Source organism: Coregonus lavaretus, assembly GCF_964263955.1.
Source record: "Coregonus lavaretus genome assembly, chromosome: 5".
Lineage (NCBI taxonomy): Eukaryota > Metazoa > Chordata > Actinopteri > Salmoniformes > Salmonidae > Coregonus > Coregonus lavaretus.
Genome location: NC_139992.1, coordinates 48,653,721 through 48,725,809, shown reverse-complemented (window position 1 = coordinate 48,725,809; position 72,089 = coordinate 48,653,721). Strand labels below are relative to the sequence as shown.

General features: G+C 44.3%; 1 protein-coding gene and 2 pseudogenes across 3 annotated transcripts in view; 1 reads left to right on the top strand and 2 right to left on the bottom strand.

Annotated features, from left to right (window-relative positions):
* LOC311129298 (IQ motif and SEC7 domain-containing protein 3-like) overlaps window positions 1-22,639 on the top strand; it is a 58,002-nt pseudogene extending 35,363 nt beyond the window's left edge. The window contains exons 7-10 of the transcript in view: window positions 1,520-1,678; window positions 16,689-16,778; window positions 17,253-17,296; window positions 22,139-22,639. The product of the transcript in view is annotated as an IQ motif and SEC7 domain-containing protein 3-like (transcript). The remainder of the gene's footprint in view (window positions 1-1,519; window positions 1,679-16,688; window positions 16,779-17,252; window positions 17,297-22,138) is intronic.
* An 11,405-nt stretch (window positions 22,640-34,044) lies between these two features.
* On the bottom strand, window positions 34,045-42,018 carry LOC311129297 (DENN domain-containing protein 2C-like; annotated as a pseudogene). The gene is made up of 3 exons: window positions 42,001-42,018; window positions 35,371-36,632; window positions 34,045-35,300 (listed from the first exon to the last, which is right to left on the bottom strand). The product of its transcript is annotated as a DENN domain-containing protein 2C-like (transcript).
* A 73-nt stretch (window positions 42,019-42,091) lies between these two features.
* Window positions 42,092-62,464, bottom strand: LOC311129296 (sodium- and chloride-dependent GABA transporter 1-like; the record flags this gene model as incomplete). The annotated part of the gene is made up of 14 exons (XM_084161579.1): window positions 42,092-42,187; window positions 43,299-43,466; window positions 44,633-44,733; window positions 47,360-47,462; window positions 47,672-47,803; window positions 48,149-48,261; window positions 49,305-49,429; window positions 49,801-49,904; window positions 50,278-50,412; window positions 51,966-52,098; window positions 52,851-52,960; window positions 56,392-56,492; window positions 59,871-60,005; window positions 62,227-62,464. The coding sequence occupies 14 exons, from the start codon at window positions 62,462-62,464 to the stop codon at window positions 42,092-42,094; spliced, it is 1,794 nt and encodes a 597-aa protein (XP_084017705.1).
* Window positions 62,465-72,089: the final 9,625 nt, after the last annotated feature.

Below are 72,089 nucleotides of genomic sequence, written 5' to 3'. Positions count from 1 at the left end.
TCACAAAATAGATGGCATCATGAGGAAGGAAAATGATGTGGCTATATTGAAGCAACATCTCAAGACATCAGTCAGGAAGATAAAGCTTGGTCGCAAATGGGTCTTCCAAATGGACAATGACCCCAAGCATACTTCCAAAGTTGTGCCAAAATGGCTTAAGGACAACAAAGTCAAGGTATTGGAGTGGCCATCACAAAGCCCTGACCTCAATCCTATAGAACATTTGTGGGCAGAACAGAAAAGGCGTGTGCGAGCAAGGAGGCCTACAAACCTGACTCAGTTACACCAGCTCTGTCAGGAGGAATGGGCCAAAATTCACCCAACTTATTGTGGGAAGCTTGTGGAAGGCTACCCGAAACATTTGACCCAAGTTAAACAATTTAAAGGCAATGCTACCAAATACTTATTGAGTGTATGTAAACTTCTGACCCACTGGGAATGTGATGAAATAAATAAAAGCTGAAATAAAATCATTCTCTGTACTATTATTCTGACATTTCACATTCTTAAATAAAGTGGTGATCCTAACTGACCTAAGACAGGGAATTTTTACTAGGATTAAATATCAGGAATTGTGAAAAACAGAGTTTAAATGTAGTTGGCTAAGGTGTATGTAAACTTCCGACTTCAACTGTACATGCATGCATACATGTAACTGCCAAACCAACATATTTGCATGGCATGTATCAGTATCAAAACCTAACAGGTTGTACGATTGAAAGCCAGCCAGCACCGAAGGCTTGAGTTATAGAAATGGGGATTCGGCAGGGAGAAGAAATGTATGTTTTGGTAATGGAATCAGACCCAGTCGCGCAGGGCTATTGGAAAACGTTTATCCTCCTGAGCCTCCCACCACTCTGCATTCAGCCAGGCAGGTGATATGAAAATATGAAATCTATCATACAGGGATATTCCTTTCTTCCTGCCTTGGGCATGAAAGACACAGTGCCTCCATCGTCAAAGTGCCATTTAAAAGAGCAAAGGGGAGAGCGAGGCGCGCCGGAGCACGGGTAGTGAGAAATGAAAACAGAAAACAGTCGCTACAAATCTTATTTCCCACATTAATTTATTGGCTTATATGCCTCATTACCTTCTTCGGGGAATGAGAAAAAAGCATTCTGATATTTTTTGTTGCTACTGTGTCAGTTCTAGATGTGAGGGAACTGTTTGTTCTTTAGTTACCTGGCTGTGATGGTCTGTATCAAGCCTTTTTGTTGCTTTGGGGGAACTAATCTCTGTTTAATGATTTAAATACTTGTTATTCTGAAAATAAATTCCAGTACAGTAACATCCTCGAATACTCCACAAACTAACTAGTTAATGGATCTATTTTACCAATGTTTTGGCAAAAATACCTTTAGCCAATCTGGGTCTATTGCAATATGTTACTATTAGTGGTGGGTGCCAATATCATTGGATATATGAGCAAGGCATTTGGCAATATAGTTTCATCCTTCTTCTCAGCCAACACTATTATGTAAAAAAAAAAAGTGATATCCTTCTCATATCTGCTCCTCAGACTACCCCCATGGCATCACCATCGTCTCACCCTTTGGCTCAGACAAGAAGCAGGTGCTCAACTTCTGTGCCCAGAGCGCCGAGGAGCTGCTCAAGTTTCTAGAAGATCTGAAGGAGTCCATCGCTGAGGTGTCAGAGATGGAACAGATACGCATTGAATGTGAGTACTGTGGAGGAGGGGTGTGTGTGTGTGTGTGTGTGTGTGTGTGTGTGTGTGTGTGTGTGTGTGTGTGTGTGTGTGTGCTCCGTTGCTCCAAACTCAGGTGAAGAGGGAAAAAAGAAACAGTTCATGCAAAATAATGTATGAATCATCCATCCCTCCATCCGCACAGAAATTCCCTTTCATTTCAAAAAATATATATATATATAAATATGGAATCAGGCTGCCGCAGGCTTATTTACACAAGTGCTAACAATGGGGAGAGGAAGATGTCAACAGTCTGTCTGTCTGTCTACGTGTGCGTGTGTCTGTGTGTGCCTGTTTTTATATACATTGATGTCATTACATAACCAAACTGTGTTCATGCTCATTTTCCTCCTAGTACCCATACAAATCAACGACTACACCAAAGATACAGTTATTTATGCTCCCAATACTGTGATCATACACTCTGTTCTGATGCGTTTCTGAAATCACAGGAGTCAGAGAGCTACCACAGGAACAAAACACTGATACACTGATAGACAAGGACAGTCACACACATTTCAAATACAACGATATACAAACAATACAACTAAAAGTGTGTGTGTGTGTACGTGTGTGTGTGTGTTAGTGTGTGTGTATGTGTGTGTCCACACATTCCCCGTTGTTCCATGAGATGTTGTTTAATTAAAAATGTTTTAGTAATTTTACTGTTTGCTTGAGTAAATGGAGATGGAAGATAGTTCCATGCGATCAAGGCTCTGTATAATACTGTGCGTTGCCGTGAATTTGTTTTGGACTTGGGGACTGGGAAGAGACCCCTGGTGGCATGTCATGGGGACTGTGAAGAGACCCCTGGTGGTATGTATTGTGGGGTATGTATGGGTGTCTGAGCTGAATGTTATTTGATTATGTAAAGCTGGAATTTTCACCACAGTAATATTTCTCATAGAAACAAGAGAAGCAGTAATCTCTCGTCAACCAGGAAATACTAGCGTGCATGTTGTTGATGTTAGTTCTGTATGTGCATTTAAGTGCAAGGTGTGCTTCTCTGTTTTGAGCCAGCTGCAGCTTTGGTAGGTCTTTCTTTGCTGCACTTGACCATATTACCAGACAGTAATCAAGATGGGACAAGACCAGAGCCTGAACAACTAATGCAGTTGATTACTATAACAGATATACCCCTCCCCATCTTCACAACAACTTTGTCAATATGACTTGACAATGACACTTGACCATCCAATATTATACCTAGGAGTTGACTTTCCTCAACTTGCTCAATGGTCACACCTTTTATGCACAACTCCAGTTGAGGTTTAGGTCTTAGAGAATGTTTTGAACCAAATACAATGCTTTTAGTTTTAGAAGTATTTAAGACCAGTTTATTATTAATCACCCACTCCTTATTTAGAATTTCAGTGAGCTCACTGGCTTTGAGTGCTGACATGTAGAGTGAGGAATAATCTGCATACATAGTCATTCTAGCTTCGTGTTCGACCAGTAGCAAATCATTTGTAAAAATAGGGAAGTGTAACGGCCGAAGGCAACTGCCCTGAGGGATACCGCACAGTACCTATCTGATGTTAGAGAAGCTTCCACTGAAGAACAATCTCTGGGTTCTATTGGATAAGTAACTCTCCAACCATGTGATTGCAGGTGATGTAAAGCCATAGCAAGTGAGTTTCTTCAATACAATTTATGATCATTAACGTCGAAAGCTGCACTGAAATCTAACAATGCAGTTCCTACTATCATCTTATTATCCATTTCTTTTAGCAATCATCTGTCATCTGAGTCAGTGCAGTACAAGTTGAGTGCCCTTCTCTATATGCATACTGCAAGTCAGTAGTTAACTTGCTCTCTGAAAAATAGCAATGCACTTGATCAAACACAATTATCTACACCAGTTTACTAGGAACAGGCAGCAAACTGATTGGGTGGCTGTTAGTGCCAGCAAAGGGTGCTTTACTATTTTTAGGTAGTGGAATTAATTTAGCTTCCTTCCACGCCTGTGGACATACACACTCCTTTAGGCTTTGGTTAAAGATGTAGCAAATAAGGTGGCAATACAGTCTGCTACGTGTATGTATGTGTGTGTTTGTGCGTGCGTGTGTGTGTGTGTGTTGTCGTATCGTCAGCATCTCCCTGGGCAGCGTCAATGTCTTATCAGTCTTACCCTGGGATTAACCCTGGAGGTTTCCCTGGAGGTTTCCCTGCCTGTCTGACAGTGCCTTGATACTCTGTGAGAGGATAAAGACAGAGAAACATGTCCCCACTACAGCACAGATTTAAAGGTTGAACACATTGACAAGGAGAAGCTAGAGTCCTGGGGGCCAATAGAGAGCAGCGATCAGAAAGAAACCGTGCTGTTGGGGCTGACTGACCAATACTAAGGAGAGAAAAACAGCCATACAGGTCACACAGCCTTTTTAAACAGGCAAACTGAATCACAAATTAAGCCCTACCCCTAGGCACTTTTGTAGATCTGAAATGATTAGATAGGGGTATCCAATAAGACAAAACTTCAACTTAGCCTATCAGAGAGCCCTTCCTCTATCACTCAAACCTATCTTATACTTTCAGATCTGCCTTGGGGTACGGACTAGGAGACTATTTAGAATTGAACCTATGTCCAGGTGAAGTGCTGCTTCTGGCCAGGCAGGCACCTTGATGTTTGTCTCCCAGTCTGATTCCTGACGGAGACCCTGGCCGCTGACCTTTTGTCAGTGTTCTCTGGTACACTGCAGCCAGACACTCTGGACAGAACAAGAACAAGGGAGAGGACAAGAGAGGGCAGCTCTCCTGAAAGCAGCCAGGCATAAGAGATGGGGAGGAGAGTGGTGTGTGTGTGTGCTAGTGTGTGTGTGTGTGTGTGCCAGTGTGTGTGTGTGTGTGTGTGTGTGTGTGTGTGTGTGTGTGTGTGTGTGTGTGTGTGTGTGTGTGTGTGTGTGTGTGTGTGTGTGTGTGTGTGCTTTTTGAGTTTGCCTGTTCACTTCAGGGAAGTCACACACACACACACACACACACACACACACACAAACACACACACACACACACACAAAACACACACACACACAAACACATGCATATGCACTAGCGTGCACACACCATCTCACAGACATGCATTCACACATAGGCGCCTGAGCAATGGAGCAAACAGAGCAGCTGCATCCCCACTTTTTTCATGATCCTTGGGTAATTTGTCATTTTAATCATTAGTAATGCTTGGAGCTAGTCTGTATTAAAATAGATATGTACATTTTATAAAAAACATTTGTAACAAACACAGTTAACACCACACCATGTTATACATACAGCTTCACCAGACCAGGATAAACACCATGTTATACATACAGCTTCACCAGACCAGGATAAACACCATGTTATACATACAGCTTCACCAGACCAGGATAAACACCATGTTATACATACAGCTCACCAGACCAGGATAAACACCATGTTATACATACAGCTCACCAGACCAGGATAAACACCATGTTATACATACAGCTTCACCAGACCAGGATAAACACCATGTTATACATACAGCTCACCAGACCAGGATAAACACCATGTTATACATACAGCTTCACCAGACCAGGATAAACACCATGTTATACATACAGCTCACCAGACCAGGATAAACACCATGTTATACATACAGCTCACCAGACCAGGATAAACACCATGTTATACATACAGCTCACCAGACCAGGATAAACACCATGTTATACATACAGCTCACCAGACCAGGATAAACACCATGTTATACATACAGCTTCACCAGACCAGGATAAACACCATGTTATACATACAGCTTCACCAGACCAGGATAAACACCATGTTATACATACAGCTCACCAGACCAGGATAAACACCATGTTATACATACAGCTCACCAGACCAGGATAAACACCATGTTATACATACAGCTCACCAGACCAGGATAAACACCATGTTATACATACAGCTCACCAGACCAGGATAAACACCATGTTATACATACAGCTCACCAGACCAGGATAAACACCATGTTATACATACAGCTTCACCAGACCAGGATAAACACCATGTTATACATACAGCTCACCAGACCAGGATAAACACCATGTTATACATACAGCTTCACCAGACCAGGATAAACACCATGTTATACATACAGCTCACCAGACCAGGATAAACACCATGTTATACATACAGCTCACCAGACCAGGATAAACACCATGTTATACATACAGCTCACCAGACCAGGATAAACACCATGTTATACATACAGCTTCACCAGACCAGGATAAACACCATGTTATACATACAGCTTCACCAGACCAGGATAAACACCATGTTATACATACAGCTCACCAGACCAGGATAAACACCATGTTATACATACAGCTCACCAGACCAGGATAAACACCATGTTATACATACAGCTTCACCAGACCAGGATAAACACCATGTTATACATACAGCTTCACCAGACCAGGAAAAATCACGAAAGAAAAATACAATTAAATGTACAGATTTGGTCAAGCCTCCCATCTATCTCCGACCAACAGCCCGTAGCAAACATCTCAAATAGTAGACAGTCAAGATAAAGACACAAGGGGAGGAAAAGAGAGGTAAGCCACCCTACCAGTTGGTCCCTTTTGGCAGAGGATAACCCTGCCTATGCCTGCACTATGGGCAGTAATGGAGCTAACGTTATCACTTGTTTGTGTGCTATGACCTGATACACATAGTCACAAGAAGAAAACAAGGTGGGTCCTAATCTGGCAGGGGGGAGGGGCGTACTTGTATAAAAGCAGAGATTGTTTTAGACACTTTTGTAGAACTTATGAGGAGCCATCCAAATCCTGTGTGACTCTGTATTAACTTCTACCTGCAATTGCATAACTAAATATATTTTATATATACTCAGAAGTTGTTGTCTGTGTCATTTTCTAAAGCTTAAGGTTTGTTTAAGAATAAGAGAATATCAGCACTGTGCAAAGAATCCTCTACACCATGCCTGCACTATGGCATTTCATATATTTAAGCAATAAGGCCCGAGGGGGTGTGGTATATGGCCAATATAACATGGCTAAGGGCTGTTCTTAGCACGGTGCAACGCGCTCTACAGTTTCCGATGTGTATCAAGAATGGTCCACCACCCAAAGGACATCCAGCCAATTTGACACAACAGTGGGAAGCATTGGAGTCAGCATGGGCCAGCATCCCTGTGGAACGCTTTCGACACCTTGTAGAGTCCATGCCGCGACAAATTGAGGCTGTACTGAGGGCAAAAGGTATTCCTAATGTTTGGTATACTCAGTGTATGTAGCCAACTCACTGTGGTTATTGTACAAAAGGCCACTATTAGAATGGCTACAGTAGAATGATTTTTGTTCAAAATGTGTGGTTTTAAGAACCAAAACCCAATGACATTATGTATGCATTTATGATTATGAAGTAGCCTTGATGAAAGAAAAGGTTGGAGACCCCATGTTACCAGAGCTACATTTTATTCTTTATATTGCAGATTCGGGCCGCAAATTAATATATATAGCTGGCAAACAAATCTAGTTTGATAATAATAATGATAAATTAATAACACGTTTGTAATTTGTTTTTTATGTCAACATAATCAATGACCAAATGTAAATGCAAAACTCCAGTTTGCATTTTCAAGTTGACAGTTCTGGTTCAATGCCCTACCAGATAACCCTGCCATATTGAGAAAGAAAGTTGTTAAAATATTCAATCAGAGTTCATATTTGTGACAAAAAGATGTGCAATTTGTATTTGTACTACATTGTTGTGATCACATTATTTGTGACACTTAATGTGCAATTTAACAATGCTTTTTCTGAACCTACCAAGTACAATGTTAAAATTCAAATCCTTATTGGGTAAAACAATAATATTCTTCCCATTTCCTCATTGTCATGCGTTATCTTGGCCACATTCTTAACAGTTTGGCCTGTCAATCGACCACTGTGGGTGGGACTGTCAGGGAAGGGGGCGGGATATGTGTTAGAGTCATAGAGTTGGTAGGGATTCAGACCTGTCAATCGACCACTATGGTTGGGATTTTCAGGGAAGGGGGCGGGATGTTTGTGAGTAAAAGGGTTGGTAGGGTTTCAGATCTGTCAATTAATTATTGGAGGTGGGATTTTCAGGGGAGTAGATTAGTAATGTAGTCATTAAAACACTTTTTCAATATCATTTATTGTGTGCTGTTCATAAATATGGATACCCCCTGTTAAGAAACAGTGTAGAATTGCAGGAAAATTGTTTTAAAAGCTTTTGCACCCCCACTTTCAGACAAAGTCAAGCGCCAGTGCATAAACACACACACACAATCACTGGCACACACACACACAGTCGACATCTTCCCCCACCCTATTGTTTTTTTTTTTTTTTTTTTTTTTTTTTTTTTTTAGGGGGTAGATCAGCTTTAATATTGCAAATAGATTGTAACTTCCATCAATGTAATTGTCTGCATCACTTCCAATCCCCCATACGTTTTTTTCTTCTTTTTTTTTCTCGCATATATATATATATATATATATATATATACATATAAACATACATACACGTATATATATACACATACATACATATATAAACATACATACACATATATATATACACATACATACATATATACATACATCCATATCCTTTAAAAATGATATATTTCCCTTTATTACTTTCCAACCCTACCATCCCCTCCCTAATTGGAGTAAACTAGTGAACAACAATGCTTAGGCCTCTACTTCATGCTTATACATACTATATACATTTTATGGACACAGTCACTAATTATATTTTGTTTGTTTTTACTCCTGAACTTCCTCCTGAACTTCCTCCGATCATTTTCATGATGTCCATCTGGTATGCTTCTATATGCCATATCTTTCTAACTGTGCTCTTTCACAATATATAACCTCACAATATATAACCTATATACAGTGGGGGGAAAAAGTATTTAGTCAGCCACCAATTGTGCAAGTTCTCCCACTTAAAAATATGAGAGAGGCCTGTAATTTTCATCATAGGTACACGTCAACTATGACAGACAAATTGATGAAAAAAAATCCAGAAAATCACATTGTATGATTTTTTATGAATTTATTTGCAAATTATGGTGGAAAATAAGTATTTGGTCACCTACAAACAAGCAAGATTTCTGGCTCTCACAGACCTGTAACTTCTTCTTTAAGAGGCTCCTCTGTCCTCCACTCGTTACCTGTATTAATGGCACCTGTTTGAACTTGTTATCAGTATAAAAGACACCTGTCCACAACCTCAAACAGTCACACTCCAAACTCCACTATGGCCAAGACCAAAGAGCTGTCAAAGGACACCAGAAACAAAATTGTAGACCTGCACCAGGCTGGGAAAACTGAATCTGCAATAGGTAAGCAGCTTGGTTTGAAGAAATCAACTGTGGGAGCAATTATTAGGAAATGGAAGACATACAAGACCACTGATAATCTCCCTCGATCTGGGGCTCCACGCAAGATCTCACCCTGTGGGGTCAAAATGATCACAAGAACGGTGAGCAAAAATCCCAGAACCACACGGGGGGACCTAGTGAATGACCTGCAGAGAGCTGGGACCAAAGTAACAAAGCCTACCATCAGTAACACACTACGCCGCCAGGGACTCAAATCCTGCAGTGCAAGACGTGTCCCCCTGCTTAAGCCAGTACATGTCCAGGCCCGTCTGAAGTTTGCTAGAGTGCATTTGGATGATCCAGAAGAGGATTGGGAGAATGTCATATGGTCAGATGAAACCAAAATAGAACCTTTTGGTAAAAACTCAACTCGTCGTGTTTGGAGGACAAAGAATGCTGAGTTGCATCCAAAGAACATCATACCTACTGTGAAGCATGGGGGTGGAAACATCATGCTTTGGGGCTGTTTTTCTGCAAAGGGACCAGGACGACTGATCCGTGTAAAGGAAAGAATGAATGGGGCCATGTATCGTGAGATTTTGAGTGAAAACCTCCTTCCATCAGCCAGGGCATTGAAGATGAAACGTTGCTGGGTCTTTCAGCATGACAATGATCCCAAACACACCGCCCGGGCAACGAAGGAGTGGCTTCGTAAGAAGCATTTCAAGGTCCTGGAGTGGCCTAGCCAGTCTCCAGATCTCAACCCTATAGAAAATCTTTGGAGGGAGTTGAAAGTCCGTGTTGCCCAGCGACAGCCCCAAAACATCACTGCTCTAGAGGAGATCTGCATGGAGGAATGGGCCAAAATACCAGCAACAGTGTGGAAACCTTGTGAAGACTTACAGAAAACGTTTGACCTGTGTCATTGCCAACAAAGGGTATATAACAAAGTATTGAGAAACTTTTGTTATTGACCAAATACTTATTTTCCACCATAATTTGCAAATAAATTCATTAAAAATCCTACAATTTGATTTTCTGGATTTTTTTTTCTCATTTTGTCTGTCATAGTTGACGTGTACCTATGATGAAAATTACAGGCCTCTCTCATCCTTTTAAGTGGGAGAACTTGCACAATTGGTGGCTGACTAAATACTTTTTTCCCCCACTGTACTTATTATGGACACAGCATGTCTTACACTAGTTAACTTGTTGTTATTAGTTGTTGTTATTAAACATCTTTGCTAAAAGTATTATTATATTATTGATCGATTTACTATGACTTTTCAGATCCCCCAGTAGTGCTATCTGCAGGGTCAGCTTAATGCAAATATGCCGATTTTGCAGGTTTTCCTACTTACAAAGCATGTAGAGGTCTGTCATTTTGATCATAGGTACACTTCAACTGTGAGAGACGGAATCTAAAACAAAAATCCAGAAAATCACATTGTATGACTTTTAAGTAAATCATTTGCATTTTATTGCATGACATAAGTATTTGATCACATACCAACCAGGAAGAATTCCGGCTCTCAAAGACCTGTTAGTTTTTCATTAAGAAGCCCTCCTGTTCTCCACTCATTACCTGTATTAACTGCACCTGTTTGAACTCGTTACCTGTATAAAATACACCTGTCCACACACTCAATCAAACAGACTCCATCCTCTCCACAATGGACAAGACCAGAGAGCTGTGTAAGGACATCAGGGATAAAATTGTAGACCTGCACAAGGTTGGGATGGGCTACAGGACAATAGGCAAGCAGCTTGGTGAGAAGGCAACAACTGTTGGCGCAATTATTAGAAAATGGAAGAAGTTCAAGATGACGGTCAATCAACCTCGGTCTGGGGCTCCATGCAAGATCTCACCTCGTGGGGCATCAATGATCATGAGGAAGGTGAGGGATCAGCCCAGAACTACACGGCAGGACCTGGTCAATGACCTGAAGAGAGCTGGGACCACAGTCTCAAAGAAAACCATTAGTAACACACTACGCCGTCATGGATTAAAATCCTGCAGCGCACGCAAGGTCCCCCTGCTCAAGCCAGCGCATGTCCAGGCCCGTCTGAAGTTTGCCAATGACCATCTGGATGATCCAGAGGAGGAATGGGAGAAGGTCATGTGGTCTGATGAGACAGAAATATAGCTTTTTGGTCTAAACTCCACTCGCCGTGTTTGGAGGAAGAAGAAGGATGAGTACAACCCCAAGAACACCATCCCAACCGTGAAGCATGGAGGTGGAAACATCATTCTTTGGGGATGCTTTTCTGCAAAGGGGACAGGACGACTGCACCTAATTGAGCGGAGGATGGATAGGGCCATGTATCGCAAGATATTGGCCAACAACCTCCTTCCCTCAGTAAGAGCATTGAAGATGGGTCGTGGCTGGGTCTTCCAGCATGACAACGACCCGAAACAACTAAGGAGTGGCTCCGTAAGAAGCATCTCAAGGTCCTGGAGTGGCCTAGCCAGTCTCCAGACCTGAACCCAATAGAACATCTTTGGAGGGAGCTGAAAGTCCGTATTGCCCAGCGACAGCCCTGAAACCTGAAGGATCTGGAGAAGGTCTGTATGGAGGAGTGGGCCAAAATCCCTGCTACAGTGTGTGCAAACCTGGTCAAGACCTACAGGAAACGTATGATCTCTGTAATTACAAACAAAGGTTTCTGTACCAAATATTAAGTTCTGCTTTTCTGATGTATCAAATACTTATGTCATGCAATAAAATGCAAATGAATTACTTAAAAATAATACAATGTGATTTTCTGGATTTTTGTTTTAGATTCCGTCTCTCACAGTTGAAGTGTACCTATGATAAAAATTACAGACCTCTACATGCTTTGTAAGAAGGAAAACCTGCAAAATCTGCAGTGTATCAAATACTTGTTCTCCCCACTGTATCTACTAGTTCTAATGTATCCATGACATTCACGATTTCCTTAAGAGCATGAGGGTGATTGTTTGTAGTGTGATTTCCTTTACTGTTCATTGAGCTATTTAAAACGGTATTATAATCTCCCACCATAATAATAGAGTCTTGAATTGCTTGCAAGGTCGATAATTTATTATATATATTTTCAATGAAGTGTGGATCATCATTATTTGGTCCGTAAAGGTTAATGAGCCATATTTGTTTATGGTCCAATAACATATTTAAAATAATCCATCTACCTTGCGTATCTGTTTGGACAATTTGCACATTCGGATCGAAATTACTGTTAATTAATATCATCACCCCTTTTGAGTTTCTTAGCCCATTAAATATGTTTGTAAATTTACCAATAGAAAATACCATAGTGATTGAGTGTCCATATAGCTATACCATGATATTTGCAATGTTACTAAATAACCCTCCAATTGTTCTCCACTAATTCCCCCGCTAAAACCCCTCCCCATCCCAAGATGGGCCGTCATCCCAGTGATCAGCATACCACCCCTGTTGCCCCGGATCCCTATGCCCCCGAGGGGCCAAGACCCATCCGTCGAAAACATCACATAGTGCCACCCACAAAACAGAAGCAGGTCAACCACCAAAAGCATTTCCAATGCTCTCACCTCAATATATTTATATAGCTATTTAAAAAATATCTATTCAAATATCTTGCATATCTTATTTTCCATCATTATCAATTAATGTGCGTAATAATGTCGGCATTCATGCGTAGGATTTTAACCTATAACCCGAATTGCCATTGTATTACATTACATTTTTAACAAGCAACTACCACTTCAGCAAACAACCACTGCAATCCAACCCCCACCCCCCCTGCAACAGATGCTGGCCACAAACTCACACACACACACACACACACACGTTCACACACTCAACCCCCCCACCCCACCCCACCCCACCGCCCCCCTCCCCACCCACCCCCCAGATCAGATGCTCAATGGTTGATACATCCCAGAGCCCAACTCAAGAAAGGACCTGATTTACGAATGCATATACAGTTACAGCCGTTTGAGAAAGCATGCAAGATTGAGCAAAAGTGAACAACAATGTGAGATTTGATTAATCTATTTAATCTATGTTAAGTCCTAGGTGATGGAGATCAGATCCACCCTCTTCACCTGAGACACAAACACTCTGGTCCCCCATTGTAACCATTTTCCCAAGCATCTCTGTGCAGTCATATCTTTGATTATTTTGTGCCACTTGGGCCACAATAGTAAGCCCCCTCTCTGATTGTCAGAGTGTGACCCCATCCCCATGGGTTACTGGCGCCAGTGTTGCCAGCACTGCCACTACCTGGGTGGGGGTACCCCACCGGAATCCCCACCGGCTAGGTACAAGGTCGTCAAGGTTCTCATTAGCAGCTTTGAGAATTTCCTTGTATATTATGCTCCCCCATCAGGGGCTCTGGCTTTGTAGGACCAACCCTGCCAGGCAGGCTCAAAATCTTGAGGGGGCGGTGCTGCTCAAGTAGGTCTCTGACCGCATTTATTTCTCTGTTTAGGCTGCATATAGGCAATTCACAGCAGGTCCATAAAACAGATGGGAACTTCTCTTTGGTGTATGGGTCGCTCAGGTGGGTGTCCAGGATATAGGGTTGGGGATCGTTCCATCATGATAGGACAATAAAAAATAGATTAGATGTATACTATATTGAAAAATTTATATCCCTCATCTACACAAAAAGCTCCCTCTCACAACCCCTGCTCATAGACACCCGTTGGCTCTGGGATATGCAACCATTTCCCCTCTCACTCACTTAACGCCGGACATTTCCAAACAGAAAAACGCACTCCACATGGCTGATTGCGGAGGCTAGGGGCCGAGCACGCGCCTGCATCCCACACCTGCCGCAAGGGGGAAAGGACGCCAGGGAGAACACAGGACCAACCACAACAACCGTTCGCCAAAACAACAATTGCCTGCCAAAAATGCAATGTTCTAATTAGTTGTATTTGAAGATGTATTATTCTGCTTGTTATCTTTTCTTGTTATATCGTCTTATCCTTTTATAAAATACTATACATGTTCTTTAATATTACAATCGCTATCATGGCTAGTATTGGGTGTTCCATTATTCAACTCCTCTATTAGAACTTTCAGAATAGCCATGGAGTAATCTTTGTGTCTCGGAACATTTGGTTGTCAATATACAGTTTATCGACAACGAGTGCAACACGTTTCCCTTTTAATCTATTTTCCTTGAAGATTGGATACAGAACTTTGCGCCTTTCTGCAATCTCCCTCAGAAACGGATCATTCATGCCTATTTTTGTGCCAGCAAGTCTTTTACCTTTTAACCATTGCTTTATCCTTTAAAAAAGCAAATTTGGCAACGATTGGACGCTCGTATTTCTGTCCTCTTTGTCCGAAACGGTGTATACGTTCGAGTTGGATTTTATCGACAGCCTCGAGTGGAATCTGCAGCTCTGTAAGAAGGAAGTCCTTCACAATATTCGCAGTTACTTCTCCCTCTTTTTCCTGAATACCCATAAGTACTAGATTTTCTCTCATTTATCTAGTTTGGATGTCTAGTAAGGCTTCTCTCAGAAGGTTGTTCTCCTTTTTAAGTTCCCTAACGTCCGTTTCCATCTTAGTGACTGTCACTTTAAATTTGTTGGTTTCTTTCTCCATTATCGCTGCTTTTTCGTCACTCATTTCAAGACTATCTTTCAACTCCTTCACATCCTTACTGACCAACTCTAGTATGCCCAGTTTGTCATTTATCGACTTCAAACAGGTCACTTTCCACACTTACCAGACCCAGTGGTGAAAAGCATAAATCATCTGTATCAGTCGACGAGTCGCGTTTTCTCTTGAAGATTGGTTCTCCTCGTTTATCTTCCGACATGTTTGGGTGTTTCGTGTTGTTGTAATATTTGTAGATATATTTCTCTAGCCTTATGATTTGTTTTGTGTTATTATCCAGATTGAATTTTATTAACTGCGAATATATGAAATGCTAATATTTAGTCTAACTTACTGATTTTGAATATTATGTTTTTATCTTGAGGTGATTTGTACCGCTGTCTATTCAATACGCCATCTTGTCTACGCGCCCTATTGTTAGCACTTGTGTAAATAAGCCTGCGGCAGCCTATTAAATTGTTTTATAGTTTTTTTCTACTCTTTGAGAAATGAAAGGGAATTTCTGTGTGGATGGAGAGATGAATGATTCATACATTATTTTGGATGAGCTATTTCTTTTTTTTCCATCCTTTTTTTTTTGTCGGACTGCAGATGTCCTAGGGGATGTCACTGTGACTCAAAGGTCACCTGAGTTTGGAGCAACGAAGCACACACATTCACAGACTCACTCACACACACACATTCACAGACTCACTCACACACACACACATTCACAGACTCACTCACACACACACACATTCACAGACTCACTCACACACACACACATACACAGACTCACTCACACACACACATTCACAGACTCACTCACACACACATTCACAGATTCACTCACACACACACATTCACAGACTCACTCACACACACACATTGACAGACTCACTCACACACACACATTCACAGACTCACTCACACACACACATTCACAGACTCACTCACACACACACACACATTCACAGACTGATTGACAGACTCACTCACACACACACATTCACAGACTCACTCACACACACACATTCACAGACTCACTCACACACACACATTCACAGACTGATTCACAGACTCACTCACACACACACATTCACAGACTCACTCACACACACACATTCAAAAAAACACACACACACACACTCCCTACTATTGCTCATGAGGAAAGAAACTTAAAAACGACTAAACTATTCCGCACAGTCATCCTACTAGAGTACAGCTGCATCAGAATTATAACGCAGCAGTCAGTGGGGACAAAACAACATTTAGCCGTCACCAATGGAAATGACAGGCAATCATCATAAACTACAGAGCAGAATTGGCGCGATAGAGAGTAGGCCTGCGTCCCAAATGGCACCCTATTCCCAATGCAGTGCACTACTTTTGACAAGGGCCAATAGGGAATAAGGTGCCATTTGGGACGCAGCCAGAGTAGAGTTGAGTGACTCTAGGGAGGAGGCAGAGGACTCACCCCCACTTGTTTTTCTGGTTTGGCTGTCACTGTCTCCGTCTCTGCTGATGTCACTCTTTCTGACTCTGTTTACGTCTGTCTGTCTGTCTGTCTCCCTTGCACATGCTGTCATTTGTTCTGTTTTTGCTGTCCCTCTCTCTGTCTGTGCCCCTGCCACTCATTCTGTCTCTCTCTTTATCTTCCTCTTCCTCTCTCTCTCTCTCTCTCTCTCTCTCTCTCTCTCTCTCTCTCTCTCTCCCTCTCTCTCCCATCACCACTCTGTCTCTCAGCCTCACCCCATCTCTCCCTCCCTCTGATTCTCTCTTCTCTCTCCCTTTCCTTCAAACTCCCATCCCTCCCCTACACACTCTGTCCGTCTCTCTCTCTCTCTCTCTCTCTCTCTCTCTCTCTCTCTCTCTCTCTCTCTCTCTCTCTCTCTCTCTCTCTCTCTCTCTCTCTCTCTCTCTCTCTCCTCTCTGTCTGTCTGTCCGTCTCTCTCTCCCTCTGTCTGTCCGTCTCTCTCTCTCTCTCTCTCTCTCTCTCTCTCTCTGCCTCTCTGTCTGTCTCTCTCTCCCTCTCTCTCTGATGACTGTCTTCTGTCCTGTGTAGGGGAGTTGGAGAAACAGCAGGGCTCGAAGGGAGTCTCAGCTAAGAACAATGGCACTCTGGAGCTACGTAGCAAACAGGGCTCCCCGTCAGGTGTGTGTCTGTGTGCACATGTGTTTGTGCATGTGTGTGCATGTGTGTGTGCATGTGTGTGTGTGTGTGCACCTAACCTAAACTAACATGCAATACTGTTACACATACTACTCTCCAGACACACACATTTGTTTTACTATCCTTGTGGGGACCAAACAATTAATTCCCATTCAAAATCCTATTTACCCTAACCCTTAATCTAACCCTAACCTTAAGCCCTAAACCTAACCCTATCTCCTAACCCTTACCCTAAATCTAACCCTAACCCTTATTGTAACACTAAACCTAACCCCTAAGCCTAAAAAAATGTTCCTTGTGGGGATCGCCGAAATGTCCCCGAATTTTCCTTGTTTAACTATCCTTGTAAGGACTTCTGGTCCCCACCAGGATAGTAAAACTAAAAACACACACACGCCACTGATTTTGGCCTCATGTTGCCGTCAGCTCTTATGTTGGTGTCATTTTGATTGACAGGCAAGCAGGACCTGGATGAAAACAGTGGACATAATGCAGTGGAGGTAAGTGCTCACTGATAGGCCAAGTCTTAATGCAGGTAAGTGTTTCTTTGTATCTATTGTCACTGGAGGAGAGACCTAGGCACCACAGAAGTTAGCCTGACCTAGCATAACGCTAGTGTGTATGTATGTGAGTGGATGGGTGAGTGTGACTCTATTGAACTAACTATTGACCCTATTGAACTAACTAACTATTGACCATATTGAACTAACTATTGACCCTGTTGAACTAACTAACTATTGACCCTATTTAACTAACTATTGACACTATTGAACTAACTATTGACCCTATTGAACTAACTATTGACCCTATTGAACTAACTATTGACCCTATTGAACTAACTATTGACCCTATTGAACTCAGATCAGACAACAAATGTGCCCCCCATACAGCATAACATATCCATATAAATGTCCTTAGTAATTGTTATAGGTAGGTAGGTAGGTAGGTAGGTAGGTAGGTAGGTAGGAGGTAGGAGGTAGGTAGGTACTTAGATAGGTAGAAACACAGGAAGTGGTTACTGCATTATATACAGTGCATTCGGAAATTATTCAGACCCCTGGACTTTTTCCAAATTGTGTTACATTACAGCCTTATTCTAAAATGGATTAAATCGTTTTTTTTCCTTCATCAATCTGCACACAATACCCCATAATGACAAAGCAAAAACAGGTTTTTAGAATTTTTTGCAAATGTATTAAAAATAAACATCTTATATCACATTTACATAAGTATTCAGACCCTTTACTCAGTACTTTGTTGAAGCACCTTAGGCAGCGATTACAGCCTCGAGTCTTCTTGGGTAGGACGCTACAAGCTTGGCACACCTGTATTTGGGGAGTTTCACCCATTCTTCTCTGCAGATCCTCTCAAGCTCTGTCAGGTTGGATGGGGAGCGTCGCTGCACAGCTATTTTCAGTTCTCTCCAGAGATGTTCGATCGGGTTCAAGTCCGGGCTCTGGCTGGGCCACTCAAGGACATTCAGAGACTTGTCCCGAAGCCACTCCTGCATTGTCTTGGCAGGGTGCTTAGGGTTGTTGTCCTGTTAGAAGGTGAAACTTCGCCCCAGTCTGAGGTCCTGAGCGCTCTGGAGCAGGTTTTCATCAATGATCTCTCTGTACTTTGCTCCGTTCAGCTTTCCCTCTCCCAGTCCCTGCCGCTAAAAAACATCCCCACAGCATGATACTGCCTCCACCATGCTTCACCGTAGGGATGGTGCCAGGTTTCCTCCAGATGTGACTCTTGGCATTCAGGCCAAAGTGTTCAATCTTGGTTTCATCAGACCAGAGAATCTTCTCTCATGGTCTGAGAGTCCTTTAGGTACCTTTTGGCAAACTCCAAGAGGGCTGTCATGTGCCTTTTACTAAGGAGTGGCTTCCGTCTGGCCACTCTACTATAAAGACCTTATTGGTGGAGTGCTGCAGAGATGGTTGTCCTTCTGGAAAGTTCTCCCATCTCCACAGAGGAACTCCCTGACAAGGCCCTTCTCCCCTGATTTCTCAGTTTGGCCGGGCGGTCAGCTCTAGAAAGAGTCTTAGTGGTTCCAAACTTCTTCCATTTAAGAATGATGGAGGCTACTGTGTTCTTGGGGACCTTCAATGCTGCAGAAATCTGTTGGTACAATTCCCCAGATCTGTGCCTCGACACAATCCTGTCTCAGTACTCTACAGACAATTCCTTCGACCTCATGGCTTGTTTTTTGCTCTGACATGCACTGTCAACATTTCTAAAAACCTGTTTTCTCTTTGTCATTATGGGGTATTGTATGTAGATTGATGAGGATTTTTATTTATTTAACCTATTTTAGAATAAGGCTGTAACATAACAAAATGTGGAAAAATACTTTCCGAATGCACTGTATAGCCTGGGCCAGAGGTTTGGAGGTGGCCCTTGGGGCTTTCAGGTGAGTGAGAGAATGAGAGAATAGAAATGGTGAATTACAATGGTAAATTACCATATTTCTAGAAGGTGTTTCGACTTGTATTCAGTTGACATAACCTACCTCAATACAGCTGTATGTGTGTGTGTGTGCGTGTGTACCCCGCTTCCCTCACATGTTTATCTCAATTAACAAGCAGGTGTGTTCACGGTAACACTGATTTGACCCGTCATCGTCACCTACCCCTCCCCTCTCGTTCCTTGGGAGAATTACCACTCCGGTGGTGCTACATTACCTTTTGTATCCCTCCGCCGGAGGACTGGTGCACAGAGGCAAACACACCCGGTCAATGTGACATTCAGGGCCTGTTTAACAAGAGGCAGTGCGCTAGGTCTCCATTGAAACAAGGCTTTATTTGTTCTAACACTCAACGGGCCCACTTCGGTATCGAATTCAATTGGTTTTGATCATCTTTGAGGTACATTATACATATCTGCTATACCTGTGTCCCTCAGTGATGTCTTCACAAAAGGACTGGGTTAAATGCAGATTTGGAGTTGTATTATTAATGACGGAGGTGTATTCTAGGTGTAGGTGTGTAGTACCTCCCGAGGCCAAGGTGGCTAGAGTACGTGTCGGTCTTAGAGAACATGTCCCTTCGCTCTACCCCTACAGTCTCTTACCCCCTCCCCACGCTGAAATGTCAACCCCCGTGAGGACGTAAGCTGTTGAAACGCATCGGTGCTGGATATAGCTGAATATGTGTGACGGGGAGAGAGATGGATAGAGAAGGTGAAAGAGAAAGGGAGGGAGGGAGGGAGGGAGGTTGGGAGGAGGGAGAGAAATCAAAGGCAGCGCGTGATTCATTGTTCGTTAAGGACGGATGATAAAAGATAAAACATCTAGGTTATTACATTATGAATAAATGTACATCAAAGCCCCTATAGAACACTGTAGAGCCCTGCAAATTGACCACCCGCCAACGTGCCTGGTGAAATACACATTCTTACCTAAATCTACACGCATTTGGCGGGTGGCAGGTGTTCTTTTTATGACCTGATTCCCACGCATAATAGAGAGACCTGATCGTACTGTACACAAATGTAAGCAAGGTTTGAAATGATTATGTTCTAATCAAATATTATATTTGTTTAGGCTTCTTGCAGTCAATTTGCAGTCTACAAATTATTTGTAATTATCTTCCGGCCCCCTGACCATTCCGCTCAATAAAAAATCGACCTGCGGCTGAATCTAGTTGATGATCCCTGGTCTAAAGCCTATCATCCCAAAGTCCCTTCCTATGTTAGTTGCTCCTATCATAACTGTTTAATCATTTCCATAACGAAAGGGAACATATTCCTCCATGACAAGCACTTCCTGGTGGAAATGACACATGCCTGCATACATAATAAGGCTGATTTGCATCTAATTTGCATACAAGCTTCTCCCAGCCTATCTGCTACACCGCAAATGTGTTCAGCGGCTGATTAGCAGATTCCACCGAGAATCCACCTACAAGCGCTCTGTAATGAAACGCAGCTCATTCTGGGTGTGTAGACAACTAGACATTTCCCTACAAATCTCTTCGTTCCAAGTCCAATATGTTTAGGGAGATGAGGGGAACAGTGGAAGGTCCCCAAGCTCCATTAGTGCTGCTGGGGAGGAGTCATACAGCTGATTAGCCAAGTAGTGACCTTTCACACTGCAAGCAAAGCAGTGCTTGCGTTGAGACTGAATTGAATTATTGTGTTTATTGTGAATTAAGACGTATTTTTGTTGCGAAACACGCTCAAACGTGCTACTGTAGCTTTTAAGGATATTTTCAAAACATGGGAATACTGTTTGTAGTCATAGGACTAAATAGGAATCGAAGACAAAGTAATTCTCCCTCCAACACCAAACTATGTAGGATGTACACAAACCCCAGCGAGAGTTCTTTCGTTTTTAACTGAAAAAGTTTCACAGGTAGAAAAATAAATATGTTTCTTAGGAACCTTCATGGGAGGTCAATCTCCCGAGTTGCGCAGTGGTCTAAGGCACTGCATCGCAGTGCTAGCTGTGCCACTAGAGATCCTGGTTCGAATCCAGGCTCTGTCGTAGCCGGCCGCGACCGGGAGACCCATGGGGCGGCGCACAATTGGCCCCGCGTCGTCCAGGGTAAGGGAGGGAATGGCTGGCAGGGATGTAGCTCAGTTGGTAGAGCATGGCATTTGCAATGCCAGGGTTGTGGGTTCAATTCCCACGGGGGGTATGAACTAACTGTAAGTCGCTCTGGATAAGAGCGTCTGCTAAAATGACTAAAATGTAATGCGTAAGTAGGAAGTGAAACCCCCCCCCTGAATCTTTGAAGGTATGACCAGGCCTGCTGAACAGAGCAGACTTGGCGAGTGACAAGGCCTGCAAAAATGTGTTGTAAAATGATGAGAGGCATGTATTCTGATGAGTGTTGCCTGTGATGTCTGTTGATGTCCCCCCCCCCCCCCCCCGTTGGTTTCACCTTCCGTCTCCAGTTCTAATCCCCCCCTTCTATGTTCAATGGACGTCCAAAAGCACCCCTCCCTATCTCCTTCACCCCAATTGTTCCGTGACCCTTAGTGCTGCACAGTGGTTTGAAAGGGAGACACGGGTGCCCTCAGTGACTCCTTTAGAACCAACAGGCTCTCCCAAAAGAAGCAACTAACCTACACCCTCGCACCACCCCGCTATCCCCCACCTCTACACCAATGCTTCCAGCACCCAGTCTGAACTGGTCCCCCCAGCACCAGAGGGTGCACGCTCGCCCTCCAACCCTCCCCCCCTCTCCCCCCCCCCCCACCCCACGCATGCCAGTTGTGATGTGGTGTCACCCAAAAAAAGAGAAGAGGGCTGAGGGAACGCTAGAAGGAGGCCAGTCTTATAACATTTGATGCTGTCTCTGGCTGTTCTTATAACATTTGATGCTGTCTCTGGCTGTTTTCTAAACTAGGTGTCAATTCACAACAGGCTTCATACGTACCAGCTCAGCAGCAGCGGGAGCTTGCCCCGGACCCCCGAGAGTATTGGAGCCCTTCTTAACCACCGGGGGGAGCTCTTCCAGCAGCCACAGCTTCAGTCAGCTGCCGGCACCCCCCTCCACCACCTGCAGCAGCTCCAGCCAATCAGCATGGGCGACCTTCGGCCCGACACGCTCATCCAGTGCCAGCAGATTGTCAAGGTGATCGTCCTGGACAACAGTGGCCATGGCCGCGTGGAGGCCTTCCTCAGCCACACCCCCACCCACTCCCATCATCATCACCATGGCCACCACCTCCAGGTGGTCCGATCGGCCGCCTCCACTCCTGTGAGGTCGCCAGAGACCAAGGACGGTCACCAACCCCCCTTGCCCCCTCCTCCTCCCCCCTACAACCACCCCCACCAGTACATCCCCCCTGCGGACCCCCGCCTCAGCCTCCAGAGGACCCCCAGTGGCTCTCGAAGCCTGCTGTAAATAAGAGACCAATGAACCAATGACCACCCCTCACCCACCTGACCTCACCCCAACCTCACCCCTCACCCACCCAGCCTCAGCCCCACCCACCCCGACCACGTCACTAACAGAACATATGTACATGTTATACATACAGAGACAGAGCTATAAAAAAAAAGATAAACACATCTATATGCATATATTTAAGGAAATAACGACAAAAGATGAATCGAGGTAAAGATTTAAAAAGAGATGATGATGTGGAGTAACGTCACGAGAATAATCCAAGTGAAAAAGAAGACTTGATTCCATGTGTATTTTGAAATATTATGTAGTTTTAACACATTTCTATAACAGTTTTGTCAGTTTTAACTCTTTAAATCTAGATAATATAATTGGTTTCTTTAGTTTTCTGGATGGATCTTTAGTAGTTAACAAGGAAGGACGTAGTACAAAATCCAGCACCAACCAACTACATTCAGATGGATTCCACAGACTATGTGACTGTCTTGGAGAGTCACTCCGAGATTTAACTTAATCTAAGAACGACTTTTGTTCACTTTTACCATTCATATCCTAACCTTATCTCTACTATGTGTGTGTGCATTTGATTGACAATGACTGAACAATGTGCCAAAATGACGGAATTCTCCACCAAACGGACTACTTTGTACTCGACTAGAAGAAAACTAGAAGAACTCAGAATAGCTGTCTCCTCACTCTGACCTCGAGGAGTAGCCTACATAGAAAAAGAATTACAGCTAGCGATATTTCAGCGCAACCTGTCTCCTTGTTTGCAATGTGGTTGATTTATTCATTGAGATGGGAGACTTCTCTTTCTCTCTCTCTCTCTCTCTCTCTCGCTCTCTCTCTCTGTCTCTCACCCCCTCTCTCTCTCTCTCTCTACCCCTCTCTCTCTCTCGCTCTCCCTCTCTCTTTCTCTCTCTCCCCCTCTCTCCCCCTCTCTTTCTCCCTGTCTCCCTCTCTCCCCCCTCTCCCCCCCCCTCTCTCTCTCTCTCTCTCTCTCTCTCTCTCTCTCTCTCTCTCTCTCTCTCTCTCTCTCTCTCTCTCTCTCTCTCTCTCTCTTTCTCTCTCTGTGTTCTGAAAAGGTGTGTTATTTGTCACTCTCTGTGGTGTTGTTTTTCCTTCTTTTCTATTGTCAGGAAACTCACTTCCACTGTCACCCTCCACAGGTCCCCCGTTCAGTTACTGTAGCTAAGGATGATGGGATATGAAGACAAGGCAACCAATCAGAAGGATTACTGCCAAACCAAAAGCCAATAACAGCCCAGGAAATAAGCTCCTTTATTTGCTGTCGTCATTGTTATATTCAGCTCAGGAATTCTTGACGTAAATGATCTGGAATGGTTTAGATTGCACATTTATTGTATGCATGTGCTGTTATGCTGAGAGCATAACCAGGACGAGGAATAACTCCAGGCCCTAATCATAGCCAATAAGACTGGCATTTCCCACTATTCGCCCTTTGCCAGTCTGCAGATCTGTCTGCCAATACAATCCAACCTAAATGTTTTCCCAGTGTATTTTGGAGTGCAACACACTCATTATGTTAAACATATGCACTGGATAAACATGAAACTTGTAATTTCTCATTGCTGCTTCTTCTGTGTATCCCAGATAGCCTTTTGATTGGACTGTTTTAAAAGCTTTGCGCTCCAATCTCCACATCACTCCCATAACAGCACTCAAATGTTTTATCTGTTATTTGCTCATCTGTATTGAAGGGGACAAGAATAATCTTTATCTTTCGCTTTTCGCTCGGCTTAGTTTGTTAAATATCACGTTGGGGTGTCGGAGAGGACGACCGAGTTATCTCCATCCACGTAAATGCTAAGGTCAACAAAATGTAATTTATCTGAAATAGTTAATCGACTGCTCTGGTCTGAATGTGCCCATGTTTAAAACATGAGCTCCATCAGGTGGTGTGGAATATGTATTCGGCTGGCCCTCCTGGCCTCCTCTCATCCGGCCCTGCCGTTATTTCAGATAATTACCAACCTGCTGTGTGGAGGTCTCGTCTCATCTCCAATCTCAGTCTACTTCATCTGTGAGGAGCGAGCCTCTGGAAAAACAATCTATTGCACCACGCTGCTGTGGGGGCTGAGAGGTTGACTGTGGTGTGTGTGTGTGTGTGTGTATGTGGTGTGTGTGTCTGTGATATACCAAATGTGATATGTCTCCCATATCTCCTTTGTATGTGTGTGTGTGTGGAGATTGCCCCATGCCCACCTCAGCATCGTGACTCATGCTCGCCAAGCCAAGAGGAGATCTCACACTCTCTCTCCCTTTTTCTCTCTTTGTTTCAATCGACAAAAGGCTCTGTTATATTAACTGCTGAAGGGTGTATAAAACAGGGTTACATATTTCAAATACTTCACTGTGGGTGCGTCCCAAATAGCGCCCTGTTCCCTACATAGGTCACTACGTTTGACCAGAACCCTATAGGCCCTGGTCAGAATTAGTGCACAATAAAGGGAATTGGGTGCCATTTGGGACGCACTCTGTATGTCTCTTTAGGGTTTAACAGCCTACGGCAAACCAGAGAGTTGTGTCTGTATCCATTTCACACTCTAAGAACAAGGTCATCTGTTCCTTTCGTCGTTGTCAATTCACCATGTGGAGCGAATGTGATTCTTCAACCTGGCATAACATTGGTTTTGTATGTGTAGGAGGCCTATTGATACTGTGATACATGCGTTCCCTTCAAAGTCAAGTTTGTTGTGCATGACTGAAGTTGACAGAGTGCAGCACGGGGGATAAAGATGTCATTATTCTGTCTTGTCCGTTCACCCACAATGCATCAGAATGTGAGAAGCCTATCATTGTTTTGTGGGTAAAAATGTGACTGTCTCCCACGAATGGAGTCTCATGCAGCAAAAATGAGGTTTATTGGAATTGATTGAATTGATTGAATGCTATTGTAAGATGCATTGAAATTGAATGCTACTGTAAGTTATTTCAAATGACTAACCTTTTTCTTTGGATAAAGATGAAAGGGCTATGTGATGCTAAAAATGCACTGCTGTCGATTCGGGTGACGCGTGGAACTCTTATCTTCTGGTGGTTTTCTGTCACCTATGTTGTTCTGTTGTCACACAATGAGGAAGGGGACGTTTTAGGAGGACGGACTTGTTGAATTTGGGCATAGGTTTCAACCATCACCTCCCTCGGTTGGCTTTGAATCCCTCTTTACCTGTCTTCTGTTCTGCAGTACTGTACAGTTGAAGTCGGAAGTTTACAAACACCTTAGCCAAGTACATTTAAACTCAGTTTTTCACAGTTCCTGACATTTAATCCTAGTAAAAATTCCCTGTTTTAGGTCAGTTAGGATCACCACTTTATTTTAAGAATGTGAAATGTCATAATAATAGTAGAGAGAATTATTTATTTCAGCTTTTATTTCTTTCACCACATTCCCAGTGGGTCACAAGTTTACATACACTCAATTAGTATTTGGTAGCATTGCCTTTAGACTGTTTAACTTGGGTCAAACGTTTCGGGTAGCCTTCCACAAGCTTCCAACAATAAGTTGGGTGAATTTTGGCCCATTCCTCCTGACATAGCTGGTGTAACTGAGTCAGGTTTGTAGGCCTCCTTGCTCATACACGCTTTTTCAGTTCTTCCCACAAATGTTCTATAGGATTGAGGTCAGGGCTTTATGATGGCCACTCCAATACCTTGACCTTGTTGTCCTTAAGCCATTTTGCCACAACTTTGGAAGCATGCTTGGGGTCATTGTCCATTTGGAAGACCCATTTGCGACCATGCTTTAACTTCCTGACTGATGTCTTGAGATGTTTCAATATATCCACATAATTTTCCTTCCTCATGATGCCATCTATTTTGTGAAGTGCACCAGCCCCTCCTGCAGCAAAGCACCCCCACAGCATGATGCTGCCACCCCTGTGCTTCACAGTTGGGATGGTGTTATTCGGCTTGCAAGTGTTCCCCTTTTTCCTCCAAACATAACGATGGTCATTATGGCCGAACAGTTCTATTTTTGTTTCATCAGACCAGAGGACAATTCTCCAAAAAGTACGATCTTTGTCCCCATGTGCAGTTGCAAACCGTAGTCTGGCATTTTTATGGCGGTTTTGGAGCAGTGGCTTCTTCCTTGCTGAGCGGCCTTTCAGGTTATGTCGATATAGGACTTGTTTTACTGTGGATATAGATACTTTTGTACCTGTTTCCTCCAGCATCTTCACAAGGTCCTTTGCTGTTGTTCTGGGATTTATTTGCACTTTTCGCACCAAAGTACGTTCATCTCTAGGAGACAGAACGCGTCGCCTTCCTGAGCGGTATGACGGCTGTGTGGTCCCATGATGTTTATACTTGCGTACTATTGTTTGTACAGATGAACGTGGTACCTTCAGGCGTTTGGAAATTGCTCCCAATAATGAACCAGACTTGTGGAGGTCTTGGCTGATTTCTTTTGATTTTCCAATGATGTCAAGCAAAGAGGCACTGTGTAATGTAAACTTCCAACTTCAACTGTATATCAACATGCTATTAAAGATGGTTTCAGTCTATTCACCATACTGGATGTCTCCTGTCTTCTGTTCTGCAGTATATCAACATGCTATTAATAATAATATGCAATTTAGCAGACGCTTTTATCCAAAGCGACTTACAGTCATGTGCGCACACATTTTTACGTATGGGCAGTCTCGGGGATCGAACCCACTACCCTGGCGTTACAAGCTCCATGCTCTACCAATTGAGCTACAGAGGACCACGACTATTAAAGTTGGTTTCAGTCTATTCACCATACTGAATGTCTCCTGTCTTCTGTTCAGCAGTATATCAACATGCTATTAAAGATGGTTTCAGTCTATTCACCATAGTGGATGTCTCCTGTTCTTTCCCTCTATTGCGCAGTATGTCTGGGTGTACACACAACTTTCTATCACACTGTATCGGAATCTGTTAAGAGAATTTCTATCTCTAATTCAACCTAAGCTTGAATCATTACCAGAGGTTGTAAGGCTCTGGTTATAATCATAAATGATTCAAGGTCCACAACCAGCAAGAATGATCTGTATTTTTATTCATGGAGAGCTCTCGCGCCAAAACCCATACCCTCCTGTTTTATACCTCTTGACACACAAAGGCACTTTGCTCCGCCCACCTTTAGGAGGCTTTCTTAAACAGTTTCCAACTTTCTCCTTCACCCTGGAATGTTTAGTCCCGCCCCCCTCTGTTAGTGGGTTGATAATTCTAACACAGTTTACACATTTATACTGTATTTGGGGTGAAATCCTTTAGTCATTATTCTTAAAATACAAATTAATCTAACAGAATCAGAATCACCTTTATTCGCAAAGTACATTTACACATACCCAGAATGTGCCTTAGTGAGAAGGTGCTGCCAGCAATAGACAATATCCAAACTGAATACAGACACAAGATCACATAGTAGACATCATACAGAATATACAATATCGGAACAGTAAACCTAAAACTCTGGAGTATAGGCTGATTACATTGGGAATATACCATTTACAGAGGGGATATATCTATATAAGCAGAGGGAGGGATGCTGCCGTGGTGAATAAATACTGTGCATTTACCGTGTTGTGCAGAGGTGTGCATAGTTCAAATGCAGTATAGTGCAGATTAGTATTTTGAGGTCAATGATGACAAAGTGCAGTAATCGGCCCAATGCAAAGTCACTTAATCACTCTGAGCCCGATGGCCGGTTGGTGAGGGCCACAGCATGGGGGAAGAAACTGTTCTGGTGGGGGGCAGTTTTGGTCATGATTGACCTAAACCGTCTGCCAGAGGGGAGTCTTTGAAAGATGGGGTGTCCGGGGCGGGCAGGGTTGGCGATGATCTTACCTGCACTCTTCCTTGTCCTGAAGGCGTGCAGGTCCTTGATGGATAGCAAGTGACAGACGATGACCTTCTCCGATGCGCTGCAGTTTGCGCGTGCAGCGGTCAGACACAGACCCAAACCAGACGGGATAGAAGAGGTGAGGATGATGGATGTGTAGAACCGAACCAGAATTGTCAGATATAGTTTGAGTTTCCTCAGCTGCCGCAGTATGTGAGTAGGTATACTACACACAATTTCTATTCAACTGTATGTGAGTGACTATAATACACAAAATGTTCTAGTACTGTAAAATAAACCTCCAGTTCACTAGTTGAGTCTGAGAGATTTTCCTGACAACATGACCTGACCAGGAAAATCTAAGCAAATCAATTTTTATTTACATTTACATTTACATTCTAGTAATTTAGCAGGCGCTCTTATCCAGAGCGACTTACAGTAAGTGAGTGCATACATTTTTTCATACTGGCCCCCCGTGGGAAACCTGCACAGGATCGGTACATCCGAACATCACACCTGCGGGACAGGTACAGGATGGCAACAACAACTGCCCGAGTTACACCAGGAACGCACAATCCCTCCATCAGTGCTCAGACTGTCCGCAATAAGCTGAGAGAGGCTGGACTGAGGGCTTGTAGGCCTGTTGTAAGGCAGGTCCTCACCAGACATCACCGGCAACAACGTCACCTATGGGCACAAACCTACCGTCGCTGGACCAGACAGGACTGGCATAAAGTGCTCTTCACTGATGAGTCACGGTTTTGTCTCACCAGGGGTGATGGTCGGATTCGCGTTTATCGTCGATTGAATGAGCGTTACAGCGAGGCCTGTACTCTGGAGCGGGATCGATTTGGAGGTGGAGGGTCCGTCATGGTCTGGGGCGGTGTGTCACAGCATCATCGGACTGAGCTTGTTGTCATTGCAGGCAATCTCAACGCTGTACGTTACAGGGAAGACATCCTCCTGCCTCATGTGGTACCCTTCCTGCAGGCTCATCCTGACATGACCATCCAGCATGACAATGCCACCAGCCATACTGCTCGTTCTGTGCGTGATTTCCTGCAAGACAGGAATGTCAGTGTTCTGCCATGGCCAGCGAAGAGCCAGGATCTCAATCCCATTGAGCACATCTGGGACCTGTTGGATCGGAGGGTGAGGGCTAGGGCCATTCCCCCCAGAAATGTCCGGGAACTTGCAGGTGCCTTGGTGGAAGAGTGGGGTAACATCTCACAGCAAGAACTGGCAAATCTGGTGCAGTCCATGAGGAGGAGATGCACTGCAGTACTTAATGCAGCTGGTGGCCACACCAGATACTTACTGTTACTTTTGATTTTGACCCCCCCTTTGTTCAGGGACACATTATTCAATTTATGTTAGTCACATGTCTGTGGAACTTGTTCAGTTTATGTCTCAGTTGTTGAATCTTGTTATTTTAAAATATTTACACATGTTGAAAATAAACGCAGTTGACAGTGAGAGGACGTTTCTTTTTTTGCTGAGTTTATATATATAAACTTTACAATAGTTCAAAAGTACACAACTTCAGTCAATAGGTGTCACGGTCGTTGAAGAACGGGTCAGACCAAGGCGCAGCGTGAAATGCATACATGATTATTGAACTGAATAAACATACAAAACAACAAAAGGCAACGAAACGTGACGTTGGAAGGCTATACACTAACAAGCTGTTACGTGAATTATTTAACAAACTATTTTAGTGTCTCTGTGCGTCTCCCAAAAGGTTGTAAGTCTTTTGGGATTTAAGTAACGCCCAGAGTCCCTGTCTGCATGGTCAGAGATATTTATTCATTGAGAATTCTGCCATCACAATTTCAGAGTCCATCTTTTATACTCATACGTCATACAAAAAGAAATCCCTTCCCTCTGTAGGCGGGCTGTAGTTTTCCACTCTAAAACTGCTCTACTGACCTTCAGTTCACACACACACACATATACACACATGCATACACACATACATACACACACACACACACACATATCCTACTCCCTGCTTTACTCAGTTATTGCCGTTCTCACAATATTCTGCACCATGTTTTCATAAGTTTCTCCCCTCCCTAAATTGGGAGGCCTCTTTATCTTAGTTTCTCAGTTGTCTTTGTTGTCTGGCCTGACTCTTACTCACATTGCTAAATAATGGCTCAATGCCATAGCCTTTACTGGTCCTACACTCACACATTATACACAGTTTCAGGGTGTAATAATTAGTCATTAATAATTAATCTATCACAAGCCCAAACTCACCGAACACAAACAAGATCCCCCAACACAGGCAGGAAAACTGGCTGCCTAAGTATGATCCCCAATCAGAGACAACGAGCGACAGCTGCCTCTGATTGGGAATCACACCCGGCCAAACATAGAAATGCAAACATAGAATGTCATCATAGAAAACACACACGATATACACACCCTGACCAAACTAACTAGAGTTCTATAGGTCAGGGTGTGACAGTACCCCCCCCCCCCCCCCCCCCCCCCCCCCCAAAGGTGCGGACTCCGGCCGCACAAACCTGACTTAACAGGGGAGGGTCTGGGTGGGCTTCCAGCCTCGGTGGCGGCTCTGGCTCCGGCTGTGACGTCTCCTCCCTTACTGACTCCGCGTTGCACCCCTGGACCGGTCTGGACCTCAACGCGGAGCTTCCCCTCTCAGTCCTCCCACGATGCACCGATCCCTGTCTGGACCCTGGTGTGGGAGACTCCGAACCTAGAGAGGGGCTGATGTCTGGACCCGGAGTGGAGCCGCTGACCGGAGCTGAACTGGACACCGGTGGAACGGACTGCTCTAGCTCCGGAGTGGAGCCGCTGACCGGAGCTGGACTGGACCCCGGTGGAGCGGACTGCTCTGGCTCCGGAGTGGAGCCGCTGACCGGAGCTGGACTGGGCACCGGTGGAGTGGACTGCTCAGGCGCCGGAGTGGAGCAACCGACCGGAGCTGGATCAGGCACCGGTGGAGCGGACTGCTCCGGCTCCGGAGTGGAGCCATTGACCGGAGCTGGACTGGGCACCGGTAGAGCGGACTGCTCTTGCTCCGGAGTGGAGCGGGCACGGGCCGTGCCGGATTGGAAACACGCACCACTGGTCTGGTGCGAGGAGCAGGAACGGGCCGGGCTGGACTTGGAACACGCACCACTGGCTTGGTGCGAGGAGCAGGAACGGGCCGGGCCGGACTGGGAACACGCACCACTGGCTTGGTGCGGGGAGCAGGTACGGGCCGTACCGGACTGGCGACACGCACCACTGGCTTGGTGCGGGGAGCAGGCACGGGCCGTACTGGACTGGGAACACGCACCACTGGCTTGGTGCGAGGAGCAGGAACGGGCCGGACTGGGAACACGCACCACTGGTCTGGTGCGAGGAGCAGGAACGGGCCGGGCCGGACTGGGAACACGCACCACTGGTCTGGTGCGAGGAGCAGGAAAGGGCCGGGCCGGACTGGGGACACGCACCACTGGCTTGGTGCGAGGAGCAGTCACGGATCTGGGAACTGACGCTGGAGGTCTACGACTGTACCAGTCCTTTACTCTCCACACCCAATCCTCCTCCAGTGAGGACTCCTCCGGGAGCGCCCACGAGTTAGGGAACAGAAACTCATCGTCGTCGTCTTCCTCCAACTCCTCAGTATAAAACTCTTGTTCCCATGGTCGTAGGGACTCAACCTGGAAACCAACCGGGTGCAGTGGTCGGGGCTCTTCTCTCTCGCTCCCCGACCACCCCTTTAGCCCCCCAAGTGTTTTTTCTTGGGGCTGCCTCTCGGGCTTCCTCCTCGGCCGGCGCCTTCTGTGTTGCCGTTGCTCCTCTCTAACCCGGGCCTCCACTGTCACCTCCCAAGGACGGCGATCCATCCCAGCCTGAATCTCCTCCCATGTCCAAGATCCCTTTCTGTCCAGGATCTCCTCCCATGTCCAGGATGTCTGCTCCTGGGCCCGCTGCTTGGTCCATTTTTGGGGGGATCTTCTGTCACGGTCGTTGAAGAACGGGTCAGACCAAGGCGCAGCGTGAAATGCATACATGTTTATTGAACTGAATAAACATACAAAACAACAAAAGGCAACGAAACGTGATGTCGGAAGGCTATACACTAACAAGCCCAAACTCACCGAACACAAACAAGATCCCCCAACACAGGCAGGAAAACTGGCTGCCTAAGTATGATCCCCAATCAGAGACAACGAGCGACAGCTGCCTCTGATTGGGAATCACACCCGGCCAAACATAGAAATGCAAACATAGAATGTCACCATAGAAAACACACACATGACTGTCACACCCTGACCTATAGAACTCTAGTTAGTTTGGTCAGGGTGTGTATATCATGTGTGTGTTTTCTATGGTGACATTCTATGTTTACATTTCTATGTTTGGCCGGGTGTGATTCCCAATCAGAGGCAGCTGTCGCTCGTTGTCTCTGATTGGGGATCATACTTAGGCAGCCAGTTTTCCTGCCTGTGTTGGGGGATCTTGTTTGTGTTCTGTGTAGGCTTGTATGTGTATAGCCGGAGGACGTCACGTCACGTTGTTTATTGTTTTGTTGTATGTTTATTGAGTAATAAACATGTACGCTTTTCACGCTGCACCTTGGTCTGACCCGTCTCTCAACGTTCGTGACAATTGGATTGAGGTGTGACTAGTTTCTGGTCTGGGGAACATCAAATGTTTTTATGAAACTTTGTGAAGAGCTTTGACCTGTCATATCAAATTACTAGGGTATTCAAACAGGCTCATACAATCTCACATTAAGTTCACAATGCAAAACACTGCATAATAGTAGTTAAAAATTGTAAACAAAATATTTTGTTACAGAATGAGCTATACCGAATTGAGCTATTCAAAATCAGTTAGAAATGTGACTATAATGCATTATCTTAATGATCCAAACATTATTTGGAACATTTGTCAAGGACAACAAAATGTCAGGGACAACATACATTAACCTCAGTTTAAAAACATGTAATGTCATATTAAAAGTAACAATCATGCACACAATACAATTATTCTTACATTGTTTTGTAACAGAGTGCTGAAGGGTAACAAGAGTAGCCTACCTTATTTTTCTCCAACTAGACATTCTAGACACAAGTTCAAAACTAAACTTAGAAATAACTTTATCCATAATACTGAGAGCAAACACTCAAAACAGTTGGCTAAAACCAAACATTTTTAAAAAATGAACAGCAATAACAGAAAACGCCATGGGTTAGTTTATGATGGCATTTGCTTAAGTTAAAAGCAGGTCTGAAATGTTTCCTCCTGCCTTTCTTCTGCTATGTCAAGTCTTTATCGAAGCTTGTTTGCACATAAATGCACATTTCCAGTTTTCCTCCAATTACAATTGCACTTCACTCCAGCATGGAGTGCTTTTAGTGCAATACGAAGAGAATGGTCGTGTCTCAACCCAAGCCCTATATCTAAGACTGTGGACCTATGTGCCAAACACCATTATGTTCTGGTCGATTCAAGTACATATCTATAGCTGTGACATCATATGCACACGTGTCTTGGCCAATCCGGCATAAGATCCTGATCTTCTCCTACAGAAGCATTTTCAACATTGTCACTTCTTCAGTAGGAATTTCATCCCGAGTCCTTTGAGTCCCTTGAGGAACCCACTAGATTCAGGGTTTGAGGCCAGATATTCTGCAGCTCTAAATTCAAAAAGCCCTTTGCCCCCTCCCTTGCGCAGCTCCTTGTCGTGGATGAAGCCGGCGAACATCTGTGTGTCCATGAAGAGTTGCAGGAACAGCGGGAGGGGTGGGACTTGCGGAAGCTCTCCCTCTGGAGCTCCCGAGCCCGGCTGGCACTGCTCTCGCCAATGTGGAGGGAGTAGTGGCCCACCAGCTCTACAAAGAAATGCACAAAGGCCTCCGACACCAGGGAGCTCAGCCCACACTGCTGGCCTCCTGTGCAGTCTCCTTCATCTTGCCGCAGTATCTGCTCTCTCTCCTCCAGGATCTGCAGCAGTGCAGCCTGAAGCTTACTTGGCAAGATACAGTCCTCATCACCAAGCTGTTTGACAAACTTGTCCGTGCATAAATCCACAATAAGCACCTCCTCTATGGGCAGCTCCAGAAGCTCGGGCAGGCAGGGCGCCAGTGCCCCCATGAGGAAGGGAGTGGGAGAGCAGCTAATGTCCAGCATGCTAGCGGGCAGCACGGGCACAAATGTATGCTGCCAGGTGAACGGGTAGAGCAGCGCCAGCGCGGCATGGCCACAACGAGACAGCACGCTGAGTTTGTCAGCAATGAAGATGACCCTCCTCTCCAGTAGCAGAGAGGCAAACACCTGTAGGAGTCTCCCAACGCTCAGGCACTGCAGCAGGCTCTCAAAGTCCACGTGCGCCAGCCTTGAGTCTACCGGCCGATACAGCGTCAGCACCTCATTTCCTGAGCCTGCGAGGAAGCTCTTGAGTGTGATGGTGCATCCAGGGGCGGGAAAAGGAGCCTCCATGACGCTATGCATGAAGGGGGACACTAGGGCTGGACAGATCTCCCTGCACCTCTCTACCTCCTCCAAGATCTTAGCAAACAGGTTGTAGCAGCCCATCCTGCTTACAATACAGTTAACTTCTTTTCCCCTTTCCGCTTGGCAGGATCTTACGACAGTAACAAAACCACCGGCTGCCATCCTCTCCCGTCAAGACAAAAGAGAAGGTTTCACTGTGAAGGTCTCCAGAAGGCCGCCAGTCCTGAGAGTCTGGGAAGCAGAACTTGGGAATGGCCTTCAGCCGGTCTTCTGCTTCACGGGAGTGACAAGAAGACTTCTCAAACTTGTTGGGAAACTGTTGCATGATCTCAGGGGAGTAGTTGTTTCCTGAGAAATGCTTGGGTAAGGCAGGTCTAGGGGGGGGGCTTCTGTAGGGGAGGGTGGTGTCGCTGCCAGCGAGGGTTCTGTCTCTGTGTCATGGTCCAGGGTTGGGGACGCCCGATGGGGAGACACATAGTAGGAGACGGCTTGACATCCTCATATGGGTTGTCTCTGGTCAGTGGTTCAGAGATAATGTCCTCATAAATGTTGTCGTCAGAGAAGGCGTGGTATAGGCCAGAGCGCTTGGCCTCACTTCCCAGTGTGTCCTGCTGCTCTGTCAACCGCACCACATCCTCAAACTCAAATGACTTCCTGCTATTTTTGTGTCTGGAAAACCCATTGCCACGGCTGACAGGACACAGGGGTGGTGGAGATCTAGGTGGGTGGGTTATGCCGTTGCTCTTGGTGTTGGACCCAGTGTGCTGGGGTGCTGTCTGCTCCTTGATACTGAAACGTCTGTTGTGGTTTCAGTGGCAGGTGAGTCACTGGACCAACAGCACTCTGAAGCTCTGCTGAGGTATTTCTTCCCTTCTCCCAGAACAACTAATCTCCCTCCAGCCTCCGCCAGAAGCTTCTTGAGGTGTAGAAATTCCCTGGGGGCAGGCTCTCTCCATGGTCATCCACTGACAGAGGTAGGGGTTTGGTCAACTTAACTTCCAACACACCACCCAACTTCAGTTCGCCATTGGTGGTGATGATCCTTTCTACTTGGAAGATGTTTGTAGTGTCTGTTGTAAGAGTTTGCGAAGGCGCTGTAAATGGCTTGGACTCTGATATTGCAGTTGAAGTCTTACTGAAACAGGAGTGATTCTGAGGGGGATCCGACTTTCTGCTGATGCCTGTGTGTATGCCCCGTGCTTGTAGGTTTTCCCTGAAATCTAAACCCAGGCTTTTGGCTTTAGAGAGGTTAGCTTTGCCGTGAGGTTCGCCTCTCCTACTGTCACTACATACTCCGTTACCCTGGACATCCTCTGAAAGAGATCGGGATGCAACTGGTGCAAGTGCTTTGACCCTATCAGCCTTCCCACCGCTGTCTGGTTGACAGAGGCCTTCCCACTGAGAGATCTTCTGCTTGATGTTGAGGCCTGGTTTGTGGGTTAGAGGCCTCCCTTGGTCATTGGTTAGAGGCCTCCCTGGGTCCTGGGTTAGAGGCCTCCCTGGGTCGTGGGTTAGAGGCCTCCCTGGGTCCTGGGTTAGAGGCCTCCCTGGGTCGTGGGTTAGAGGCCTCCCTGGGTCGTGGGTTAGAGGCCTCCCTGGGTCCTGGGTTAGAGGCCTCCCTGGGTCCTGGGTTAGAGGCCTCCCTGGGTCCTGGGTTAGAGGCCTCCCTGAGGAGGGTGCCTGTCAGGCCACAGTAGCCTGGCCCCGTCGTTATTTGTCACATGTTCCAAACACAACAGGTGTAGACCTAACAGTGAAATGGTTACTTACAAGCCCTTAACCAACAATGCAGTTTGAAGAAAGAATACCCAAAAAAATCACACACAAAAATAAAAAATAAAATAATACGAAATAAAAGTAACAAATAATGAAAGAGCAGCAGTAAAAAAACAATAGCGAGGCGATATACAGGGGGGTACCGGTACCGAGTCAATGTGTTAGTCGATTTAATAATAGTAATAACAGTAGGGAGGCTATATACAGGGGGTACCGGTACCGAGTCAATGTGCGGGGGCACCGGTTAGTCCAGGTAATTGAGGTAATATGTACATGTAGTTAGAGTTATTAAAGTGACTATGCATAGATAATAAACAGAGAGTAGCAGCAGCGTAAAAGGGGGGGGGGGGGGGGGGGATAGCCATTTGATTAGATGTTCAGGAGTCTTATGGCTTGGGGGTAGAAGCTGTTTAGAAGCCTCTTGGACCTAGACTTGGCGCTCCGGTACCGCTTGCCATGCGGTAGCAGAGAGAACAGTCTATGACTAAGGTGGCTGGAGTCTTTGACAATTTTTAGGGCCTAACACCGCCTGGTATAGAGGTCCAGGATGGAAGGAAGCTTGGCCCCAGTGATGTACTGGGCCGTACGCACTACCCTCTGTAGTGCCTTGCGGACGGAGGCCGAGCAGTTGCCATACCAGGCAGTGATGCAACCAGTCAGGATGCTCCCGATGGTGCAGCTGTAGAACCTTTTGAGGATCTGAGGACCCATGCCAAATCTTTGAGGGGGAAAGGCTTTGTCGTGCCCTCTTCACGACTCTCCTGGTGTGTTTGGACCATGATAGTTTGTTGGTGATGTGGACACAATGGGGGCGTGCTCAGTCCTCTTTTTTTTCCTGTAGTCCACAATCATATCCTCTGTCTTGATAACGTTGAGGGAGAGGTTGTTATCCTGGCACCACACGGCCAGGTCTCTGACCTCCTCCCTATAGGCTGTCTCATCGTTATCGGTGATCAGGCCTACCACTGTTGTGTCGTCGGCAAACTTAATGATGGTGTTGGAGTCGTGCCTGGCCATGCAGTCATGGGTGAACAGGGAGTACAGGAGTGGACTGAGCACGCACACCTGAGGGGCCCCCGTGTTGAGGATCAGTGTGGCAGATGTGTTGTTACCTACCTTTACCACCTGGGGGCGGCCCGTCAGGAAGTCCAGGATCCAGTTGCAGAGGGAGGTGTTTAGTCCCAGGGTCCTTAGCTTAGTGATGAGCTTTGATGGCACTATGGTGTTGAACGCTGAGCTGTAGTCAATTAATATAATTCTCACATAGGTGTTCCTTTTGTCCAGGTGTGAAAGGGCAGTGTGGAGCGCAATAGAGATTGCATCATCTGTGGATCTGTTGGGGCTGTATGCTAATTATGGTGGGTCTAGGGTTTCTGGGATAATTGTGTTGATGTGAGCCATGACTAGCCTTTCAAAGCACTTCATGGCTACAGACGTGAGTGCTACGGGTCAGTAGCCATTTAGGCAGGTTACCTTAGTGTTCTTGGGCAAAGGGACTATGATAGTCTGCTTGAAACATGTTGGTATTACAGACTCAGACAGGGAGAGGTTGAAAATGTCAGTGAAGACACTTGCCAGTTGGTCAGCGCATGCTCGGAGTACACGTCCTGGTAATCCGTCTGGCCCTGCGGCCTTGTGAATGTTGACCTATTTAAAGGTCTTACTCACATCGTCTACAGAGAGCGTGATCACACAGTCGTCCAGAACAGCTGATGCTCTCATGCATGTTTCAGTGTTACTTACCTCAAAGCGAACATATAAGTAATTTAGCTAGTCTGGTAGGCTCGTGTCACTGGGCAGCTCGCGGCTGTTCTTCCCTTTGTAGTCTGTAATGGTTTGCAAGCCCTGCCACATCCGACGAGCGTCAGAGCCGGTGTAGTACGATTAGATCATGTGACAGATCATGTGACACTAAGATTGCACACAGGTGGACTTTATTTAACTAATTATGTGACTTCTGAAGGTAATTGGTTGCACCAGATCTTATGTAGGGGCTTCATAGCATAACACACCACTTTTCCGTTATTCATTTTTTTGACTTTTTTGAAACAAGTTCTTTTTTTAATTTCACTTCACCAATTTGGACTATTTTGTGTATGTCCATTACATGAAATCCAAATAAAAATCCATTTAAATTACAGGTTGTAATGCAACAAAATAGGAAAAATGCCAAGGGGATGAATAATTTTGCAAGGCACTATAGCCTATAACTAGTGCCAATACCCACTGGGCACACACTAGTTGAATCAACATTGTTTCCACATCATTTTAATGACATTACTTTGAACCAACGTGGAATGAATGTTGAATTGACGTCTGTGCCCGGTGGGTCGTTTATTCTGGTCAGGTTTGTAGAGGAGTAACTCCTGGCCCTACTCATAGATACTAACGAGTGGCTTCTCCCACTGTGTCCGTTGTTTTTTGTGTCCCAAACTGTGTCCCATGTTTTAGCAGTACTGGGAAGGAAATATCAGAGCTCTCTGCAGAATTTCGGCTGTTGTGGCTGCCTCACTAATATGCTAGTTATGTAAAAACACTAAATGGCTCTCACAATGCAACAGATAAACAGAGGAGAGATAAACAACTCTCCTCTGAGTGCATGTCTGTTCCATTTGTAGAGATTATTCAAGTTCAAGTGTATTGAACTTTTTGTGTTTTGAGAGACGGTAAACAGCTGGCATATCTGTGAAAAGGGAGGCTAGCATAAAAGAGTTGACACTAAGTTAAATATATTTTTGTGGTTTTGTTTGCTTTTATTGAACTGAAAGAAACAGAGCAATACCCAACCAAATCCCTTCTCATAGTACAGTCGTGGTCAAAGTTTTGAGAATGACACAAGTATTGGTCTTCACAAAGTTTGCTGCTTCAGTGTTTTTAGATATTTTTGTCAGATGTTACTATGACATACTGAAGTATAATTACAAGCATTCCATAAGTGTCAATGGCTTTTTTTGACAATTACATTAAGTTTATGCAAAGAGTCAATATTTGCAGTATTGACCCTTCTTTTTCAAGACCTCTGCAATCCACCCTGGCATGCTGTCAATTAACTTCTGGGCCACATCCTGACTGATGGCAGCCCATTCTTGCATAATCAATGCTTGGAGTTTGTCAGAATTTGTGGGTTTTTGTTTGTCCACCCGCCTCTTGAGGATTGACCACAAGTTCTCATTTGGATTAAGGTCTGGGGAGCTTCCTGGCCATGGACCCAAAATGTTGATGTTTTGTTCCCCGAGCCACTTAGTTATCACTTTTGCCTTATGGCAAGGTGCTCCATCATGCTGGAAAAGGCATTGTTCGTCACCAAACTGTTCTTGGATGGTTGGGAGAAGTTGCTCTCGGAGGATGTGTTGGTACCATTCTTTATTCATGGCTGTGTTCTTAGGCAAAATTGTGAGTGAGCCCACTCCCTTGGCTGAGAAGCAACCCCACACATGAATGGTCTCAGGATGCTTTACTGTTGGCATGACACAGGACTGATGGTAGCGCTCACCTTGTCTTCTCCGGACAAGCTTTTTTCCGGATGCCCCAAACAATCGGAAAGGGGATTCATCAGAGAAAATGACTTTACCCCAGTACTCAGCAGTCCAATCCCTGTACCTTTTGCAGAATATCAGTCTGTCCCTGATGTTTTTCCTGGAGAGAAGTGGCTTCCTCGCTGCCCTTCTTGACACCAGGCCATCCTCCAAAAGTCTTCGCCTCACTGTGCGTGCAGATGCACTCACACCTGCCTGCTGCCATTCCTGAGCAAGCTCTGCACTGGTGGTGCCCCGATCCCGCAGCTGAATCAACTTTAGGAGACGGTCCTGGCGCTTGCTGGACTTTCTTGGGCGCCCTGAAGCCTTCTTCACAACAATTGAACCTCTTTCCTTGAAGTTCTTGATGATCCGATAAATGGTTGAATTAGGTGCAATCTTACTAGCAGCAATATCCTTGCCTGTGAAGCCCTTTTTGTGCAAAGCAATGATGACGGCACGTGTTTCCTTGCAGGTAACCATGGTTAACAGAGGAAGAACAATGATTTCAAGCACCACCCTCCTTTTAAAGCTTCCAGTCTGTTATTCTAACTCAATCAGCATGATAGAGTGATCTCCAGCCTTGTCCTCGTCAACACTCTCACCTGTGTTAACGAGATAATCACTGACATGATGTCAGCTGGTCCTTTTGTGGCAGGGCTGAAATACAGTGGAGATGTTTTTTGGGGATTACGTTCATTTTCATGGCAAAGAGGGACTTTGCAATTAATTGCAATTCATCTGATCACTCTTCATAACATTCTGGAGTAAATGCAAATTGCCATCATCAAAACTGAGGCAGCAGACTTTATAAAAATTAGTATTTGTGTCATTCTCAAAACTTTTGACCACGACTGTACAATTTTAGCGATGAGAAAAATAGTTTTTTTAACTCATGTCTTGTACCTTTATATAGGGCTACTTCATACAGTACATTATTGAACACGTTTTGTTTCATTTCATTCACTATTACACCATTTGGACTCACAGAATAATATTTACAGTTCAACACTATTGAAAACAAACATACAATATCTTAACATAAGGGCCAGTTATAAACATTTAAGAAATGTTACTATATTGTACAAACCGTTATTTATAGTACAAACTGTTATTATAACTGTTACATCAAACGCTAAACTGGTGAATGCTCCCTCTAATGAATATGTACCGTATACTGCATCATAGAAGAAACAGCCATAAAACATTAAAATAAAAAATATATTTTTCAATGTATTCAGATACTTTATAAAATGCTTTGTATTTGTTCGTAAGCCGAAGTGGGCCACAATGACTTTGCATAGATCATTGTTTGAAGAAGTAGGTGTCACCTTATGAATTGTATACAGCAGCATACAATAGAAGAAGAAAATATTGTATTGTTCAATAATATTGTCCATTATATTATGTGACCATTCAGTTCCAGAGGATACATATGGAATGGATGCATTTTGGCCAGGGCATCTCCCATGATGCCTTTCTCTGTTTGAATATTGGGGTGTATTCATTAGAGCAAGACCGTAGCAAATAGTTGCAAAACGTTTCACAACAGAAATCGTTTACTCCTAACAGAAACAATAGTTTCTATTGGACAAATTCAGGTAGGTCACTCCCCGTTTCAGTCTGTTTGCTTCTGTTGGGTTCCGTTTGGTTAGTTTGGTTCCTAGTGAATACACCCCTGTGTTGACTAGGTGTCCGGCGCATTCAGGAATTCTGGGTGGAAGTTGTCTGTAGGCACAAATCTAGGATCGGTTTACCCTCCCAAAAATCCTCATCTTAACCATTAGCAGGGAAGCACTAAACTGACCTTAGATCAGTGCCCAGGAGTCAACTGTATTCTATTCCCAGTTAGACGGCGGCTTCGCCCACACTTCCTGTGTGTGAATTCTGGTGTGTGACGGCAGCATGTTCCCATGGTGCGCTGGTGGTCATCTTGTGCCAACGCTGTTCAGGACAGACAGGGAACCAGCAATGAGGGATACTTTCAACTACAGTTTAAAGGTGATTTCTCATAATACTTTCAACCAGACCTGGGTTCAAATAGCCTTTGAAATCTTTAAAATATGTTGAGGGTTTCTTTCAGCCCACCTGGAATTCCAGTTGGGTAGTGTTTGCCCATCTTTTGGGACTATTCTATTGGTTTATTGTGCCAGGCAAGCTCAATCATGCACAAATGCCATTTGAACCCAGGTCTCCTTTTGACTACAGAATAAAGGTGATCTTTTCCATTATAATGGGGCTGTTATTTGATATTTGACGTTTCATAGCTAGAGCAATTTATTTATTCTTCTCATGTGTGAAAGAGGTGGAGTGAGGGGGAAAATGGAGAGAGAGGAAGAGGTGTATACAGAGATGAAGGTCGTGTTTGAGAGCATCAATTCTACTCAGTAGCTGATCACCAACTAAGCAGACTGTCTGATCTACAAATCATATTTAAAAGTTATTAAGGATCCAAGGTGATTTGTAGATCAGTCAGTCTACTTAGTCGGTGATCAGAGACTGAGAGTGAGTGAGTGAGCGGACAGAGAGAGAGAGAGAGAGAGAGTGAGGGGACAGAGAGAGAGAGAGACTGAGTAAGAGGACATAGAGAGTGAGGGGCAGAGAGAGAGAGAGTGTGAGGGGACACAGAGATGGGGGGGGGGGGCAGAGAGAGAGGGGGGGCAGAGATGGGGGGGCATAGAGAGGGGGGGCAGAGAGAGAGTGAGAGAGAGAGGGGGGCAGAGAGAGAGAGAGAGAGGGGGGGGGACAGAGAGAGAGAGTCATAGAGGGATATAAAAATAATAATAATAATAATAATAATAATAATTGGATCAGAGTGAGAAAGAGACAGAAGGAGAGAACAACTGAGAGAGGTAGAGATGTCTAGCCAGTCCCCAATCTCTCTCTCTACCCCTTCCCCTTAGCCCCAACCCTCGATATTTGCAGATCTGTATAGTGGAAGCAATATGGTGCAAGCATCTACCTATCCAGACATTACAGACATGCTAATATCGAGGGGTTAGGGCCAAAGGGGAAGGATATGGAGCAATGTGGGATCTGCTGGTTGACTGTGTACCTGTTTGATGCCGCCCTTGGAGGTGCAGAACATGTAGATGACATAGCCCGGCACCAGAACCATGGATGACAGAGACATGACCCAGCCAATCCCCTGCCCCCATGCCGGGTACACGTACTTCCCCAAGGTCAGGGGGGTCATCTCAATGGCACTGAAGGTAAACACTCCCTGCACACACAGAAACATTTACCTCACATTAAAATAGGTGATGCTCCAGGCCGACTGCATCGCAGCCAGATCTCCCAACACCGGCCGGCGAGATAGGACAAGCCGATCTGGCCGGCTGGCCAGGATAAGTTTGGCCGGCTGGCCAGATAGGCCAAGTCAGTCAAATAGGACAAGTCAACCAGATAGGACAAGTCCGACGGCTGGCCAGATAAGACAAGCCGGCCAGATAGGACAAGAGGTTATCCTATCTGGCCAGTCAGATAGGACAAATTGGCCAGGTAAGACAAATCAGCCCGGATAAGTTTGGCCGGCCAGTCAGATAGGACAAGTCAGCCAGACAGGACAAGTCAGTCCGGACAGGTAGGACATGTTCGGCCAGCCGGCCAGATAGCATAAGTTCGGCCAGCCGGCCAGATAAGAGAAGTTCGGCCCTGTTAGTGAGCATTTCTCCTTTGCCAAGATAATCCATTAACCTGACAGGTGTGGCATATCAAGAAGCTGATTAAACAGCATGATCATTACACAGGTGCACCATGTGCTGGGGACAATAAAAGGCCACTCTAAATTGTGCAGTTTTGTCACACAACACAATGCCACAGATGTCTCAAGTTTTAAGGGAGCCTGCTATTGGCATGCTGGCTAAAGGAATGTCCATCAGAGCTGTTGCCAGATAATTGAATGGTAATTTCTCTACCAATGTCGTTTTAGAGAATTTGGCAATATGTCCAACCGGCCTCACAACCGCAGACCACGTGTATGGCGTCGTGAGCAGTTTGCTGATGTCAACGTTGTGAACAGAGTGCCCCATGGTGGCGGTGTGGTGATGGTATGGGCAGGCATAAGCTACGGGCAACGAACACAATTGCATTTTGTCTATGGCAATTTGAATGCACAGAGATACTGATATCCTGAGGCCCATTGTAGGGCAATTCATCAGCCGCCATCACCTCATGTTTCAGCATGATAATGCACAGCCCCATGTCGCAAGGATCTATTCACAATTCCTGGAAGCTGGGAAAAAAACAAAAACATAATGCACAATATAGGAAATCGGATGCCATTTGGGACGCAACCAGTGTTTCTGAGATGCAGGGTTTGGTATGATTTCCCTGGGGATTTAAACACATTGACAACCAATGAGAAGCCTGAATGGAAATGGCAGTTACCAGGCAGATTGCCGGAGTGAAGAACTTCCAGCAGAGTTTCCACCAGCCACAGGGCCGATAGCCGATCATCTCTTCAATGTCCCCATAGAACTTATCAGCTCCTAAGAGAGAGAGAGAGAGAGAGAGAGAGAGAGGAGAGAGTGCATTGAACAAACTACACAAGGTGACGATTTATAGATTATGTCAAGACATCCCAAAAGTTATCTGTAGGCTATATCCCAAGTGGGACTGTTGATGTGATTTCGAGTTAGCTCGGTAGTTAACCTTTGTTGTCTCGGTAGTTAACCTTTGTTGTCTCCGTGTGAGACTTGGATGAGCAATAACTTTTTAAAACTAAATTACGACAAAACTGAGATCATGCTCATGGGCTCTAACTCCCTCATCAAGAAACTGGGTCAATCCACAGGGTTAGTGGAAAATAATTAAGGAAAATATATTTGATAAAGATATGTATATCATGCATTATCATGCTGAAAAATATATTTTCCTTTATTATTTTCCACTAACCCTGTGGATTGACCCAGTTTCAACATATTCAAACTTCAACTGAGTCCTCACACACACCAGACCTTGGGGACCACATCACCCCCACCCTCATCAAACTCCACTGGCTCCTAGTTCAATACAGGATCATCTTTAAATTGCTCATGCTCACCTATAAAGGCACTCAATGGACTGGCGCCCACATACCTTACTGACCTCCTGCACCCTTACACTCCCACCCGGCTCCTCTGACACTGGCCTCATCACCATCTCTCACGCCAGACTCCGCTCCGGTCCATGGGAGACCCGGCTTTTAGCAGTGCAGCTCCCCAACTCTGGAACTCCCTCCCTTTCCATGTCAGAACCTCACAATCCATACACATATTCTAGTCCCACTAAAGACACACCTCTTCACACAGGCTTACCTGGATTCTCTGTTGTCTTAGCTTTTATCCTCTGTCTAGTTCACTTCCCTGGTCAGTCTGTCATCATGTTTAGTGTTCTCCATGGTCAGTCTGGCATCATGTTTAGTGTTCTCCCTGGTCAGTCTGTCATCATGTTTAGTGTTCTCCCTGGTTAGTCTGTCATCATGTTTAGTGTTCTCCATGGTCAGTCTGTCATCATGTTTAGTGTTCTCCCTGGTCAGTCTGTCATCATGTTTAGTGTTCTCCCTGGTCAGTCTGTCATCATGTTTAGTGTTCTCCCTGGTCAGTCTGTCATCATGTTTAGTGTTCTCCATGGTCAGTCTGTTCTTATGTTTAGTGTTCTCTCTGGTCAGTCTGTCATCATGTTTAGTGTTCTCCCTGGTCAGTCTGTCATCATGTTTAGTGTTCTCCATGGTCAGTCTGTTCTTATGTTTAGTGTTCTCCCTGGTCAGTCTGTCATCTGGCAAGTGTCTTCACTGACATTTTTAACATGTCCCTGACTGAGTCTGTAATACCTACATGTTTCAAGCAGACCACCATAGTCCCTGTGCCCAAGAACACTAAGGTAACCTGCCTAAATGACTACTGACCCGTAGCACTCACGTCTGTAGCCATGAAGTGCTTTGAAAGGCTGGCTCACATCAACACCATTATCCCAGAAACCCTAGACCCACTCCAATTTGCATATCTCCCCAACAGATCCACAGATGATGCAATCTCTATTGCACTCTACACTGCCCTTTCCCACCTGGACAAGAGGAACACCTACGTGAGAATGCTATTCATTGACTACAGCTCAGCGTTCAACACCATAGTGCCATCAAAGCTCATCACTAAGCTAAGGACCCTGGGACTAAACACCTCCCTCTGCAACTGGATCCTGGACTTCCTGACGGGCCGCCCCCAGGTGGTAAAGGTAGGTAACAACACATCTGCCACACTGATCCTCAACACGGGGGCCCCTCAGGTGTGCGTGCTCAGTCCCCTCCTGTACTCCCTGTTCACACATGACTGCATGGCCAGGCACGACTCCAACACCATCATTAAGTTTGCCGACGACACAACAGTGGTAGGCCTGATCACCGACAACGATGAGACAGCCTATAGGGAGGAGGTCAGAGACCTGGCCGTGTGGTGCCAGGATAACAACCTCTCCCTCAACGTGATCAAGACAGAGGAGATGATTGTGGACTACAGGAAAAAAAAGAGGACTGAGCACGCCCCCATTCTCATCGACGGGGCTGTAGTGGAACAGGTTGAAAGCTTCAAGTTCCTTAGTGTCCACATCACCAACAAACTATCATGGTCCAAACACACCAAGAGAGTCGTGAAGAGGGCACGACAAAGCCTTTCCACCTCAAAGATTTGGCATGGGTCCTCAGATCCTCAAAAGGATCTACAGCTGCACCATCGAGAGCATCCTGACTGGTTGCATCACCGCCTGCTATGGCAACTGCTCGGGCTCCGACCGTAAGGCACTACAGAGGGTAGTGTGTACGGCCCAGTACATCACTGGGGCCAAGCTTTCTGCCATCCAGGACCTCTATACCAGGCGGTGTCTGTCATCATGTTTAGTGTACTTTTATATACTTACTTATTTTAATATGTGATTGTATTACTTTCTATCCTGCTGATCTTCTTGTAAAGATACTTTGGGGGTCGTGAAAAGCACTTAAAATAAAATGTATTATTATTATTAACTGTAGCAGTACAAATGGATAGTGTTTAAACGGGATGTATGCTTGTAGAAAATAAGAAAAGTGCATACAACGATAGATCCTATATTCTCCTAATAGTATAGAAGCTGACTGTGTCCTACCATAGAACCAGGAAATGGAGACGGTTTCAAAGAAGACAAGGAAGAGGAGGCACATCCCGCTGGCAGAGTAGTAATCAAACAGCTTGAAGACGTACAGACCACCCTGGGGAAGCATCGCAGCCGTAGAGGCTTGTTAAAAGGCTAAACACACACACACACACACACACAGGCACGCCCTCATACACACACAAATATACACACAAAGACGCATAAACACATTCACTCACACAAACGCTAACCCTAAACATACAGTACATCCACACACACAATCCACACACACATTCACACACACACACACACACACTGTGTTACCTGTGTGATGTTGGAGAAGCCGATGAGGAAGGAGATGAGACAGACGCCAAGGATGAAGACCTTCTTCCTCTTCCTCAGCACCATGGGGAACTCATCCATCAGAGCTGTGATGAAGCCCTCCACAGTACAGAACTACAGGCAGAGCACACAGGTTAACACACACACACACACACACGTTGGTTCACTCAGGTCTTGCACCAGAGACCTCTAACAGGCTCGCTAGCTTCTGCAGGGTCACCTGGACACTCACTTTTTGTGCATTCCGTTGAAAATTGAAATATCAGTGGGAATTCTATGCAACATCTACTCGGTAGCAACAAGCCACTTGTCACATGTCCACCTGCCGTTCTGTTTTCTCTTTGTTCTACTGTAAGGAATTGTAATGTTGGCTTGTCTGTTGTCTGTCTGGTTCCCACTAACACCTCTCTTCCCTTGGTAGTTATCTGGGAGTCACTTGACTCTAGGTGGGATCCTCACCTGGCTGTCCAGCCCCAGCATCATCAGCATGGAGAAGAACAGGATGGCCCACAGGGAGGACATGGGCAGCTGAGTCACAGCCTGGGGGTAGGCCAAGAACGCCAAGCCTGGGCCTAGAGTTAGACACCACCCCAAACACAGTGAGCTAAGTCTGGGCCTAGAGTTACACACCACCCCAAACACAGTGAGCTAAGTCTGGGCCTAGAGTTACACACCACCCCAAACACAGTGAGCTAAGTCTGGGCCTAGAGTTAGACACCACCCCAAACACAGTGAGCTAAGTCTGGGCCTAGAGTTAGACACCACCCCAAACACAGTGAGCTAAGTCTGGGCCTAGAGTTACACATAACAGTACATCAGTGAGCCTCAGCCCACAGTGCATACTCACACTCAAATGGACACAGTACTGCACACCATAATAATTATTGTACCATATGAAATCTCTTCTGTTGAATAAAACGCTTATGTTTTGATGTTCCTGACAAAGTGATATAACTTCAGTCCTCTATTGTATCTTACATGTATCTAAGAAACCAATACTATACTTGGCTTCCTTTTTCAATTGATGAGTTGATTAGGAGCACTATGATCCCTTTTCTCTTATGTCAGAAGAAGTGCTGCTGATTTTCATTCTTCCCCTCTGATCAGGGACTTATTCAGACACTCAGGCAAAAGGTGAGTGGAGTCTGTGGCCAATCAGTGGCATTAATCAATTAAATTACTTTTACTGTATCAAGAAGAAGATACCCAGTGCTAGATTGACACTAAAGGAAACATGTCAAACTCATTCCACAGAGGGCCGAGTGTCTGCAGGTTTTCGCTCCTCCCTTGTACTTGATTGATGAATTAAGGTCACTAATTTGTAAAGACCTCCCCTCACCTGGTTGTCTAGGTCTTAATTGAAAGGAAAAACCAAAAACCCGCAGACACTCGGCCCTCTGTGGAATAAGTTTGACACCCCTGCTGTAGAGTCTGAACATCCTTTATATTTTATTTTGACATTGTCCTTTCCAGCACTGTTCCAGCAACTATGTTGGATGAGTAATTAGACCAGGGCAGTACAGCTCGGGTTGACTCTATAGTGTTAATCAGGAACAGCTGACTCTGATGCCAATAACAGTGAATGCTGCAGTAGGGTGAGTTAACTGTACTGTACCTGAGGCAGCTAGCTCCTGGACAGGCTTCTTGGTGATGTACGACATGAAGCCCACAATGGAGAAGATGACGAAGCCCGCAAACATGCTGGTGAAGGAGTTTATACAGCACACGATGAGGGAGTCCCTGACAGGAGAGAAAAACACAACCCATGTTTGGTATTGGTAAGGAGACAGGACACCATAATGGAACACCACGGAAGACAATAACAAGAAAAGGACAGAACAAATGAAAGCGAGAGGAACGATGGAGTGGAACCCAGAAGTATAGAATCAAAGCAAATAGAATGGTTCCATCATCTAGGTTTTTAACATGTAACAGAAGTCGTTTGATGAGCCTTACCTGAAGATGTGCGTTAGCTCCCTGAGAAAATGCACAGGCTTTAGCTCAGAGGGCTAACAGTCTTGATGCACACATGACAAGAGACCCAGGTTTGAAACCAGTGGGTCACTAACAGGGGCATAAGGCATAAAGGAGAAGCTGTGGGGGTTGCTTACCTGTATACATCGTTGTTGAAGGAGTTGTAACTTCCCAAGGCGATGAGCGAACCCAGACCCAGTCCATAGGAGAAGAAGATCTGAGTGGCAGCGTCCAGCCACACCTGGGAGAGTAGTCAGACAAAAACACACACACACACTCACAAAGACATACCGAAATACACACACACACACACAAAGACATACCGAAACACACACACACTCACAAAGACATACCGAAATACACACACACACACAAAGACATACCGAAACCCACACACACTCACAAAGACATACCGAAATACACACACACACACAAAGACATACCGAAACACACACACACTCACAAAGACATACCGAAATACACACACACACACATTTTTCAAGGACAGTTTTCACATTTCAAGACATTAAACATTTCTTATTTTTCCTGTTGACATTTGAGTGTGTGCCTAGACACATGGTCTGTGAGTGTGTGACTCTTAGGGGCTACCGTACCTCAGACTTGAGGAGTTTGTTGAAGTCGGGGGTGATGTAGAAGAGGATGCCCTCCTTGGCCCCAGGGAGAGTGACCCCACGGAAAAACAGGATAAACAGCATGAAGTAAGGGTACGTGGCGGAGAAATAGACCACCTGAAGAACAGATAGGGTACAAAGAAATAGACCACCTGAAGAACAGATAGGGTAAAAAGAAATAGACCACCTGAAGAACAGATAGGGTACAGAGAAATAGACCACTTGAAGAACAGATAGGGTACAAAGAAATAGACCACCTGAAGAACAGATAGGGGACAAAGAAATAGACCACCTGAATAACAGATAGGGTACAGAGAAATAGATCACCTGAATAACAGATAGGGTACAGAGAAATAGACCACTTGAAGAACAGATAGGGTACAGAGAAATAGACCACCTGAATAACAGACAGGGTACAGAGAAATAGACCACCTGAATAACATAAAGGGTACAGAGAAATAGACCACCTGAATAACAGATAGGGTACAGAGAAATAGACCACCTGAATAACAGATAGGGTACAGAAAAATAGACCACCTGAAGAACAGACATGGTGCATTGGTGAGGAGTGAAAAGGTGGGTAGTTGACTAACTTAAAAAAACTAATTGAGGGTGAACTTCCAGCCTCAATGGTACATGAGCAGACTGAAACATTCACCATTAGGGACTGAAACATTTTAATTCCTGCTCACCTGCCTCACCTTCCTCTCCTGTGCTTTGCGCTTTGTCAAATAATGATTGTGTTTAATTGGTCAATTCCATCAAGGCCAGGGCCTTGGGGGAATAAATTTTCTGCTTTGTGCGGTTGACATTAAATTCCAATTACCCTCGGAGAAGAATATGTAGATGTGTTCTTTGCTCATACATTTATATTCTTAAAAAGTGAGCATTAATTTAACACCCCCCTAACTCAACAAAGTTGTTATTGCATTTGTTTGTTGCCAGGTTACAGTCATGGAAGGTAGCTGTGGCCTGCTGCATATATCAGGGTTGAACTATAGTATATGATGATGCTGAAATGGATTTAGCCATTCTATCAATTGTATTGTGGTTGATGTGTCTTCCAGATGAGGAGAATTTTTCATTAAATACCATGAGTGCCAGAGACAGAGAGAGAGATGGAAACAGAGTCACCCAGACATAAGGAGACAGAAAGAGAGACAGAGACTGTCACGGATGCCGCCGAGGCTGCTCCTCCTCCTTGCTCGGGCAGGCTTCGGCGTTCGTCGTCCCCGGAGTACTAGCTACTACCGCTTGATGTTTTCGATGTTTGTTTTGTCATGTCTAGTGGGTACACCTGTTGCGTATTCTGTATTGATTATGTCACGTATAAGTTCACCTGTTTTATGTTTTGTCTTTGTATGTTATTGTCCGCGTGTCTTGGATGCCTTGTGTCGGTGTTATACTCATTGTGTCATTTTACGCATGTGGTGTTTTTCCCTCCAGTGTTGGAGACGTTTATTTTCGTGCGTATTTCGTGTTCTAGTAAAGTCGTCTTTACTTATCCTCTGTGTCCTGCGCCTGACTCCACCACCGCATACACATCAGCCTCTGACAGAGACAAAAGCATCAAGATGGAAAAAGAGACGGAAAGAGAGAGAGAAAGAGACATGAAAGAAAAGAGAGAAGGAAAAAATAACGAGAGTAGAAATAAGAGCAAGAGGTCTGACCTTCCCTGTCCACTCCACTCCTTTCCAGATAGAGAAGTAGACCAGGATCCAGGACAGGGCCAGAGTTCCAGCCAGGGGCCAGCGCACCTCACCAGGCTCCTCCAGACCACTGGACAGCTGGTGCATGTTCCGCCTGGACGGGACACACACACCGGTCAGTGCAGTCACACACACACTGGTCAGTGCAGTCACACACACACTGGTCAGTGCAGTCACACACACACCGGTCAGTGCAGTCACACACACACTGTTCAGTGCAGTCACACACACCGGTCAGTGCAGTCACACACACACTGTTCAGTGCAGTCAAACACACACTGGTCAGTGCAGTCACACACACACTGGTCAGTGCAGTCACACACACACACCTGGGTCACACAGACACATGCATACATACTTTTGGACAGGTTATACACACATGAACACACACACACGCATACAGACAGACAGGCCACTCACACACAAACAAACAGTTATGCACACTCTCTGGTCACCCACACACACATTGTCAATACACACACACAAATGTAGTATACACACACACATTTTACATATTTTATCCCATGCTTTTCACACGACTCAGTGATAAATGATAGAAGTTTAACACTTGAAATGCCAGGCCTCGAGGGACCCCACTTCCAGCCAATGATGTGTCTTTTGGACGTCAACATTCTAACAGTCTAATAAATACATTTCATGTATGCTATCGGAAAAACAATCCTTTGGTTGTATTTATGAAAGTCTTTAGTATATTAATGTTTTTTTTTCAAAGAACATAATAGCATTTTCATTAATTTATGATAATGTAGGCTAGATGTAAAAATGAAAAACCATTAGAAACACCACAATTAAAGTGTTAAAATAAAAATAAATGTTTTGACGTACTCCCAGAACTCAGTGACAGCACTGGTGAGGTTGGTGGTGTCTGTCAAACTGTAGTTGGAGAAACATTTCTCTGTGTTCCAGGGGTTATCACAACCCTCCCACGGCAAATCCTAGAGACAGATAGAGAGAGACAGAGATGGATGGAGAGAGAGAGAAGGAGATGGAGAGACAGAGGGTGAGAAAGAAAGGAGAGAGAGAGAGAAAGACAGACAGACAGACAGACAGACAGACGGATAGATAGACAGAGAGAGAAAGAGAGAGAGAGAGAGAGAGAGAGAGAGAGAGAGAGGGGGGGGGGGGGGGGGACGGAAGGATTAGAACAACCAGGCATTAGCATTGTCCATTGCCTAAAGGAGAACATTGGAGAGCAGAGAGCTATTTAACTCATACAGTAGCGTAGTAATCAATGATGTATGGTAGTAACCTCATCCCCAGGCTCAGAGCTGGCTGTTAGAGGAGACTATTATGGTAGTAATCTAAAGCCCGGTTAGTTTTATGATGGAGTGAGCAACTTGTTTCCCCTATGTCCTGTCCTCTACTGCCTGTTAGATATTATTTGTATGTGCTGTTTGTTTGTCATAGGAACCATTCCACACAAGAAGCTCCCTCACAAGAAAATAGAGTCATTTGAATTGAATTGAAGTCAATGAGTGCAGAGTTTTCATTGTCATATAGAAACTAAAGGTCTTTCCACCTTGTATCTAATTGCTGCACTATTGCTGCAAACAATCCTTTGGTTATATTTATGAAGGTCTTAGGTAACATTAGTATATTAATGATTTTTTTTCAAAGAACATAATAGCGTTTTCATAAATTGTTGTTACTTTAGGCTACAAACCACTAAAAACACCATTCTCCCGTGGACAGACCATGTATCTGACCAAATTACGCAAGTTTGTAGTTCTGGGTTAACCGAGATTAAAGAACCCGTAATGGAGTCTCAGGTACTCTCTGTGCTTGGAACCATTTTATTTTCTTGTCTGCTCTCTCAGGTCATCATCATATATGTATTTCTACACCACTTCTGAGTGGAAAGCTCTTAGTGTCTCAGATTGTCTGCTTCATTTCAGTGATGTCTCTTTCTCTCTCTCTCTCTCTCTCTCTCTCTCTCTCTCTCTCTCTCTCTCTCTCTCTCTCTCGCTCTCTCTCTCTCTCTCTCTCTCTCTCTCTCTCTCCTACTCTCTCTCTCTCTCTCTCTCTCTCTCTCTCTCTCTCTCTCTACCTCCACCTCCCTCTCTCTCTCTACCCCCTCTCCCTCTCTCTCTCGCTCTCTCTCTCTCGCTCTCTCTCTCTCGCTCTCTCTCTCTCTCGCTCTCTCTCTCTCTCTCTCTCTCTCTCTCTCTCTCTCTCTCTCTCTCTCTCTCTCTCTCTCTCTCTCTGTCTCTCTCTCTCTCTCCCCTCACACTCCTGACCCATCTCTTTGTGCTCCTGTCTGGTGTGAGGAGACTGGTGATGGAGAGCGTCTGTACAGATATAATAACTCTGTCTCAGGTCTTTGTGTAGAAACAAAATGAACAGCCACAGTGAACCACAGGAATCAGAACACTATTAAGTGAACTACTCAGAAACTCTATTGACTAAGTCTGACTAAGGCCTGCGTATTTCTTAGAGCATTTGTTAGTTATAGCCTATAACGTATTCAACCCACACTTATTTCTGGTCAGGTCACATAGTTATAATAATATAATAATATAATATGCCATTTAGCAGACGCTTTTATCCAAAGCGACTTACAGTCATGTGTGCATACATTTTTACATATGGGTGGTCCCGGGGATCGAACCCACTATCTTGGCGTTACAAGCGCCATGCTCTACCAATTGAGCTACAGAGGACCACAGTAAGTTAAGCTATGAAGTCACAGCAAAGAATATACTCCTGCTTATTCCATAGCCTGGTTCCAGATTTGTTTGTGCTTTCTGCTGAGTCAGCAACAGAGCCCAAATAGATCTGGAACCAGGCTATGACCATAGGAGTCAATGACCGTGGAAGTTGGCAAGACAGCACAAAGATTTGGGACAGATATTTTACTGCATTGTTGAGGAGAGTTAGCAAGCAAGAATTTCACTGTACCGTGTGCACGTGACCAATAAATGTTGATTTGATTTGACTGGGCTACTGCTTTCTAGTGTGGTGATGTCACCTACCGCTCTGAAGGAGTTGAAGAGGTAGCAGAGGGCCCAGGCGATGATGATAATGTAGTGTGATTAGTGTGGTGATGTCACATACCGCTCTGAAGGAGTTGAAGAGATAGCAGAGGGCCCATGCGATGATGATAATGTAGTGTGATTAGTGTGGTGATGTCACCTACTGCTCTGAAGGAGTTGAAGAGATAGCAGAGGGCCCATGCGATGATGATAATGTAGTGTGATTAGTGTGGTGATGTCACCTACCGCTCTGAAGGAGTTGAAGAGATAGCAGAGGGCCCATGCGATGATGATAATGTAGTGTGATTAGTGTGGTGATGTCACCTACTGCTCTGAAGGAGTTGAAGGGATAGCAGAGGGCCCATACGATGATGATAATGTAGTGTGATTAGTGTGGTGATGTCACCTACCGCTCTGAAGGAGTTGAAGTGATAGCAGAGGGCCCAGGCGATGATGATAATGTAGTGTGATTAGTGTGGTGATGTCACCTACCGCTCTGAAGGAGTTGAAGAGATAGCAGAGGGCCCATGCGATGATGATAATGTAGTGTGATTAGTGTGGTGATGTCACCTACCGCTCTGAAGGAGTTGAAGAGATAGTAGAGGGCCCAGGCGATGATGATAATGTAGTGTGATTAGTGTGGTGATGTCACCTACCGCTCTGAAGGAGTTAAAGAGATAGTAGAGGGCCCAGGCGATGATGATAATGTAGTGTGATTAGTGTGGTGATGTCACCTACCGCTCTGAAGGAGTTGAAGAGATAGCAGAGGGCCCATGCGATGATGATAATGTAGTGTGATTAGTGTGGTGATGTCACCTACCGCTCTGAAGGAGTTGAAGAGATAGCAGAGGGCCCATGCGATGATGATAATGTAGTGTGATTAGTGTGGTGATGTCACCTACTGCTCTGAAGGAGTTGAAGAGATAGCAGAGGGCCCATGCGATGATGATAATGTTGTGTGATTAGTGTGGTGATGTCAGCTACCGCTCTGAAGGAGTTGAAGAGATAGTAGAGGGCCCAGGCGATGATGATAATGTAGTGTGATTAGTGTGGTGATGTCACCTACCGCTCTGAAGGAGTTGAAGAGATAGCAGAGGGCCCATGCGATGATGATAATGTAGTGTGATTAGTGTGGTGATGTCACCTACCGCTCTGAAGGAGTTGAAGAGATAGCAGAGGGCCCATGCGATGATGATAATGTAGTGTGATTAGTGTGGTGATGTCACCTACTGCTCTGAAGGAGTTGAAGAGATAGCAGAGGGCCCATGCGATGATGATAATGTAGTGTGATTAGTGTGGTGATGTCACCTACCGCTCTGAAGGAGTTGAAGAGATAGCAGAGGGCCCATGCGATGATGATAATGTAGTGTGATTAGTGTGGTGATGTCACCTACCGCTCTGAAGGAGTTGAAGAGATAGTAGAGGGCCCAGGCGATGATGATAATGTAGTAGATGTTGAGCCAGAAGGAGAGCACCACTGAGGCCAGACCAACCCCTATAGGGGGAGAGAGAGAAAGAGGTCAGTATTAACAAACAAATAGTTAACTAACTATGAACTGCTATAGCTAACTATTATTTGTCTTTGGGATATGTGTATATCTATTCTGTTAGAATTTTTTATGAACTACAATGAGCTTGACTCCTTAATGATTTTGAATGTGTTGCATTTGTATGTACAGTTGAAGTCGGACGTTTACATACACTTAGGCTGGAGTCATTAAAACTTGTTTTTCAACCACTCCACAAATTTCTTGCTAACAAACTATAGTTTTGGCAAGTCGGTTAGGACATCTACTTTGTGCATGACACAAGTAATTTTTCCAACAATTGTTTACAGACAGATTCATTCACTGTATCACAATTCCAGTGGGTCAGAAGTTTACATACGCTAAGTTGACTGTGCCTTTAAACAGCTTGGGAAATTCCAGAAAATTATGTCATGGTTTTAGAAGCTTCTGATAGGCTAATTGACATCATTTGAGTCAATTGGAGGTGTACCTGTGGATGTATTTCAAGGCCTACCATCAAACTCAGTGGCTCTTTGCTTGACATCATGGGGAAATCAAAAGAAATCAGCCAAGACCTCAGAAAAAAATTTTTTGACCTCCACAAGTCTGGCTCATCCTTGGGAGCAATTTCCAAACGCCTGAAGGTACCACATTCATCTGTACAAACAATAGTACGAAAGTATAACCACCATTGGACCACACAGCCATCATACCGCTCAGGAAGGAGACGCGTTCTGTCTCCTAGAGATGAACGTACTTTGGTGCGAAAAGTGCAAATCAATCCCAGAACAACAGCAAAGGACCTTGTGAAGATGCTGGAGGAAACAGGTACAAAAGTATCTATATGCACAGTAAAACAAGTCCTATATCGACATAACCTGAAAGGCCGCTCAGCAAGGAAGAAGCCACTGCTCCAAAACTGCCATAAAAAAGCCAGACTACGGTTTGCAACTGCACATGGGAACAAAGATCGTACTTTTTGGAGAAATGTCCTCTGGTCTGATGAAACAAAAATAGAACTGTTTGGCCATAATGACCATTGTTATGTTTGGAGGAAAAAGGGGGCACTTGCAAGCCGAAGAACACCATCCCAGCCGTGAAGCACGGGGTGGCAGCATCATGATGTGGGGGTGCTTTGCTTCAGGAGGGACTGGTGCACTTCACAAAATAGATGGCATCATAAGAAAGGAAAATATGTGGATATATTGAAGCAACATCTCAAGACATCTTTCAGGAAGTTAAAGCTTGGTCGCAAATGAGTCTTCCAAATGGACAATGACCCCAAGCATGCTTCCAAAGTTGTGGCAAAATGGCTTAAGGACAACAAAGTCAAGGTATTGGAGTGGCCATCACAAAGCCCTGGCTACCCGAAACGTTTGACCCAAGTTAAACAATTTAAAGGCAATGCTACCAAATACTAATTGAGTGTATGTAAACTTCTGACCCACTGGGAATGTGATGAAAGAAATAAAAGCTGAAATAAATCATTCTCTGTACTATTATTCTGACATTTCACATTCTTAAAATAAAGTGGTGATCCTAACTGCCCTAAAACAGGGAATTTTTACTAGGATTAAATGTCAGGAATTGTGAAAAACTGAGTTTAAATGTATTTGGCTAAGGTGTATGTAAACTTCCGACTTCAACTTTATATGCATTCTTTAATTGTCTAATTAATGTAATCAAACCATCAACCACAATCAATCACTTACCTAGACTATCTGTCAATATGTGGGTGGATTTTCAACATACAGTGGGGAGAACAAGTATTTGATACACTGCCGATTTTGCAGGTTTTCCTACTTACAAAGCATGTAGAGGTCTGTAATTTTTATCATAGGTATACTTCAACTGTGAGGGACGGAATCTAAAACAAAAGTCCAGAAAATCACATTGTATGATTTTTAAGTAATTAATTTGCATTTTATTGCATGACATAAGTATTTGATCACCTACCAACTAGTAAGAATTCCGGCTCTCACAGGCCTGTTAGTTTTTCTTTAAGAAGCCCTCCTGTTCTCCACTCATTACCTGTATTAACTGCACCTGTTTGAACTCATTACCTGTATAAAAGACACCTGTCCACACACTCAATCAAACAGACTCCAACCTCTCCACAATGGCCAAGACCAGAGAGCTGTGTAAGGACATCAGGGATAAAATTGTAGACCTGCACAAGGCTGGGATGGGCTACAGGACAATAGGCAAGCAGCTTGGTGAGAAGGCAACAACTGTTGGCGCAATTATTAGAAAATGGAAGAAGTTCAAGATGACGGTCAAACACCCTCGGTCTGGGGCTCCATGCAAGATCTCACCTCGTGGGGCATCAATGATCATGAGGAAGGTGAGGGATCAGCCCAGAACTACACTGCAGGACCTGGTCAATGACCTGAAGAGAGCTGGGAACACACTTTGAAAGAAAACTATTAGTAACACACTACGCTATCATGGATTAAAATCCTGCAGCGCACGCAAGGTCCCCCTGCTCAAGCCAGCGCATGTCCAGGCCCGTCTGAAGTTTGCCAATGACCATCTGTATGATCCAGAGGATGAATGGGAGAAGGTCATGTGGTCTGATGAGACAAAAATATAGCTTTTTGGTCTAAACTCCACTCGCTGTGTTTGGAGGAAGAAGAAGGATGAGTACAACCCCAAGAACACCATCCCAACCGTGAAGCATGGAGGTGGAAACATCATTCTTTGGGGATGCTTTTCTGCAAAGGGGACAGGACGACTGCACCGTATTGAGGGGAGGATGGATGGGGCCATGTATCGCGAGATCTTGGCCAACAACCTCCTTCCCTCAGTAAGAGCATTGAAGATGGGTCATGGCTGGGTCTTCCAGCATGACAACGACCCGAAACACACAGCCAGGGCAACTAAGGAGTGGCTCCGTAAGAAGCATCTCAAGGTCCTGGAGTGGCCTAGCCAGTCTCCAGACCTGAACCCAATAGAAAATCTTTGGAGGAGCTGAAAGTCCGTATTGCCCAGCGATAGCCCAGAAACCTGAAGGATCTGGAGAAGGTCTGTATGGAGGAGTGGGCCAAAATCCCTGCTGCAGTGTGTGCAAACCTGGTCAAGACCTACAGGAAACATATGATCTCTGTAATTGCAAACAAAGGTTTCTGTACCAAATATTAAGTTCTCCTTTTCTGATGTATCAAATACTTATGTCATGCAATAAAATGCAAATTAATTACGTAAAAATCATACAATGTGATTTTCTGGATTTTTGTTTTAGATTCCATCTCTCACAGTTGAAGTGTACCTATGATAAAAATTGCAGACCTCTACATGCTTTGTAAGTAGGAAAACCTGCAAAATCGGCAGTGTATCAAATACTTGTTCTGCCCACTGTATCTCACCTTTCATCATAGGCATTAGTTTGGTCCACACCCCCAACCCCCCAACCGAGGTGAATTGGCCCAGTGAAGTCTCCAACAGGAACAGAGGTATGCCAGCAAACACCAGGGTGAGGAAGTACGGGATCAGGAAAGCCCCTGTCACATGACCAGGGCACAGTGTGACACAACAGAAAGTGTGTTTCACATTTACACCAAAGATATCCTCTTTCATCTGTGTTTACACTTTTACTTACAGACTGCATCCCCATTCTCCATCATTCTCTCAAAGTGTGCAATCACTATCATGGATTTTAAAAGCATTAAAGGATTGGTGGAAGCACTGTCTGGAGCCACAGGAGGCTGCTGAGGGGAGGACGGCTCATAATAATGGCCAGGAAGGATGATGCATTTGAATCCGTTCTCCTCCAGCTATTACCACGAGCCCGTCCACCCCAATTAAGGTGCCACCAACCTCCTGTACTGGAGACAGTTTTTACCACAGGAGGTTGGTGGCACCTTAATTGGGGAGGACGGGCTCGTGGTAATGGCTGGAGCAGAATCAGTGGAATGGTATCAAATACATCAAACACATGGTTTCCATGTGTTTGATGCCATTCCATTTGCTCCGTTCCGGCCGTTTTTATTAGCCGTCCTCCCCTTAGCAGCCTCCTGTGGTTTTTACCATGGGGCGTGTGCAAGTGCACACTTTGAGAGAAGGTTGGAGGATTGAGACTCAGATGTGGTTAAGACATTAAATGGCCAGTATTCAATCAGTTTTAGATAGTGTATTTATGGATAGGTGATTTCAGAAGTGTGTGATTTGTACAGCAGCTTCATCACATGTGATTAACAAACTAGCAGTCCCATCCCACTGAGGACAGAAGTCAATTCAGCGTCTATTCCACGTTGGCTCAACGTTATTTCATTGAAATGATGTGGAAACAACGCTGATTCAATCAGTGTCTGCCCAGTGGGATGACATGACCCGTTCAGTTTTGATGGTAAACTTGGCTGACAAATCATCCAGTGCACACAACCAAACTCACAATTTCTATATCAAGTGTCAACTCCCTGCACAGGGACACGCTGCTGTGCAAAACAAGCATACTCCTGCAAGGGCTATATGGATATCCATATTGAATTGAATTCAAAACACTTAATTGATCTCCAAAGGAGAAGTTGGATGTAGGACACAGACAGTAACATATGCATATGCTTACATATAGACCTGAGCCCTGATGGATGGTGGAACTAGTCAAATATATGACGTCTACAGAAACCAATAGAATGAACTATGCATGAAAACAAGGGGACTGTGCAATACAACACATTATCAACATATTACGTAAGTGTTTCTCAAACTCGGTCCTCTGGACCCCAAGAAAGGTGGTATTCGTTACACTTTAAGGATATTTTACCTTGAAAAACACTGTCACATTTTTTAGTTTCTGTGAACACTAACACTGTTGATGTTATGTATCTAGTCCTCATGAAAAATATATTTGTAATTATTTGCTCACTAACACAGAAAGTGACCTCAATAGTCCATAAATATGATGCAGCTTACTAGCACAGTGTACATTGTGATGAAATATAGATGTTTGCTAATGTCAATTTCATTATTAACAATAATAAATCAAGGTTGGTCATTAAATAATCATCATGGTACATTCCATGCAGTTGTTTTAATTACATGTTTAGATTTTCTCTCACTCAGGTTGCATAAAACAAAATAAGATGGATAGCCAAGTGTATTAATTGAAAGCTTCCTTTTTTGCAATGTCTGTTCATTTTCTATGTCATATTACACATCCTACAAGTTCCATGTACAGTAATGTAAAAACTGTCTATGGAACATTATATCTAATTCAGTAAGGCCTGTGACCTTAACAGCAGAGCAGAGCTTGGGACCAGGCCTACAAAACCAGGTCAGTGCCATACAGCACTGCTATCTCCTTATGTTGGAAAATGTGAAGCTAGGCAGCCATCTTGGTGCAGTTTTGGCATTCAACTGAACTGGTTAGTTCATCAAGTCCACATGAATTAATGAGCCCTTATTATAATATCAGGGGTTCTCAACCACTGGGACTCTAGAAAAATCCAGGGCCCCATAATTCACATTAAAGCAAATGTGGACTCTGGACACCCACAATATTAAATAGCATGTTTCTTAAAAACAATTTTTGGGCACAATGTGTTAGTTCATCAAACAGTGCTCAATATGTTGTGCTTTATACTGATGATATTTTGAAATTTGTAGTTTCAAGGGGTGCCAGACATTTAAGAGGCACCCTTGAAATCTCACTATTTCAAAGCCTGTAACAATGATTCTTCCCAGACGCCAAAATGGCCTACCTCCCCTCACTGTTTATTTTACCTCCTCCATTCTTGCCGCACAGGTAAGGGAACCGCCAGACATTCCCCAGGCCGATGGCATAGCCCACGCATGACAACAGGAAGTCAAACTTGCCCTTCCAAGAGCCCCTGTCAGGGAGTACTTCCTCCTTCTCCTCGCCATCTGTGGGCGCCACCGTCTCCATGACCTCGAATGGGACTGCCTGTTTGACCTCTGTCGGGGAGTTGAGGTCCACGGTGCTCTTACCAGTCTTCCCCATAGGGTGGGACCACGGTTCACTGGACCACGGTTCACTCAAGTCGAACCGCCGGTCCTCATAATCTGATAGGGTCCACTACATACGGTCCACCACGTATGGTCAAATGATGTATGGTCAAATTGAGCCTCAGTTAGTACGTTTGGTCCTTTTGGTCCTTTTGGTCCTTTGCCAGTGTACTTCGCAGGGAGATGGAGACACTGGACATGAAGTGGAGCTGTGAAGCAACAGAGATAGATAGATAGATAGATAACTGTGAGTTGTAGTGCATTCATGCTAACTCTGAACCCTCAATGACGACATACACTAATGTGTATTCGTATGGGGGCATAATCAATTCAAAGATATTGAGTTTGGCCATTAGTGCCCCCTCTTATGTCTATGTGTAATGCACTATGTATGTAAGGTTTGTGACATACTGTAAGTCTGTCTACAAAGATGCAGAAATACGTAAAAAATATATATTTTCTTAATGGATTCAATTGCTTACTACATCACATATGTGCAGATATGCGCACCACATGATTGCTCTCTCTCGCTCACTCTGCTGTGTGTACATCTTGCTATCTGTCACTCAAATGGCGAAGGGTTGAAGCTCATTGGCTAGAACTCGAATTGCTAGGAGGCTGGCACACGTGGGGAATATGTAGGGAAAATGCCGCGGCACAGCTTCCAGAAAAACAGTCATTTTCAAACTAGGGATTTTGTAAAACAGTAATTCTGCTCATAGATTATGCATGTATGAACTCCACATTGACACATCCAGCCCAAAGCGGGAGGTTTAAAAAATACTTAGTAGTCGCCAAAGTTCCGGAGCATGTCTTTAAACTTCAGTAGGCTATAAGATATGTTTGTCTGGCTCAAATGTTCTACGGTACTTCTTGGAAATCCACTTTGGTTTGGTAAATGTGCATATTTTCATGGCAATATCCTTTGAAAATGGCCTAAAGTGTTTTTAAAAGAAATGTCCTTGATTTTTCATCTTATTTATACTTTACTTTCTTTCTCTATTCAAATGTAAAACTGTATGATTTTTAGCGCATGGGCAATTTAGGCCTATCTGATCCTAGATTATCCTAGATTTTCCTAATGGATTCAATAAAGTCATCATCATGAGCAACCTCTCACAATGCCTCTATACAGATGGACTGATGATTGTAGTGGACATATGAGAGCTTCACTTAAACTTCAATAGGCTGATAGTTATGTTTGTCTGGCTCAAATGTAAATGTATTCAATTGCAAACTTTTGTCCTACGGTACTTCTTGGAAATGTTCTTTGGTTTGGTAAATGTGCATGTTTATTTTCATGGCAATAACCTTGGAAAATGGCCTAAAGTATTTGTTTGTTATATTTTTCTTTGCTTTATCATCTTTATGCCCTTCTTCATACTTTACTTTCTCTATTCAAATGTAAAACTCTTTGCTTTTCAGCGCATGGCCAATTTAGGCCTATCTGGGAGTTTTTAGCTCATGGGCAATTTGTCCTGTTGACAAAATGTTTTTTTCCAATTACCATTTCAAAGATACATCTTTTGTGTCACCTTGCTACTAATAATTTAGAACAGAAGTACGGCTGCTATAGGCACAATGGCACAATTATTCATCTGCGATTAAGCTAGTCTTTTGTATGAGTTGGATACACCAAACAAAATCACAGAAGAGAAAATAATGGTTCTCCACATTGTAAAAGAAACAGGGTAAAGAGAGGAGAAATTATGAAAATGCCATTTGTTTGGACCGTATGATCTCATTGGTTTGAAAAGCAAAACAAGATAGTCTTGTCATTTGTCATTTCAGTGCCACATTACCAAAGTGACCTTCGGATACTGCCTGAAAACTCTATATGAGCATAAATTGTATTTTTCTTATAGCCAGAGACAACTTTGGGGTATCAAAAGTGAAGTTTTGATATAGTTTCTTGTACAGTATCCATTGTTTTATCTTATTCTACACTCTTAGAAAAAAAGGTGCTCTCTATAACCTAAAAGGGTTCTTCGGCTGTCCCCATAGGATAACCCTTTGAAGACTCCTTTTTGGTTCCAGGTAAAACCCTTTTTGGTTCCGAATAGAAATGTTTTGGGTTCCATGTAGAACCCTTTCCACAGAGGGTTCTACATGGAACCCAAAATGGTTCTACCTGGAACCAAAAAGGGTTTTACCTGGAACCAAAAAGGGTTCTCCTATGGGGACAGCCAAAGAAAACCCTTTAGGAACCATTTTTTCTAAGAGTGTATAGTACTCATCCTGGTATACAGTATATACTTTACTTTATATACTTTACTAGGCATTCTGTATCTGACAGCATTCAACCTTTATCTTAACTAGTCATTTTAGTATTGCTGAAACAGCAGCTACTCTTCCTGGGGTTAACTTAGAGCTCTGTGAGGAGGGGGAAGATGATATAGGAAGATCTGCGGCATACCTGTGTCTGAAGTCGTAATGTCCCTTGTCATGTGATCAGGGTCCCTTCCTTATACCTTTACACCTGTAGCACGAGGCAAAAGTAGTAAAACCATCCAATGGAGAAAGGATCCAGCTATCCCCTCTATGAAAAGCTTTCATCCGCTGCCCCACCCAAGGGAACTGTCACAATGTCAATGCTGCTGGAAAAAAAAGTTTAAAAAATGTCTACCCCCTCTTTCTTTCTTCTCACCTTTAACTTTTTTCTCTGCAGCTGTTGGTGTCCCTTCCTTTGGCTGCTATTGAGTGGCAGATAATAAAGTTCGACCTGTTGTCTGATCGTATTATTATTCTGCCCGGTGAGGCCCCAGGGCCATGAGGGAGAAGTCAATCGCCTGATTCCGGTAGGGTGTCGTGCATTGTGTGTTGCAGTGTGGGTGGGGATGGAGTGTGTGTGTGTGTGTCTCAATGTGTATGTGTTTGGGGGGGTGCGCAGTGTTTGTGTGTGTGTGTCACAGTGCGAATGAGTGTGTGGTGGTCTCACAGTGTCTATCGCAGAGTGTGGGTATATGTGTGTTTCCCAGAGTGTGCGGATACGTATCTTTGAATATGTGTGTGTTTGTGTTTGAGGGTCAGTCAGCTTTTGCCAGTGCCGTTACCATGGGATTTCCCAATAGAGGAGGGCCTAATCCGAGCAGTGAAAGGCATTTGGAAGTTTGGAAAATGAAACAACCACTGCTCACTGCTTACTGGCTCTAGGCCTGGAATATGAAGAGCACAGAACATAATGTGAAATCATACGACTCTGAGGGTGATCCCTATAATATCTCCTTTCTCCTGAACTGTACACTTGTTCACTACTTCCCACATATCTTCCCACAAAGCATTGCATTGGTGGAGGCATGGGCCCGAGGGTTTTTCCACCCCAATTTCCATTCAAATCAGTGAAGGGAAGTGAGCAAGTGCACACTTTGGGAGGAAGGAGAGATAATTAGGACATAACCTGAGTGGCAGAATATTTTACTGCAACCTTATATTTACATTCTAATCTCTGACCGTAATTCTACGTTGACAATCACACCACAGTTATTTCTGCAAATATCACAGAATAAAACACTTTCAAATCTAACCCAAACCACAAATATATTCAAATGATACTGTGTGACCAACTCTGAAGAAAGCTGCATCTAGAGAATAAGTACCTTTAGAAAAAAAGCAGTCATCCACTTTTGTTCCTTTGCAGACTATGGCTGGCTGCATTATAGTGTGTATGACTGTGTGTGGAGTTGTCTGCCATCTCAATGCTGGATCTGGGCCTGCATCTCCAGGCAAATCCAGCTTCTGCTGAGATCCGCACTGCTGCCAAATGTCACCCTCCCACTGGGCACACGTCATTCCATTGAAATTGCAACGTGGAATAGACGTTGAATTGACGTCTGTGCCCAGTGGGCTATTTCCTAAATAGTGCACTACTTTTGGCCAGGGTAGGGTGCCATTTGGGATGTACACGTAGACCCACTCTGCTGCCAAATGGGTGATTCTAGCCACACTCGAAAAAGAAAAAGGTTCCTGGAGTATCCTTTAGGGGTTCTTCAAATTGAAACTGTGGGGGAACCTCTATAAGTTCTTTGAAGAACCCTTTAAAATGGTTCTTCAAAGAACCCCTTTTAATGGATCCTCGAATAACCTTTTGAATAACCTTTTTGGGCACAATTTTGAACTCCCCCCTCCCCTATTATTAATAATAATATGCATAACAATAACAACAATAACACAATATTTCAGTTGTCAGTGTTTATTATGATTTTAGTGGCAAAGCAGAATAAAAAAATGAGGTAAACTCCAATGGGTATATCCTCTGGCGTGTTGATGTTAATGTGTTGATGTTCTCCGTATCCATAGCCAGAATGATTTTGCAGTGCATGGTGATCGAACAGGTTTCCTGTTATATTCATCAGAGATGTAAGGAGGGTGAAGTGTGTGAATCCCAAAAATTGTATTTATACAGATGATTTAAAAAAACATGCACATGGCAGTATTCATACCTTGGTTTTTGTGGTAAATGTGAATGAAAAAAAACTGTTCACTTTTGATAATGTTTTTTATACAAATACCTTGTCCATAATGTAGAGGCCTCTAGGATTTTCATTGAAGAGGTAAGGGAGGCTGCTGTGACTGAGACCTATAAGGTTTTAGAGAAACCAAAATTAACTGTAGATAATACATGTGATCTGCACAACATACCAATACCAATTGTACATACCTTTGTGTGCCTCCTGGTCAGTATACCTGCAGACACAGACACACACAAAAGTGATCAGTTCAGTGATCAGTTCAGTTCTGCACCCAATGTAGCTATACCCTTTAACACATTCTTACCTCTTTGTGAATTGATATCCATTGAATTGTGTCCATTTTCTGTTTTAGAAATAATTTTAAAAGGGAGAAAGTGTCAAACAATACTGCCATTTGTACAAATATGAAAATATAGATGGTATCATCATAAAACAATATCAATTTAGATCATACAAGGGAGAAACCTTACCTTAGATTGAGGAGATCTTACAATTTTTCAGTTAAGTGCCTGCACCTGCTGTCATCTCAAATTCTAATCCAAATGTTTCAGTTGGGCAGTTAGGTTCCTGCAAGAACCCCCACCAACTAAGGAGGTTCCTCGTTGAACCCCACCTCCTTTGGGGTTCTTGGAAGAACCATTTGGGGGCATTTTTCAGAGCCAAGAACCCTAAGGTTCTTCAAGGAACTTTTATGATTTTAGAAGAACCCTTGTTCGACCCAACATTTTTTTTAGAGCGCAGCGCTGGAGGCCCAGATCCTACTTCCTCTATCACTCTCACTCACTGGGGGAATCCAAAGATTTTGATTATAGAGAAAAACAGAGAGAGGGAAAGAGAGCGAGAGAAGTGGAAGAGGGAAAGACGGACAGACAGACAGAGACAAGAGAATAAAGGATAAGAGAGAGAGAGAGACAGAGAGAGAGAGAGAGAGAGAGAGAGAGAGAGAGAGAGAGAGAGAGACTGTCCTTCCTTGCCCACTTCACACTCTTCCAGGAGGAAATGGAGAGAGAGGGTGGAGGAGAGAGACTGACTAAGCAGCACTCTCTCTGCAGTGTGAGCTGAGTGTGTAGTCCAGACACACAGTGTGTTGTTCAGCAAGGCTTGTCCAGAACTCTCTCCCTCCATCTGAAAGTGTTCATATAGACTGGTAGCAGTTTTTTACAGTTATATGTAGGGCCAGGATTTCTTCCTGACCAAGTAACATGGTGAACCTCATGGAAAACTCAATGGTGATATAGTGGGATATGGTGCAGCTTTGCAAGACTGTTGACGATACTGATGGTTTGATTACCAAGTTGCCATTAGATCATAAGAATTAGAAATAGTAAAACAATTTCTTCATCTATCATCTATCCATCCCAAGGAATTAAATTACTTTCACATAAGGGCCTCAGAGACGCCACTATCTCTCCTGAACCATCTTCACTCCAATATCTTGTCCTCCATATCCAATTATACAAGACAATTAGAGCTAATTGAACATTAATACACGCCAAAACAAAGCGTTTGCATTGACGACCAGCTCTGCAACCCTTGTTGATCCACAGGCTTTTATTAAAAAAGGAGAGATTCAAATCATAATGGAAGCCTAATAATGCCCACAGTGAGTCTGCATCCCAAATGGCACCCTATTCCCTATATAGTGCACTGCTGTTGACCAGGGCCCTTCAAAAGTAGTGGACTATATAGGGAATATGGTGCTATTTGATATGCAGCTCCTGTCGATAGCGGATCTGGAGTTGGGACTCTCTGGGTGATAGCTGGCAGAATTAGTGTTGTCAGAGCTGGTTTTCATCAATCTGCTTCTGGTGGCCCATGTGATCAATGGAGGCTAATTATCCTGCTAGAGTTAGCAAGGCCAGCGAGTCGCTCTGAGAATAATGAATGAGAGAAAGAGATGGGGGAGGGGGGGGGGGACAGAAAGAGAGAGCGAGGGGGAGAGTTAGTTGAAGAAACACTTAACACCCTAACATCCAATTAAACAGCATGGTGCTTGGTGATTGGTTGTATGTGTCTTTGAATGGTCCGTGCTCTCCGGAATCCTTGGGACGTCCCTACCCCAAGTTGACATTTAAAATGGTTAAGGTAAGGTTTAAGATTAGGGTTAGGTAAGGGTTTTGGCTATGGTTAGGGTTAGGGTAAGGGTAGGGGTTAAGGTTAAGGACATCCCAAGGATCCCTAATAGCACTGGCTGTCTTTGAATGAGAGAGAAAGACAGAGGAAAGAGAGGGAGAGAGTTAAACAAAATCATTACTTCAATGCTAAAGTAAACTTTGCCCGAACTCCAGACAACCGCATGACGCTTGGTGTTTGGTTGTACAAGTCTTCTTGTTCTCCTGACTGACATCTGTCATCTGAGTACAAAGCGGTGTTTACTGAGAGTTTATCCTAGTACCGTACTTTGTTTTGCTCGTCAATATTTCAGAGGTTCTCTTCTTATCAAGGAGTGATTGTGAAAGCCTGCGTCATACATATGGTTGGGTCTTTTAGGACAGGACAGTAAACAAATACAAACTGTAAACGATCGTAAACAAAAACTAGTCAGATGTGAACAATGATGTCTGTGAACAAAACAAATTTTGGCCCTGAAGTGAAATCCCCAACAAAAAACACGTCTAAAGACTTTTTGTAAAAAGCAATTGTAAACACAGTGAAGCTTTTGGAACAGCTTATTTTCCCATTGCCTCTGACTTCGGCTTCAGAGCAGAAACATTTAACGGTTAAGGAGTTGATTCACAACATTATCTAGGTACAAGACATAGGAGATATTGTCTCTCCCAATAGATTTATAGACCTCATATATTGATATGTAGATCTCTCGATTTTGTGTTATAGCTAGATTCTTATTGTGTTGTTGTTGTTATAGATTATATATGTATTGTTATCATCCGTATTTTACTATCTTCCCATTAGTGTCCAACTGACTTAGTTAAGGTGCTGTGACCTTGCACTGAACGGGGCCAGTCAGAAATAGGCCTGGGTTGTGTTAGTCACCAAATTGAAGAAAACTGAGTGAAACAGGGAGTGGCTACCTTGACTTGTCCAAAGAAATGCTCATTTTTGTTTTTCGTTGCAAAAAGTTTTGAAGCGTTTAGCCTAATGAACAGGATGTATGTGTCAGCTTATTAAACAGCACAACCAAACTCAAGGAACTAACTAGTAATAATGACTTGGATATGACGTGCAAAGTAAATGCAGTTATGCAACCGAGTGCAATACAGTGCAATAACAGAGCAATACAATGCAATACGGCAATACAGAGCAATACACTGCAATACAGAGCAATACAGAGCAATACAGAGCAATACAGTGCAATACAGAGCAATGCAGAGCAATACAGTGCTATACAGTGCAATTCAGAGCAATACAGTGCAATACAGTGCAATACAGAGCAATACAGTGCAATAACTGGGGTCCTTTTTTCCTCTTGTAATTTCAGCCGTAATAGCGTTTATATTTTTACATAACGACCTCGCAACGAGACAATCACTATGGCAACGCGTTAACAGGCTTATTTCTCAAACACAAATAACTCTCCACATTAACATTTCAAACAATAAAACTCTTATAAATACAGCTCTCCAGTTCTGTCTGTGACTTTGGAAAACAGAAAGTGTGTGAAAAGCGATGTCTTTGCAGCATCCTTGTGCCCTTGCGTTAATTCAGGTCACGTACTGCCCTGGCCAAGAATCAATGCCGTCCACACACACACACGGGCTGATTGGCATGCATAGATAAAAGGATAATATTGAGGAGGTTTTCATCCAGTAATGCAGGGGACACTGGGCCTAGCAGAAGGGACACCTCAAGTACAGAGGGTGAGAGAGGAGGGAGGAGGTGGAGAGAGGGAGCGGGAGAGGGAGGTAGAAAGAAAGGTAGTTCTAATTTTAAAATAACCTTTTAATAGAGAGAGAGAGAGAGAGAGAGAGAGAGAGAGAGAGAGAGAGAGAGAGAGAGAGAGAGAGAGAGAGAGAGAGAGAGAGAGAGAGAGAGAGAGAGAGAGAGAGAGAGAGAGAGAGAGAAAGAGAGAGAGAGAGAGAGAGAGAGAGAGAAGAGAGAAAGTGAGAGAGAGAGAGAGAGAGAGAGAGAGAGAGAGAGAGAGAGGAGAGAGAGAGAGAGAGAAAGAGAGAGAAGAGGAGAGAGAGAGAGAGAGAAAGGAAGAGAGAAGAGAGAGAGAGCAGGCAAACAGGCCCAACCACCCACTCTTACACTAGCCCAAGCCATTGGCATGTACCAGCTGCTCAGCAGGCTCTGCTCAGAATTACTGGCCTGATGCCAAACCACACAACCAACAACATTAGACACTTTATGGAACACAAAGCCTTCACTATTCATCCTGGAATATCCAAGGCCTGAGGTCATCTGCCTTTGGCCTAAAGAGCAGAAATCGGAAATACAGACATAGTCATCCTACAAGAAACGTGTATAGAGGAGACGGACCCACTGGTTGCCCTACAGGGTACAGAGAGCTGGTAGTCCCATCCACCAAACTACCAGGTGTGAAACAGGGAAGGGACTCAGGGGGTATGCTAATTTGGTAACAAAACAGGAACATTTTACATTTGGTTAGAAATTCAAAAGGAAATGATCTCAACAGAGAAAAATGTCCTCCTGTGTGCTACCTATATCCCCCCACTAGAATCCCCATACTTTAATGAAGGCAGCTTCTCCATCCTGGAGGGGGAAATCAATCATTTCCAGACCCAGGGATATGTACTTGACCTCTCAGCTTCCCTATTGTAACACCCTGGCTCTGGGACTCTATATGTTGAGCCAGGGTGTGTTCTTTCTATGTGGTGTATTTCTATGTTGGGAGTTCTAGTTTGTTTATTTCTATGTTGGCCTGAGTGACTCCCAATCAGAGGCAACGAGTGTCAGCTGGGGCTGGTTGTCTCTGATTGGGAGCCATATTTAAACTGTCTGTTTTTCCCTTTGTGTTTGTGGGTTCTTGTTCCGTGTGGTCTATGTTACCTAGGACGTTACGAGTCGTTTGTTGTTTTTGTTTACTGTCCGTGTTTATCGCTAATGATAAATAAACATGTTCGTTCATCACGCTGCGCCTTGGTCCTCCTCTCTTAACGACGATCGTGACACCTATCAAATCTAAAAATCTCTAACAGAAAACCGAAGAAAAGTAACAACAGTGATAAA